The 65,607-nt window shown below is 37.4% G+C and overlaps 1 protein-coding gene across 4 annotated transcripts; it reads left to right on the forward strand.

Annotated features, from left to right (window-relative positions):
* The first annotated feature begins 259 nt into the window (after window positions 1–259).
* On the forward strand, window positions 260–55,218 carry arhgef18b (rho/rac guanine nucleotide exchange factor (GEF) 18b). Of its 4 annotated transcripts, XM_055217162.2 has the most exons (32): window positions 260–411; window positions 5,677–5,798; window positions 8,101–8,537; window positions 8,814–8,964; window positions 9,047–9,173; window positions 9,295–9,346; window positions 11,067–11,111; window positions 11,649–11,714; window positions 11,802–11,913; window positions 13,739–13,916; window positions 24,783–24,847; window positions 25,150–25,204; window positions 27,013–27,147; window positions 31,998–32,157; window positions 32,428–32,534; window positions 32,632–32,772; window positions 34,952–35,202; window positions 35,356–35,481; window positions 35,568–35,685; window positions 36,281–36,535; window positions 37,353–37,429; window positions 37,514–37,692; window positions 37,771–37,844; window positions 38,184–38,369; window positions 38,849–38,992; window positions 39,180–39,301; window positions 41,226–41,285; window positions 41,537–41,584; window positions 42,004–42,477; window positions 50,093–50,408; window positions 52,611–52,736; window positions 52,856–55,218. In XM_055217162.2, the coding sequence occupies exons 1-32, from the start codon at window positions 342–344 to the stop codon at window positions 52,981–52,983; spliced, it is 4,707 nt and encodes a 1,568-aa protein (XP_055073137.2). In that variant the 5' UTR covers window positions 260–341; the 3' UTR covers window positions 52,984–55,218. The 4 variants fall into 4 exon arrangements, with proteins under 4 accessions (XP_055073137.2, XP_055073138.2, XP_055073139.2 ...); XM_055217163.2 differs by lacking the exon at window positions 11,067–11,111; XM_055217164.2 differs by lacking the exon at window positions 27,013–27,147 and having other exon boundaries at window positions 261–411.
* Window positions 55,219–65,607: the final 10,389 nt, after the last annotated feature.

The following is a 65,607-nucleotide window of genomic DNA, read 5'->3' on the forward strand; positions in this document are numbered from 1 at the left end:
AAAAAGTGTTCTTTGGCATACAGAACGTTTAACATCTACAGAACATTTATTTTCAAGTTCATTGTAGTGGGAAAAGATTCAACAGACTAAAAATAAAACAAAAAATGACTAAAGGATTCTTTTGGGCACCTTTTTAAGAGTGTAATATTATCCAAAAGACCTCCCTGTTCCTATCCAGTGTTGCGTCTGGTCCCCCCCTTCTATCCGCCCACCCCGTGCTATAACCCGCTCCAGAGCCTCTTGACTTTGAATCATATGTTAGTTAATCCCCGTCGGTTCTCTATTTGCCTGTGGAGCCCCAGCAGTCCTGATCTCTCGCTCGCTCGCCCCGTACCATCCACATGGCTGATCCACCTCTCAACCACTCCTGGCCGTCGTTCTCTTGGATGAAACGGTGGTCCTTTAAAAGAGGTAGATGATCTGTTTTGATATCTTGTTGTCTATTTCTATTCTAAAGAAGTACTTTGATGTCATCGAGGTTTTGTGATACTTTCATATAAATGGTTTCTATAAATGGCATTTTTGGACACTAAAGGTGTTGTTTACACAATTAGACATGTATTCTGAAGAAGTGAGGATGGGCGGTTGGATGCTTTTTGTAACACAAACTATAAATAGATGAAGGTGTACTCTGGGTCTCCGAGCAAACACTTGTGGTTTAAGTATGTACTGACACCGTGGTGTGACAGGCCCCGCTGTTGACGGACGGTCAAGAGATGTGGTCACATTGCATACGTGATGCGAAACGCTCATGACCGTGTACTTGCATGCGAGACCTGACGTTACGTGCGTGGTTATGTCATTACTGATTTACAAGAAGGGAACTAAATTGGTAATAATCCATGCCACAAAAACCTTGGAGTACACAAATACACTCTTATAATAAAGGTGCTAGAAAGAGTCCTCTTTTAAAGACCAGCAAAAACCACCCCAAGTTTGTTGGCTGGTTTAAGCTGGTCTCCCTGGTGTAGCAGGCTGGTTTTAGATGAGTTTTTAGCTGGTCTTACAGCTGACCCACCAGCTTAAACCAGCTTGACCAGGCTGGACGTTTGGCCAGCTTTGCTAAGCTGGTTGGCTGGTCTTAGCTGGTTTAAGCTGGTCCTCTCAGCCTGCCAAAGCTGGTTAAGCTGGTCTTCCACCCTGTAAAGCTGGTGGGTCTGATTGACCAGCTACTGTAAAAAAGTTACCAAAACCCCTCTAAACCAGCCTGCTACAGCTAAAACTAGGCTGGGAGACCAGATTAGACTGGTCTTTTCAGTAGGACCGTCAAAGGCTACTAAATATATTATTATTTTCTTAAATTTTTATAGTCTTTGAAACCTTTTTCAGTACAAAGATTTTTAAGGAACATGTAATTGTACTAAGTGTGTGTGTGCTAGCTTGTTGCTAATGCTAAGAGCTTTAGGGAGGACATTGGAAGTCCATCTGAGCCGATGGTGTAGTGCTCCAACATGTAGGGATGGATGGATGGATGGATGCAGGGCTCCAGACTAACTTTTTTCACTAGGAGCACAGTGGCCCCCAACTGAAATTTTAGGGGCGCAACCAGAAAATTTAGGGGCACATACCGTAAATCAACATGCTAACCAAATATTCACATTTCTATTTAGTAATACACTCTATTATTAATAAATACATTGATAATAGATGCAGAAAGTACAATCTGCTGTTTTAAATATAGTGTCACATCACAAAAAAAGGTCAAATTTACTGGTCGCACATGTGCGACTGGATGTAAAATTCAGTGGCACACTCCCAAATTTGGTGGCAAAATGTGACCATTTGGTGTCAGTCTGGAGCCGATGGATGGATGGATGGATGGATAGATAGGATAGATTCCTACTGTAAGTCCAACTGTAAGTATCTAAAGACACAAAAATATCATAGCGATGCAGTTCTTGTACTCCAACTCGAAGCTTTTAACGGAAAACATCTGTTAAATTGCACTTGAATCGAAGCTCCCGCTATTGCTTACATTTTCTCTAGGGGTAATTTCACAGATCTCAGCATTACTTCAAAAACTATCACACAGAACGACCGCTCCAGCTTTCCTAATCCTCTTGGATAAGACTCGCATGACATCATAATTTTACAATTTACAGTTGGCAAACGTTTGGTGTCTACTCGTGTACATGGCACTGCTGAGCCCGTTACAGACACTTTACTGCGATTTCAAGCTAAATCAAGCCTTTCACCTTTAATAGGTGGTTTATTTAACATTAAGCACATTGAGCACGGTGATAAATCGGATGATAAACAGGAAATAAATTGCCCTAAAAACACACTAGGTTAATTTATTACTAACATGTTTAATGGTGCATACAGTACATGCATCACAGGAGATTTCTTTGTCGACTTGATATAGCAACTAGCCTAAGTTGTGATAAAGCTTTGAAAGTTGTAAAATTGTCTAATGATGATATTTGGAGCGTGAAAGTTGAATCTTACTCCGTCAATATTAAAGATATCAAGGTTATATTTTCAAACAATATTCTTTAGATAATGTAGGACGATTTTATGTAGATAAAAAAGACTTTAGCTGGGTTTTCACACATCTAGATTGATCTCTCTGGGAGATAAAATAAGTCTTATATAAAGAAAACATAATGATAACCAGAGTTTTTTCTGAGGTAGATCTCCTCCTGGAAAAGCAGCGAGGCCTCATTGTTTAAGTATTCACATTAGAGCGTACAGTAAGACGGGGCAGCCATAAAAGGATATTTGAACATGATGAGTGTCGTGCTGCTGGTATAGTTTACATATCACGCGTCTAATGCGGATACAAACAACCGCTATGTGCTCGGACACTGTCATCCGTCGAGTGCTGTTTTGATTCATGACTGAAATACTGTACAGTTCAATACAGTCAGATCTGGCAACGTGATTAAGAAAGATCAGGGTGTATGGATAATGTTATAGTTCACAGCATCATCATTATAGATTATAGATTACACTGTAAATTGGATAGAAATGCAGCAATGCTATACGTAAGGTCACTTGCTGTACTTGATGTGTATTTTTCCATGTTTTAGAATAATAGCAACAAACTATGGAATATATTTTTGGATTTACAGTATGTTGTGACAAAATAAATAAATCAAAAATATCGGAAAACCGAAATAATTGGAAAATCAAAAATTCAAAAAATAAATGTAAAAAAAAATATTATATTTTGGCATTTTCAGACTAGTCAGCCACTGCTTGTTGTATTTTATTAGTTTATTTATTATATATTCAGATCACACTGAGTATAAATAGCTCACTCGCTCTTCTCCATTATTTTCCACAATGAATCCGCCTTTTGCCGACCTCGCTCTTCTCCATTTTCCTACAATGAATCCGTCTTTTGGCGACCTCATTTTTCTCAATTTTCCTACAACAAATACGCCATTTGCTGACCTCATTCTTTTCCATTTTTCCTCCAACGAATCCACCTTTTGCCGACCTCGCTCTTCTCCATTTTCCTACAATGAATCCGCCTTTTGCAGACCTCATTCTTCTCAATTTTCCTACAACAAATCCGCCATTTTCTGACCTTGCTCTTCTCAATTTTCATACAACGAATCCGCCTTTTGCAACCTCGCTCTTCTCCATTTTCCTACAACGAATCCGCCTTTTGCCGACCTTACTCTTCTCCATTTTCCTACGACGAATCCGCCATTTGCCGACCTTATTCGTCTTAATTTTCCTACAACGAATCCGCCATTTGCCGACCTCATTTTTTAAATTTTTTCCTACAACCAATCCACCTTTTGCTGACCTCGCTCTTCTCCATTTTCCTACAATGAATCCGCCTTTTGCAGACCTCATTCTTCTCAATTTTCCTACAACAATTTTGCTATTTTCTGACCTTGCTCTTCTCAATTTTCCTACAACGAATCCACCTTTTGCAACCTCGCTCTTCTCCATTTTCCTACAACGAATCCGCCTTTTGCCGACCTCACTCTTCTCCATTTTCCTACAACGAATCCGCCATTTTCCGACCTTATTCGTCTTAGTTTTCCTACAACGAATCCGCCATTTGCCGACCTCATTTTTTTCCATTTTTCCTACAACCAATCCACCTTTTGCCGACCTCGCTCTTTTCCCTTTACCTATAACGAATCCGACTTTTGCCGACCTCACTCTTCTCTCTTTTCCCACAACGAATCCGCCATTTACCGACCTTATTCGTCTTAATTTTCCTACAACGAATCCACCATTTGCCGACCTCATTTTTAAAAAAATTTCCTACAACCAATCCAACTTTTGCTGACCTCGCTCTTCTCCATTTTCCTACAACAATTTCGCCATTTTCTGACCTTGCTCTTCTCAATTTTCCTACAACGAATCCGCCTTTTGCAACCTCGCTCTTCTCCATTTTCCTACAACAAATCCGCCATTTTTCGACCTCATTCTTCTCAATTTTCCTACAACGAATCCGTCTTTTGCCGACCTCATTCTTCACCCTTTTCCTACGACGAATCCGCCATTTGCCGACCTTATTCTTCTTAATTTTCCTACAACGAATACGCCATTTGCCGACCTCATTCTTTTCCATTTTTCCTACAATGAATCCACCTTTTGCCGACCTCGCTTTTTTCCCTTTACCTATAATGAATCCGCCTTTTTCCGACCTCATTCTTCTCAATTTTTTTACAACGAATCCACCTTTTGCTGACCTCGCTCTTCTCCATTTTCCTACAACGAATCCACCTTTTGCCAACCTTGCTCTTTTCCCTTTTCCTACAACATATTACATTGAAAAGGCATTTATTTTCAATTAAAATTAAGAAAATGTTTGAAAAGTGGAAATAAAGTGCCTATTAAGAATTATTTAAATTACATTATTTATAGGGTAGGGTTAGGGGTCAGTGTAGAGAGGGCTTTCATCTCAATATCCCATTTGATCATTAAATAAATATAATCATTTACACTGTTTGCACGTAGTGTAATATTGTAAATAGCATCTATTGCTAAGAAGATACACTATTTACACTTTGTGTAATAGCCTAATTATTTTACCTAGAAAAAAATGGATTATGAAACAAACATTATACAACAAACTGTTGGTTTTTGCTTTTTATTGTTTTGTTATATCTGCTATAACCTGATAAAAATAGTCGAGGGATAAATATTGGCAACCGATACATTGTTGCATCTCTATCTCTATATTTACACTAACACGCAACTTTGTTTCTTTAGTTGTAGTCATTTAATGCTGTTTTAGATTGAAGGAGATTCATGTTTAAACACAGATCAACTGAAGAGGTTTGCTTTTATAAACCACTGCTTCTATTTTACAACTAATGAACATCTCTTGTTTATGCTTCTTGCTGATAGGAAGTGAATGTAGCTTCAATCCTCAGCCGTGTGTTGATGTAATTAAATGCAATAATGAAAGTGACTGATCTGGTGTACTGTCAGAAGGTTTAAACTCATGAGATCAGAATCGTATATCGGTTGTGCTCTGTCACAATGCTGGTATGTTAATAAACGTAAGAGATGTGATGTAATAAGATACCACAACACCCAAAACGTCATACCCCACTCTAGAGTTGTTTTGTCTGGTTCACAGAAACTGTCATATTGATAACAGACTTCACAGAAGACCACAGCACAACAGACGCGCACGCTTTTCAGACAGCTAAAGCAAATATTTCTTCCTAAATCTGTGGTAAAACATCTGTGTTTCAGCTTCAGACAGTAAACCATGCCCTCAGGTCCGTGTTCCTGTGTCGGCAACCAGTTCCTCTTCTTCTTTATCTCCGGCCTCAATTCCAGAAGACGTCTTCTTCAGGGGTGCTACTGAGGACCGGGTGAGAACACAAACGTGATGTTATTGTATTCTATAACCTTAAGAGTTCATTGAAAACTTTACAGTAATATTGAAGTGCTCTCAATTGTATGTTTGCTCAGTGCGGTGCTTTAAATTTATTTGACCTTCTTTCTGTGAAATACAATAAGAGATGTTTCGCAAATAATGATGTTTCGCGATAATATAAACTTCTTTAATACAAGCATACTTTTTACTATAGTAAACTGCAGTTAATTGTAGAATACTTTTGCATATTATAAAAACTATACTCTATTATACTATAACTGTTATAGTATACAATATTATTATGTAGTATTAACTATAGTAAATGGATAAACTGTAGTAAATGCTGTAGTATGATTATAGTATTATTTACTATAGTAAAGTATAGCATATTATAATAATTATAGTATAGTGTACTCTAATTACTTCAATATACTATATTATTATGTAGTAAACTATAGTACATATTAATAAACTATATTATATTATAACAATTATGCTGTACAATACTGTACTTACTATTGTATACTATATAGTATAACTGTACTAAATGCTGTAGCATGCTATAGTATTTACTATAGTAAAATATATTAAACTATATAAGTTTAGTATATGCTACAGTACACTATAGTAAAAATGTTGTAAACTATATTAGTTTAGTATAGTAATAGTAAATAGTAAGTATGCTACAGTACACTATAGTAAAAAATTAGTAAACTATATTAGTTTAGCATAGTAATAGTAAATAGTAAGTATGATACAGTACACTATAGTACAAAATTAGTAAACTATTTTAGTTTAGCATAGTAATAGTAAATAGTAAGTATGCAACAGTACACTATAGTAAAAAATTAGTAAACTATATTAGTTTAGCATAGTAATAGTAAATAGTAAGTATGCTACAGTACACTATATTAAAAAAAATTGTAAACTGTATTAGTTTAGTATAGCAATAGTAAGTATGCTACAGTACACTATAGTAAAAAATTAGTAAACTATATTAGTTTAGCATAGTAATAGTAAATAGTAAGTATGATACAGTACACTATAGTACAAAATTAGTAAACTATTTTAGTTTAGCATAGAAATAGTAAATAGTAAGTATGATACAGTACACTATAGTACAAAATTAGTAAACTATTTTAGTTTAGCATAGTAATAGTAAATAGTAAGTATGCAACAGTACACTATAGTAAAAAATTAGTAAACTATATTAGTTTAGCATAGTAATAGTAAATAGTAAGTATGCTACAGTACACTATATTAAAATTAGTAAACTATATTAGTTTAGCATAGTAATAGTAAAAAGTAAGTATGCTACAGTACACTATAGTAAAAAGTTAGTAAACTATATTAGTTTAGCATAGTAATAGTAAATAGTAAGTATGCTACTGTATACTATAGTAAAAAGTTAGTAAACTATATTAGTTTAGCATAGTAATAGTAAATAGTAAGTATGCTACTGTATACTATAGTAAAAAGTTAGTTATCTATATTAGTTTAGTATAGTAAATAGTAAGTATGCTACAGTACACTATAGTAAAAAGTTAGTAAACTATATTACTTTAGCATAGTAATAGTAAATAGTAAGTATGCTACAGTATACTATAGTATAAAGTTAGTAAACGATATTAGTTTAGTATAGCAATAGTAAATAGTAAGTATGCTACAGAATACTATAATAAAAAGTTAGTAAACTACATGAGTTTAGTATAGTTATAGTAAATAGTAAATATGCTACAGTACACTATGGTAAAAAGTTAGTAAACTATATTAGTTTAGTATAGTAATAGTAAATAGTAAGTGCACAGTATTTTTTCAGCTGAAATTTTATTAGTATGACCTTTGCACTGTAAACGCAATTCTCTACTGTACCAGTGCAACACTAAAATTGTTAATGTTAGTTAATATAAAATATAATTGTTCACTGCTTTTTAATGTTGTTCATTGATCTTTGGATTATAAAAATGTATTAGAAATGAACATTAACTAAGATGAATAAACACTGTAGAAGTATTGTTCGTTGTTGTTTAATGTAGGTGGCTATTTTGACAACAGGAAGCGTATTGTAAAGTATTACCCAATAGGTTTGTGTGAGAAACCCATCAATGCAGAAATGTAAATAACGACTTACTGATCATGAATGACATTTTCATCACATGAGAACTTCATGTGGGTTCTGTCCGTGAATGACACCAGCGTGAGAATTCACATCGTTAGTCATATAATTACCCTGGTAATTTCTGCGTCCTGTGATCTTAACCCAGAATGCCATCTGTTTACTGACTTCCTGTTTTCAGAGGCACTTCCTGTCTGAGAGCGACTGCAGCAGTGTGGAGGACCTGCTGCTGGAGCTCAGTCCTTTAAAAGATTCGGAGTATTTCAGAGATCTGCAGCTCGGATCTACGGTGTCCACCGACCCACCACAAACAGAACCTCCGGTTGCCAACACACCTGTTTGTGATAAGGGTACAGCGGCACCTTTTCAGACCTCATCAGAGAGCAGATCCCACCTGGATTCCCATCAACCGTTTCAGATAGATCACCCAGCAGCTTCTGCTGGAGAGGACACCATGGACCGTTTGGTTGCTATAAGAACCTCAGAGATCATGGATTATCCAGAATCAGAAGATGAGGATTCAGACACAGAGAGCTTTCCAATTTTGGTCCGATCCATGTCCACGTCTCGTAGACACAGCTCGGATATGCCACTGTCTCCGATTGACCTGGGAAGAAGGTTAGACTTACATTTACATTCATATTGCTAACCATCAAGGTCCTAATATGTACCATTTATTTAGATGTGTACACATTTAGTACCAGTATGTATCTTTGATGTACTAAAATGCACTCTTTGGTACCAGTATGTATTACTTTAGGTGCAAAGGTGTACTTTTTATCTGAAAAATAACAACAATTCTTCTTTTGTGATTTACTGTCGCATACTTTTAATGAATGTCCTGTATACGTAAACATTGTATGGTCATAATGAATTTATGTGTGTTGTGTGTAGGTTCAGTCTAGACAATACTGGCACTGACAGCGATGGGGAACGAGAGGTCCGATGTCTCGGCCAAAGTTCCCTTTTACCATCTTCTTCCTTCTCTGAGAGTTCAGTCGAGGAGACTTCTGGTGCTATTGAAAGTGAAAGCCCCAAAATAGAAGTAACCATCCTTACAAAACTCTTAATAAGTCTGTTATATAACCTTGACTGTATGGATGATAACATGGTTTCAATTTTCACAGAAGCGGCCCGCATCAGGGAAGACGGTGTATTCCAGATCCGAGATCCTCGCCACGGATGAAAAGTCTCAGGCTGACAAGGTCTCTCGCATACTGGAAACTTCTCAGCAGGCTGCGAGAGATGCCGGAGGTCAGTGAAACCCTGTGATTATCCAGATTTTATTTCATCTGCCAAATGCATGCATGTAAATGTTTTTTAAATAAAAAGTGTAAATATACAATTCTGACTTTTCATTGCTTTGGTGTTTCAGAGGATGAGGAGTCAGAAGAAGCGCTGCAATCCGTGGAAGGACGAAGTCACGTGTATGTTTTTACATTTGTTACTGTTTTACGTAACATTATTACATATGTTACATTGTTTAAGTAAACCCATACGGCAAAAAATATATTTTTAAACATAATTTTAAGTATATTTTAAAAATATAAAAAATGGCCAAAAATATATGTAATGAAATTAGTGCTGGGCAAAGATTAATTGCGATGAATCGCATACAAAATAAAAGTTAATTTTTGCATATTTTATGTGCGTGTGCTGTGTGTAATTATTATGTATATATATATACAAAATTTATATATAATATAGAATATATAAAAATATAAATAAATATATTTTTATAAATATATAATGTTTCTTAAATACATACATGAATGTGTGTGTATTTATATATTATATACAAAATAATTACACACAGAACCTACTTGTATATAATCTTACAAATCACTTTTATTTTGTATGCGATTAATTGTGATTAATATTTGATCAGCACTAAATGAAATTTATTTTTCATCAATATATTTTATGGCAATTTTTTTTATATTTTATAATATATTTTAAAAATAAATATATTGTAAAGCATTTACATTCACATTGAATTGGAAGAAAAACTTTGTATGTTACAAACCTATTAACATACAGGTTTGAAAAGTTTAAAATTAAATTTATTTTCAACTGCAAAAATATATTTTATATATACATAATTAAATATTTTATACTTAAACTTTTATATTTTGGCCAAGACAAATCTTTTTTTGCCATATGGGCTGTATTTTTATATTTGTTTTATATGTTAATTATTTAAATCCGTTTTTAACCTTTTTGTCAAAACATGTTTATTATAATGTTATTATGTTATTGTTTTGTTTTATGGTGCTACTTAGCTGTATTTTTTAAGTTATGAGGGTTAAAATCAAAACAAACCAACTGCAGTTGAATTTATATTAATTGAAAATCAAAAAAGAGATTTCTGAAAAATGAAAAAAACGGATTTATCTCGTTTTGCAACAAAACTCTTTTTATATTTAAAAAAAATTACTTAAGAAATGTCTGTTTTGCCGTGTGAAAAGGGTTTAGAGATAGAAAAGCAAACACATGTGGTTGGAAAGGAGAGGTTGATAAATAAGTGTGCTTGATGACATCACTCGAAAGTGAAAGTTGTTTCAAAGGAGAAGATAGGTTTATGTTGAAAACACCAAATCAGAATGGACCTTAAAAGTAAATATGTCCTTTTGTACGTCAGTTGTTAGTGCAAAGTTTCAGCAGTGACAACATACACAAGCGGCTTTCGTGGTCAACACGTAACTTCCGGTAAACTCTGCTAAGAATAAATAACAACAAAGTTCTTTTAAAGTATTTTATTTATATAACAAGCAAAATAAACAACAGGTAGATTACCTAGGAAACCAAAACATTTGTTATTTTCGACGTGGTATCAGTTTAGCAAATAGTCAGACCATAAACTGAAATCGGAAGTAAAGGTCGGACCAGACGCGTAATCGCGTCACCGCACGTGCGTCCGATGAAACAGTCTATAAAGCCGCATATCTTCTATGTAGATACAATGTAACATATTATTTCAAGGCATTCTTTGGCACCTTTAAGGTTCGAGGAGATGTCATGGGGGAGTAGATCCATTTATGCAGTTAGTCGTGTTTTACTGACGGTTTTATTTGGATGGCATCCCGAACCCATATGTACCCTCCCCGCTGCCACACATACTTAGTCTGAGTGTCTTGTTTGTCTTAGGCTGATGGTACAGAAAGTTCTACAAGAGCTTAAACAGTATCACGGGTAAGTAAACAGTATGAAGGAAGCCTGCCGTGCATCGTCCCAACTAACACGAGTTGCGCTGGCCCACCTTGACTTGCGTATGCTGGGCCAAAACAGAACGCATTGTTTGTCTTGAACTTCTTGTGTACTTTGTTGTGTTTATGACGTAGGCTGCATATTTTCCTCTGTTTAACACTTAACCTGGTGAAGCTATTTTTTATTCTGGGATGTCCTTGGTTCATATCAAAACTTGCATGAAAGCAGAGCGTGCTTTCACAAGGACACAAAACATTCGATAGCGCTACTAACCACAGACTAGCAAGAGGATATGTTCGGAATGGAGCACTATTTTACTGCACTTCTTGAAAACTAGTATGCATTGGGGTATACAACCAATTCAAATTTTTATCGAAAAATAATGCAAAAAGTATAGTATGATAGTAAGCCATTTCGAACATGCCTAGATCGTAGGCATGCACTTATTGCCTGTAATAGTCTTGCATTGAGTTCAAATAAATCAGATTTTTGTAAATATCCTGGATTTTCCTCCAAACGCAGAACTTCAAGCACAGAAAGAAAAGAATCGGGCGGAAGTGTTACGTGGTATGAGTTTCTCTCCAAAGAGTAAGTCGCCCGCCGTTTGCATGTTTTCATTTGATGGTGTCGTTTTCGAAAAATATGTTTGACAATATTTACGTTTGTGATTTGTAGAAACGAAGATGAAGAGGAGGAACGACCAGAACGTTCGGAAAAAGGCACCAAAGTCAAGCGCACCCTCAGCTCTCTGAGGAACCGAATGACCGGATCCTTCAACAAAGACAAAGTAAATATGACATCACTCATGCACGGAGCAAAATTCTGTTGCATCTGTTTCTGCAGAACGATGCTGCAATGTTTTCGTCATTAAAACTTCCCCCTTTTTGTTAAAATTTTACGAAAGATACAAAATTGAACTACTGTAGCTCATGCAAACAAAGGAGAACTTTTGACCTTTAAACCTTTTTTTTGACATAGCGCGAGGTCAGTTTATTAAACAGTTCATTTGGTATTGGTAATGATTTTGGATATATAATAAATATAGTAAAGCAGGTTTTTTTAAAGAATTCTTAAAAATCAATGAATTTCATGTGAGATCTCTCTTAGTTATAGTTAGAAATTAAAGGCGCTCTAAGCGAATCTGTGCGACGTCACTTTTTGTTGATGTTTGAACTGTTTTCAAACAAACGGAGCGTAGCTAACTCCTCCCCCTCCCTTCTGTGCTTTCATGAACGTGCCCAACCCCCACCCCCAAATCCTTCTTGTCGTTTATTGGCTGGAACACTTTGTTATCATTTCTGGTGGTAGGTTTGGCCACTTTGTTTTTATTGCAGTTTGTGGAGCCTGGGCGGTCTACAGAGATTGCATTTTTACAGTTTGATCAGCAGACAGGCAGCAAGCAGATAGTAAGGAGATGTTTGCTGTATGTAACAAAAATTTTTTATGGTCTAAAACGCATGAATTCGCTTGGAGCACCTTTAAACTGTAGTTGACATAAAAAATATCAAAATTTTTGCTGCACCATTTAAGTAAATCGAAATATAACTTTGACTGTGAGGTAAACGAAAAGCTACTGGCTATTTTATAAAGTACAGAGCATTTAATATTTCCCACCCTAACTTCCTGTTTCAGTTGAAATTACGTCAATGCATTGAACAAAGCTGCTCATTCAAGCCACGTCAGTGGGTCTTTAATTAAAGGGATAGTCCACCCAAAGATGAAATTACCCACTCTCATGTTGTTACAAACCTGAATACATTTCTTTGTTTTAATGAACACAAAATAGGATATTTTGAGGAATGTTTGTTACTAAACCAATCATGAGCCCCATTCACTTCCATAGTAGAAAAAAAGAATACTATGGAAGTGAATGGGGCTTATGAACGGTTTGGTTACAAACAATCCTCGAAATATCTTCCTTCGAGTTCATCAGAACAGGGAAATGTGTGCAGGTTTGTAACAACATGAGAGTGAGTAGAATTTTCATTTTTGGCTGAACTATCCCTTTAAAGGTGCAGTGTGTAATATTTAGAAGGATCTTTTGACAGAAACGCATAATAATATAAAAAAAACTATATTATCAGGGGTGTATAAAGACCTTTCATAATGAACCGTTATGTGTTTATTACCGTAGAACGAGACCTTTTTATCTACATACACTGAGGGTCCCCTTACATGGAAGTTGCCATTTTGTGCGGCATTTTTCTACAGAAGCCCTTAATGGACAATTTTTTTTACAAAGTTGTCTCCGACGATCACATGTTTGTCCGGTGGCGGCTACCGTAGCTTCCCTATGCGTTTCAAAAGCGAGGGGTGAGCAGTGGACTAAGCCATTGGTTGCAATTCGCATCCTCACCACTACATGGTGCTAAAATCTACACACTGCACCTTTAAGACCAAGCTGTTTATTTAAATATTTTTAATAATTTAATGCTTATTAATAGTCACAGTGCAAAAATCTGAAAAGATACTTTCGCTAATGCAAAATACAATGTCTTATTTCTTTCTTGAAATTTTGGGGTCACGTATCGGTATGACTTATCATGGTGTACTGTACACAGAAGTTCTTTGCATTTTACACAACCCAAAATCTTTATAATCTTTTGTTTTAGGGTAAGACCCGTGAGAAAGAGCACCACAAAAACAGAGAGAAAGAGTTTCAACACTACGAGAAGGTGCGGCGTGTAAGCGTCAGCGGTCACCAGCTTGTGCCCGGCTCCTTTTCCAACTGGGCAACGTGTTCACTGTGCAGCAAAAGCCTTCAGAGAAAGCATGGCCTGCAGTGTTTGAGTGAGTAACACACCGGCACAAAAACACACATATGCTGCTCACGCGAAACACCATACTGCTTGCTTTCACAGCGGCAAAACACTTTCTCAAGGTTTTGCATTTGATGCATTATAGTTATATTTCATTGACTGCATGTGTGCCGAAAGTATTGCATGTATTAACAGAAGATAGATGTTTCATCTTATAGTGCAGTGTTGCTTGAGCTTTGGCTGTTTTGCAACCAGCTTTGTGTGCTTCACAGAACTGCGGGTGTACTTGGATGAACAAGTTCGATTTTATCAGGTTTCTAAGTGGCTGGGGAACTTAAAAGAGGATGTTTAACTAGTATTTCTATTGTGATTTAAAGGGGCAGTTCACCCAAAAATTCGGGCATCATTTACCCTCAAGTTGTCCTGAACCTGTATACATTTCTTTGTTCTGCTGAACACAATGGAAGTTTTTGTGAGTTTTTGCAGTTTTGGGGCACCATTGACTTCCATGGGGGAAAAAAAATATTATTAAACTCAATGGTGCCCCAAAACTCTTTGGTTACAGACATTGCTCACAATATATATATATAACAGTGAAATATATATATATATATATATATGCTTTTGTCTTGTAACTATCTCTTAAAGAAATACACGTGAGTTGGGAAGATGTTTACATTAATTTTCAGAATGGTCACATTTATTATTAATTTACAGTAAGTTACATTGCAAAGATGTTTATTTGGAAACTATAGTATGTTTTTGGGTCACTGTTTCCCTATTTGGCCTTTGTAAATTTAGGCAGGGCAGCAGTTTCAGATTCAGAAAAGGAGAAACAGAAACATCTGTAATACGTTTTTATGCTCCATTACTCATTCGCTGTTGAAACTGTGGGAAAATATCTTCATTACCATTTTATTTATTTATTTGAAAGTAGATGGGTACTTTATACCCTTTAGATATAAAGGTGCATGGAAAGAAAGAAAGAGTTTTAATGTTTAAATACTTTCTCCTGCTAAGTAAGCAATTTGTCTCAACACTAATTTTACTTACACAGTAACACGCAACGTACGTGCGACTAGAACTGTTGCAGCCAATCAGATGGCAGCGTCAATAGGAAGTTAGAATTGTTCATGTGTCACTGGAGTTTATTGGAAGGAGACAACACTTTCTCAAAACTGTTTACTCGAGGTGACAAAAACACAGTCACCTAGTACCAGTTGTACATGTAAAGCCATTTGGTGGTGACTAGAAATGTTATGCACGACTGTTTATACAGCTCTGCTTATTAAACAAGTCATCCTGATGTATATCCTCAAGCATCAGATTTCCAGGCAAGTGGGAACCTTTCTGTCCAATGTCCTATATAATTGTCCTAAACAGTGTCACCAGTACAATCTCAGAAAAAGGTACAAAAGCTGTCACTGGGGTGGTACCATTTTTGTACTTAAAGCATATTAAGGTAATAAGGTGCATATTAGTATCTCAAAGGTGCACAGAGGTACCATGGAGCAGTGGTTCTCAAACTGGGGGCCCTGAGATGGGGCCAGGGGCCCCCAGTAAAATGACGTTTTATAAAATACATTAATTTATCATACATTCTGTGTAATTAAACCTCAGAAAAATAAACCAAGTACCAACAGCACCACGTTGTATAATTGAATATGTTTTGTTTAATTTTTGGAATGTTTTATGTCATAAATTTCTGTTTGGGGGCCATAAAGGGATGCACCGTACACAAGGGGGGCTGCACGCCAAAAAAGTTTGAGAAGCACGGCCATAGAGGTACATATCTGTACCTAAATGGCACATATTAGGACCTTTTTAAAAGGGTCCTACCATCCCAGGGACAGCTTTTTTACCTTTCTTTTTGAGACTGTATCGATGTAATATAAAACAAAAATAACCAGGATTTTTTTATATATATAAAATTCATGAACCATGGGACGTGTTTAATCACCAATAATATATATATTTTTAAATCACTTGTGGATATTGGAAATATTAATAGAAGCTGTCAATAGAAAATTTATATTGTTTTCTGGAAAAAAAATAATAATTCATAAAACAGTAAAAAATTTAATAATATCAAACCAGGGGTGTCACAAATATAACAGTATTGATGATGACTGTGAAATGTAAAAAATAAAATATTTTTTAAATAAAATTAATTTTCATGCATTCTTTAAGACTTCATATTAATATTATAATTTACCTTTAGCAAAAATAAACAAAATTAAAGATGAATTTGACTGATAGCATCTTTTCCCTAACCATGGGTTCACACCAGCCACGCTTGAGGCGTTAGAATCACGTCTACCGCGTTTAGTTTGCCGCTTGAACATTTTGAGTTTCGTGCGCGCGTGATAGCCGGGTGTGAAATTTTAGTCATCGAGATATTCACACGAAAATTCGTGTCATGGGAGGGGCTTCTACGACTCCGCTCGCTTTTTGTAATCACGTCACTACTAACGCAGCATTTTTTCCGGCAAAGTTCACATTTTCGCTCAATTCGCGCGAACTAGAGACGTGAATGAGGTGGAATCGCGTCTAACGCGCCGCACTAAACTCTCATTCGCGCCGCTAGACCTCCAGAAGCGCATCAACGCGTCTTCACATTGACTTAACATTGAAATCACTTGCGCCTGACGCCTCTACAGCAGCTGGTGTGAACGCAACATTAGGCCACCACCACCAGACTTGATGTTTTAATGTCCATCCATATTTATTTTTCAATCTATTTTATTAAAATACAAACAGAAAATATAAGAATTATGTACAAAAAAATTCAGGACTAAATGTCTTCTTTAGGCATCGTGTTTAGTGTAACCTCTCTGGGACTAAACACATATTGAGCAGTAAAAATGTTTGAGCGGTAAAAAGTAAAAATTTAGAAATTAGGATTTAATTTTATTTAGGTTTAAGAGATCTTGCAGTTTCCTGCTATTGCTCAAGTGGAAGGGGAATTTACAATAAAAACTTGACACATCAGTTTACATTTTTATACAGTTTTAAATACTATGTACACATTTCCTGTATTTTCTGGATGTATTCTATTAAAGAAACTGAGAAACAATTATATATGATCACTACTATAACATTGCAAAAACAGCAAATCTTATTCTGGCATGGTGCCCTAAGATTTTTGTATCGTGATATTATTGTAAATCTTTTTGCCGCAATATTCATGTAGTCTGATATTGTGTCAGACAGCCCTATATCAAACAATTTGTTTTGTCCGCCAGAAAATTGTATAAAATCGCAAAATATACAATGCATGTGACAACTTGCCCCAATAATTCCCTCCACCTTACATTTCTTACCTTCTTTCATCCATACGTACTATCTCTTTAAATCTGGGATGCAGCCTGTGGAATGCGCCTCATCTCCCACAATGCCGCGCGGCGGTCAGCGGGGACAGTGCGAATCTAAATACAGCGCTCGAGATTGTCGTCAGTTTTTAGGTTGCTAGGCGATGAGTGTTTTTGGGATCTCTGGCGTCGTAGTAACCCTGAAGTATCTTTAAAGTGATGCGTGGAGACGTAACGCATCCGTCGGCGGCGTCATAAGCGCGTTTCCCGCGGAACGGTGAGTTTGTGTAACAGGTGTATCTCCACAGCGCGAGCTAGCACAGCTAATAAACATACAGCGACTACGGTGCTTTTGAACTCTTTATGAACTGTTTTCATTGACTCACACGGGTTGGTTTTAGGCTTTAAGTGTCTCTTTTCCTTGCGTCATGTTTTTGTGTCATTGGTGTGTTAAAATAGTTGCCAGTTATCTGAGTTTAGAGGCTTCGAGGTCAGATGTCCATTGTGTTTAGTTTGGATTGGCTAGTCAACCGGGTCAGTCGCGTGCTATGCGTGACTGTGGGTTTAAATATTAGCAGAGACTTTTAATGATTTTGGTGACTCTTATTTCATTGTAAATAAAATATTTTTGGATAATTTAGGTTAATATGATATCAAAGTGCAGGTTAGCTCCAGATGCATGTTTAACGTTACGTCTTCTACGTCATGGTCGACAGCATAGTATTTTGTTGTTGTTTTTCTACTGATTTCATGCATTAATTTTATAATGGATCAGTTAATTTTTTATGTATTTAATATATTTAAAGTCACTGTCTAACCGTTCATCATTTATTACTAGAATTAGATTATTATAAGGACGTAAAGTGTCCTCATAAACGTGCGTCTATGAAAATGTGAAGTGCCCTTACAAAAATGAACCATGGTTTTATTAGAGGCAAGCTAAGTATAGTAACCCCGTTTAAGTGGATTTTTACTACAAATGCCCTGATTAAGCTATTGCTAGTGTTGCAAAACCATACAGCAGTTAACTAGTGGTTACCATGGTCTGACTATAACATTCAAATAGCACATCCAAATTCAACAGGTGCAGGATAAAAAAAAGCATGAAGATAAATAAAGGACGTTCAGTTAATTGATTAAAACCATGCTATTTTATCTTCTTTTATAAATAAATAGAGGTGTAAGGATTATCCTTGTTTATCTTTATTTCTAGTTAACCCATAGTTAGTTGTTGTATGGGGGTATTTGTCTACGCATTTTCTCCCAGAATTTTATAGTGCTTGGGTGCCTCTTATTATTATCAGGGGGGTTTTATGTGCTTTTTAAGGGGTTGTTGATGGTTGCTAGGTGATTGACTAAGGTCCCGCCCCCCAGGTGTTTATCCGTAAGTCGTGACGTAAGGAATACCATTTCCAGCTCCAAGCCACCACATTTAAACAGCCATTTATGAGCACTATTTATTTAAAGCACACAGTTAAGGGAAAATTTATAAACTCTCGTGTAAACTGCAGTCTCAGGCTCCTAGAATCAAAAACGGCAATATATTAAAAATGTATAAAAAAAGTCCATAAATCCATGTCTGGTCATCTAGGATTTTGTTATGGAGATAAAAAGTAGCATCGGGTGTTTTTGGTAGTTTTTCATTATGATACGAGTGTATTATAGCTGTGATATTTTGTTATTTCTTTATGACATCTGTGAGTGGTTGGACCCGCAAGCGGCGCATGACGTCAGACTTAACAACTGTATTATTGTACATTCTGATCTCTAGATATGACTCAGTCTCTTCCTTCAATAAAGTATAATAGTGACGTGTATTAATGCTTTCCTTAACAAACACTATGACATTAGATTATAGATGGCCATTTGGATTTATTTTATTGATATATTTATTAATCTAAACAATAGTATTGAGTACGTTTATTGTGTGCCATCATGTTTTCTAAATAGGTTGATAATAGGTTAAAGTTTGGTTGATACAGTTGTAGGGATGGGACGATAAATGCAGATACAGTAAGAATACCTGCCCGATATCGATTCTGAATCGTGCAGCCGATATTATGCACAGCTATTTCATGTAGTTTAAGTAGGATTTGAAAAAGCAACACTCGTCAAACATAATTATTATACATATTCTTTATTAGGGGTGCACCGATAAATGCCGATATACACTAATAATACGTGGCCGATAAGTATTCTGAATTGCACCCCCAATATTATTCACAGCTATTTCATGTACTACGGCTTTTGATTAGGGATTCACGATATATCGGCCGACATATCATTATCGGCTTATTTTTAATATTATCGGTTATCGGTCTGATAGCAAAATTAGGCCGATAAATGAAAGCCCATAAATTAAGGATTATTTTGTTTGTTGAACCACTTCACTTGCTCATTGCTGGCCATGTGGAGTTTTGATTGGTGCTTTCTGTGACATAGCACGAAGATGACACGTGTTGCGGCATTAAGAAGAGTATGCTAGTCTAGTGCAAAGACAAGATGTCCGCGGTCTGCAAGTTTTTCATTGTGAAAATAATATGAATATTTATCGGCCAATAGATATCGGTTATCGCCCCCCAAATTTAAAGAGTTATCAATTATCGGTATCGGCCAAAATTTCCATATCGGTGCATCCCTACTTTTGATCATTAAGTCCTTATCAATCTGAAATCACTGTTAGTTTGAGTCGTTTATAACATCATCGGCCGATATATCGATGTACCCCTATTAGGGGTGTAATGATATTACGAACCGACCGATCGCGATACACCACCCACGATACGAATCGCGAAACTCCCGTGTCGCGTCGCGGTACTCTCACGCCTCCTGCTGCCCATTGTTGAGGTTAATGTCACTTATCTCTGACTAAGTAATCTATTTATTAAAAAAAATATTTGCATACATTTGATTAAATTGTATTAGTAACGACTAATAAAAGCTTTTTAAATGCTGTTCTAAATAGTATATTCCAAAGTTACTGTTTTCCAAGTGCATGTCATATGTCATTTGACTTGGGAGTGAGCGCAGGTCACATGATGGCTGCTCCGCCTGAGATTGCAGATCCCTCAGACACATTTAAGTCTCTTGTGTGGGAACATTTCGGTTTTCCAGTGGAGTACAGGAATGGAATTCGTGTCGTAGACAAATCACACACAATCTGTCGTGGGTGTGTGTGTGCGTGCGTGTGATGATTAACTTGATTAGTTCATTACTGATAATAAACCCACATTATACTCAGATTTACAGAGTCATAGTACATTTATTTCATGCATTAGTTGACTTCAAGAGTAACATTTTCAGCATTTTAGCTAAGGAATGATATTCATCACATGATAAACAGCTATTTACAGTCCTGCATTACTACAGTTAAAGTTTTATTTTAAGTTTGTTTGCCAAAGTTAATAAAGAAAACGTCAAGATATTTTTGTTGTTGTTATTAAATTAAGTTAATCTATTGTTCCTTAGCATTCCGGGTAAATGACAGGAACCCTACACCCACAGCAAACCGAACCGTGGGTCCAAAACCGTAAACCGATCCGAACCGTGCCATTGGTGTATTGTTACACCGCTAACCCCTATTCTTTATTATCATGAAAATACCAGAAAAGGTTTGAAGAACAGCAATATAAATATATGCTAAAGTCATTTCCTGGAGAAATTCCTGTAAATGGTTCTTCTTCTTCTGTGGTGCATATTGAGTTTCTGCACGAGAGCGCCCTCTGGATTTTGGATATAGCGGTATTTCACTGTAATTCATTTAAAAGCATAGCAAGCAACATCGGTCGATTTATCGCTCCATCCTTATACAGTTGACAGGACATTATGTTCTTTATGTTAGTTCTTATAATTGTTTTAATGTTATTTGTAGAATCACTGTGATGAAATAAACTACTGACAGATTTTATTTTGGATGTTTTTTTAGCATTTTTAAGTTCTGTTTTTGATAATCAAACATTAGTTTCTTTTTTGTGGGCGAATATACAGTCTTGTTCAAAATAATAGCAGCACAATGTGACCAACCAGAACAATCAAGGTTTCTAGTACATTTTCCACTGCCACGTGGCAAACAAGCCACCAGTAGGTTCAGCAGATTCTCAGAAAACAAACAAGACCCAGCACTCACGACACGCACGCTCTTAAGGCTGTGCAATTTGGGTATTAGTTGAAAGGGGTGTGTTCAAAAAAATAGCAGTGTCTACCTTTGACTGTACAAACTCAAATCTATTTTGTACAAACATTTTTTTTCCTGGGATTTAGCAATCATGTGAATCACTAAACTAATATTTAGTTGTATGACCACAGTTTTTTAAAACTGCTTGACATCTGTGTGGCATGGAGTCAACCAACTTGTGGCACCTCTCAGCTGTTATTCCACTCCATGATTCTTTAACAACATTCCACAATTCATTCACATTTCTTGGTTTTACAGCATTTTTGATATCACCCCACAAGTTCTCAATTGGATTAAGGTCTGGAGATTGGGCTGGCCTCTCCATAACATAAAATTTGTTGGTTTGGAACCAAGACTTGGCCCATTTACTAGTGTGTTTTGGGTCATTGTCTTGTTGAAACAACCATTTTAAGGGCATGTCCTCTTCAGCATAGGGCAACATGACCTCTTCAAGTATTTTAACATATGCAAACTGATCCATGATCCCTGGTATGCGATAAATAGGCCTAACACCATAGTAGGAGAAACATGCCCATATCATGATGCTTGCACCTCCATGCTTCACTGTCTTCACTGTGTTCTGTGGCTTGAATTCAGAGTTTGGGGGTCGTCTCACAAACTGCCTGTGGCCCTTGGACCCAAAAAGAACAATTTTACTCTCATCAGTTCACAAAATGTTCCTCCATTTCTCTTTAGGCCAGTTGATGTGTTCTTTGGCAAATTGTAACCTCTTCTGCACATGCCTTTTTTTAACAGAGGGACTTTGCGGGGGATTCTTGAAAATAGATTAGCTTCACACAGACGTCTTCTAACTGTCACAGTACTTACAGGTAACTCCAGACTGTCTTTGATCATCCTGGAGGTGATCATTGGCTGAGCCTTTGCCATTCTGGTTATTCTTCTATCCATTTTGATGGTTGTCTTCCGTTTTCTTCCACGTCTCTCTGGTTTTGCTCTCCATTTTAAGTCATTGGAGATCATTTTAGCTTAACAGCCTATCATTTTTTGCACCTCTTTATAGGTTTTCCCCTCTCCAATAAACTTTTTAATCAAAGTACGCTGTTCTTCTGAACAATGTCTTGAACGACCCATTTTCCTCAGCTTTCAAATGCATGTTCAACAAGTGTTGGCTTCATCCTTAAATAGGGGCCACCTGATTCACACCTGTTTCTTCACAAAATTGATGACCTCAGTTATTGAATGCCACACTGCTATTTTTTTGAACACACCCCTTTCAACTAATTCAACTACTTGCCCAATTGCACAGCCTTAAGAGCGTGCACATCATGAATGCCGGGTCTCATCCGCTCTCCGAGAATCCACCGAACCCACCGGCAACTTGCTTGCCACGCAGCAATAAAAAACATACCAAAAACCTTGATTATTCTGGTTAGTCACATTGTACTGCTATTATTTTGAACAAGACTGTATGATCAGAAGTATTTGTGTATTTTCATGGAGCATGTTCGTTTCTTTAAAATGCAGCCTTCCGTATTCTTCATGGCCAGTTTTTTCTGCATGTCTGAATAGTCACGTGCTGCTGATTGAGTTTGACAGTAGCTGTTCACGTCAGTGAATCTGTGTCTGTATTCTCTCCTTCGCCCGACCGTCCACCCCCTAAACTTAACTTAACCAGTCGGCTGCAAGTCTCATTGCCTCCGCTTTTTGATTTGCATGTGGTTGTTGACACAAGCTGTTATTTGTCTTTGGTTAAAATGGACAACTATTCGAAACAGGGTTCGCATTCGGCCCACCTTCGCATTCCTTTGAGTGGATCATGTGACTAGAAGGATTACGAATGCTCCTTGTGAAGCTGTTTTCCTTTTCCGTTTTCAAGCCTTTAATGATACAGAAAGTAATACTTTGTTTGATCTTGACACTGAGCTGAATTTAAATTGAGCGAAGATTTTTGTCAAGGATGCCAAAGTGTGTTCTAGTCCCAGAAATTATACAGTGGTTTGGTGGATTCTGTGTCTTGCAATTTTGGCTTGAGTACCTCAGCATATAGATGGCTTTAATAATGCTAACAGGTAGTGGATAGCACAAAACTCCAATTTTATTTCTGAAGGAATAATTTACTAAAATATAAAAATTGTCTCATTTAAAAAACCTAGCGGGTATAGCTAGGGCTGTGCAAATATATCGATACAGCTAACTATTACGATATTTTCTCGCGATAAGTGTGCCGGTATTTCTAGCTCTACTATCTTTTTTTGGGGGGGGGGGGGATCAAATCCCTCAGTGTTTGTCAAACAACCTCCTCCACCGCTGCTGTAATTGTCGCTGTCCAGTTGTCTGTCATATACGGCCATGTCTTAGAAGTTAGCGGGAGTGAGAAAATGGCAGAACATTTAAAAACGCCTGCAGCTTTCAAAGCCGACGTGTGGAAGCACTTTGGCAATAAAAAAAGTCAGCTCTATTTTTTTACATTTTTGATTAAAAAAAGTAAAAGTATTCCAATGTATCGCAATATGCAACGTATCGCAATTGTATCATGTCAATGTATCGTGATAGGTATTGTATTGTGAGGCCCTTGCCAATACCCAGTCCTAGTCGTGTTTTATAGACATGCCACAACCAATGAGATTCAGCGTTATCGACGTGCCGCCATATTTGAGTGTATCGATAGTTAAATAATGTAAAAATATTCATTGTTTTCTTTAAAAAATGTATCGTTATGCTTCAGAAAATATATACTAATCCACCAGAGTCATTTGGATTACTTGGATGGATGTAGGCCTATATGGTTACTTAAATTTTATAAAAAATGTATTTGCCTGTGTTCATCTGAAGAAAATAAGACATCAAGGATGGTATGATGATGAATAAATTATGAATTTTCTTATTTTTGGGTGAACTATTACTTATGGAAATATCGAATGTTGTTATGTGCTTTGTTTTGCTGAAAAACATCTCTGATCTAGTCGAAGGTTCCATGACAATGCATCCATTGATCAAAACCTTGCTTGTTTAGTTTTTTTTTAGTTTGACTAAATGGATGGAAACGGTCGCTTTGAGTGACAAAAAGTGGAAAATTGCCGACAGGGCTGCTTTAACGTTTCGTATCTGATAGTGGCCGAGTCTGATTAAGCATTTGAACACGGATAGTTGAACCGAAAGTGTAACTGACCTCAAGTCATTTTTGATTTGTTCGCTTTGACTAGTTATTTATACACGTTCCTCTGTGGTTTCCTTCGTACAGATTAAAAATGTTAGGAGGAAAGCAGTATTATGTGTCAATATAACCTTTATGTTGCAACAGCAGCCTTCCTGCTCGTCGTCATCACAACCTCCTCCTCTCAAATTTACGATCTGTTTTAAGTAATAGCCCGAATGCCGCTAAACTGGTTCTGATATGGACAACATTAACCTGTGTCTTTCTGTACTGTGGTGGTTTCTCATTGATCGCTAGACTGTGCTGTGAATGTCCATAAGAGCTGTCGGACCCTGTTGCCGGAGTGTAGCAGTAAATCCAAGGTAAAATTCATTTCAATAAATCACATTTAGTTACTATACCCAAAATTCGACTATATTTGGTCACTACAAAATGCTTAAAGATCAATTTTTATGTTTGTTGTTAGACATCTGAAAAAGTTTGCATGTTAATGAATGGTTAATAGTTTCAAACTTTACACTTGAGCAGCTAAATATAAAGTGAACGAAGTATGTCTTATCTTTGGTTTATCTCAGGTGTGGCAAGGTGTGTGAGCACATGTTTTGGTGTTAATGATAAACCCGAACCGTAAAGTTAGTAAAGATTTGTTGTTTTGTGTGCACAGACAAAGGATTCAGTACAGAAGACATCAACGTCTGCAGTTCAGTCGTATAATCAAGGTAAGCATGTATGCAGAATAACTATTATATCTGTCATTGTTTAGTATGATGATAATGTAGTGATCAGATTATTTAACCAGATCGTATCTCTTAAATATATTTGTTTATATATATATATATATATATATGATTATATATAATTAATGAATTAATTAATTAGGACAATGTTAAAATTAACTGCACATGCTTATATGCAAAGGGATTAACATTGCATTTGTGGCATGCGTTTTTATTAGTGCATGTGTTTCCTGGGAATTTAAACCCACATGTTTTGCGCTGCTAACGCAATGCTCTGCTAATGAGTTACAAGATTACAACAACATTAAACAGCAATTGAATTCAGAATAATTTGCATTTAATGCCACTAATAAAACTTAGGGTCAAGGTCTTGGTGATAAACAATAGCATTAACTAAATGTTTTGTAAAATTATTTCGATGTTTATTACATATATTGCATACTATTTTTGATAAACAGGTGACTGTATGTGAATAAGTTTTATTTATTTATTCCAAACGCTGCTGACAAGCAACAAGTCTGTGATCTGAAAGATGCAGTTTTCCTCCGTGCATGATTTTAGCTGGAGGAAGACAATTATCCAGGGCTTGTTTTGCTGTCTTCTTCTTCATATGTTCAGCCGGTTTAATACACGTTTGGCTGGCAGATGCAGATTGAAGTCCCCTGATAGCAAATTAAGGTCATCTGGCTGTTGTTCTTTCTTCATCTTTCACAGTCCCACAGAGAAGCACTTAAGATGTTAATCATGGTTCCCCAATTAATTAGCCAGCAAATCTGATGATGAATTATGAGGGTCGGGCCCCTTCCTCCTGCTGTGATTCTCCGAAATCTGCACAGTTGAAACAAAAATCTGAAGCAGTTTGAATTTTGAGTAGGACTGCATGATATTGAAGAGAAATGCTTTATCTTGTTAAATAATGTGATGCGATAATATTTGTTGAATCAATTTAAATTGTTAAAATATCTTTGAGCGAAAGTGACTCACAAATAAAGGCGCAATTATGATCCACTTTGTATGCGTACGTAAGGGTCCGCGTATAGTGCATGCGATGGAATGTTCGTCATCAGAAGAGTGTGACTGTACTTTTTGAAACCCTGCGTTCATTGTGTGCATGCCTTTCTTTTTTCAATTCGTGCACTTTGTACAGTACGTCATGAATGTGTTAGCATTTAGCCTAGCCCCATTCATTCCTTAGGATTCAAACAGGGATGAATTTAGAAGCCACCGAACACTTCCATGTTTTCCCTATTTAAAGACTCTTACATGAGTAGTTACACGATGGTGGCACAAAATAAAACATGGCAATTTTTTAAGCGGATAAAAAAAATGAGCTCTTCCGCCATACAATATAGTTTTAATTTTTTTATTTCATTTTTTTTATTTTGTGCCACCATACTTACTCGTGTAACTACTCATGTAACAGTCTTTAAATAGGGAAAACATGGAAGTGTTTGGTGGCTTCTAAATTCTTTATTGTTTGGATCCTAAGGAATGAATGGGGCTAGGCTAAATGCTAACACATTCACGAAGCGCTGTACAAAGATTAAGTGCACGTATTTAATAAAGATAGGGATGTATTTATTCGTCTTAGTTGAGGTAAGAACATAGTAAAATATTGGAAAACGGTGGTGTTATTCTTTAAAGGGACAATAAGTAGGATTTACCCCATCTAGTGGTGAAATTGTATTTTGCATTCAAATGAATAGTGCTCTCTAGCGCCTCGTTTTTCCAAATGCGTGTTGCAGCTACGGTAGCCGTTATGTACTCACTGATCTCCTTGTCCGTTTCAGATACTTCACTTGTTCCGAATGAAAACGCGTTGTGGAAAGACGTTGGTAGGCTAGTGCTTTTTGTCCCTCTCTGCTATTATAGTTTATCAGTATGGCAGAACGACATGGAAGCCTCCTTGGATTTACCCGTTCAATGTAAGTAAAGAGAAGAAATTCTAAGCTTAAAAAGAAAAGTCAGTTCACTGGCAGAGGTCATTTGACACCAACGAGGACATATTTATGAATAAAGACATTCTGTTTACGCCACCATACTGGCAGGCAAGGACAGCCCAGGAGCGGATATGAAATGAATGGCACCTGCAGGAGTTTCATGGCAACACTACGCACGTTAATTCAAAAGATAAAGATATGTACATCCAAAACGTAATATATGAAACATAACAGATCCCTATAATGCCTTTTTAATGTGTATTAGCCCAATTTTAAACTCTTTCATGTCATATCAGGGTTACTATTAAACACAAAACCCTTATAATTGTAAGGTAAAACAATCTGGTTTAAAATGTTTCGATACCTATCAATGCTACAGCTCTCAAGCGCTCTACGACTGCGTGCCAAAAGAGCAAAGTTAAGGATGCGTGACATCGACTGCAGGAGCTCTATTTGTGACATTTTAATATATCACTTGTGAATATCAGCGTGAAAAATAGGAAGTGTTTTTGAGAGTGTCTCTAGCAAAAATAGCAAACATGCAACAAAATATTATGTGCTATGTCCACAAAGTTTAAAGGGTTTACGCATCCAGTTTTTTTACCACTGATGTTTAAAACATAGAAGTCCCTGCAGCATTTGGCATAGTAAATATATATACAATATACAGCGTGTGCCTCATAGATCTTGAAAAGTGAAGCTGCTGGCTCTTTGATCGCCCTTTGGTGGCTGGCTGCAGTACAAGTCATAAACCCTGCCTTCTCCATGCAAACGAACGTGACTCGGGTCAATTTACATTTTCCGAAAGATGTTTTTCGTCCTTCGAAGGTAGTTGTTTTCACGCTGATATATGTTCAATTGTTCATTTTTGTTATAAGTTTCATTTTAGCTAGTAATTTGATGCTATTGAAAAGGGGCGTGTCGTTATGATTGACATTTGTGATTGACAGCTTCTCTGAGCGAACTCTCAGAGCTTCAATGGAAGATTGAAGATGTTTGTAATTTTCGATTTCACGCTGACAAAATGAGTTGTGTTTAACTTACTTTATTTTAGCAAGCCAGTCAAATGAGACGTTCAAGGGGCGTGGTTGAATTGGGCGCGCAAGTGGTTGGGCGTACATTTGCTACTGTGGCTCCACTGACGATTCCTTCTGCGCATGCCCTAGCTCCAAACTGACGTTTTTGCGTAACATGACAGCGCCCATCGTCGGACATTTTACGTTCAGAGTATGGAAGGAAACGCCTTTGCGTCGTCCATATTTTTTACAGTCTATCATAAATACCTTGCGTACATTTAGTTAAAGCGATTTTGATTTGTTTTATTTTCTTGCATTTAAATATTTTAAACTAAGGGCTTTATGTCAAAGTGATATTTAGCTCAAATTTAAAAGCCATTTCAGAACAAGGTGCCATGCAAATTACTAGGGCTGCTCGATTATGGGAACACCCACTGGGTGATTCTCACGAAATCCAGATTTAGAAGGTGTCCAGCATCAGAATTTTTAAAAAGCCCTTGAAGCCAATTTTTTATAAGATTAAGGTCTGAACTTACTATAATCATTATTTTTAGAGGATTTAAAAAATATTTCCTATAGAATTATTTACATTTATTAGATTATCATTATCAAAATGATCATTACCGCAACATGATATTACATTAAGTATATGCATTTACAAACTCATGTTTCGGTAATGAGAACTAAAAAGTTGTCTAGGTACTATGACAAACAAAATTTCAACTTGACTGCTGACCTGGTAGCCATCTTGAGTGTCACAGTCAATTATGTCCCTTTTAACAATTTTTTAAAATTTTAGTTCCTTGAGAGCTTAAATAATGATTGAAAATTGTTGCGGAGGATGAGAAAATTGGTCTTGGACACATTTATATTCCTTATTATTGTCACTACATTTACCAATGTTCACCAAACACCATGTTTCTTTACTGTAAGTGTTTATAGTATAACATGCACTGAAGCCTTTAATTTTTTAAATTATAAATATTTCCATGTCAAAGAACCCAAATTCATGGACACGTTGCGGTAATGAAAATTTCCCCTTAAATGTGGAAAAAACAACAAAATTGTTTTTATGATATCATTTGAAATCATGTGCAAAATAGTACACGAAGAGAAGTTTATAACTGTATGCTTATTATTTTGATAGCATTTATTTTTATTATCAAAATGTTTCATGACACCTCGCAAGTCTAATTTCACGAGAATCACCCGACTTTAAAAAAACATGCATTTAAAATTCATATTTTAAACACGAGGGATAGTTTTCCTTCAGCTCGCTTGAAATGGATTTAACTTTACAAACATAAATGGGATCACTACCTAGTGATCTAATTTCGTATGCAGCTGATTATATTTTACGTATAGTTTATCTCACCTCGATTAAACACATAAGGCTTAACAAAATACAAAAGGATTACTACTTTGTGTTCAGACAGATGTGAGAGCACGTGCAAGAAAGAGAGAGAGAAGTGCAGCAGTGCAGCTGCTTATGACGCACTGGATTTATACAACAAAGCGTAACGACAGATCGCAATCGAAATCAAACAATTAATTGCACAGCCCTAAAAATCACACTCAATTGATTGAAAATTAAGTCACAGCGAGTTGGGTAACTCATCAGGTAACTCATCAGGTTAGATGTTGGTGATTTGGTTGTGGAATAAGACCGGACGAGCCCTCTGTACGCTCTGATAAGCCACCGGACACCGTGGTGCGTTGTGGTGATTACCGCAGGCTCAGGGCGTCTTGTTAAACACCTCCCGCTGTGACCATGATCGAGCTGGTAATTGCTTTAAGAACCCTGGATAACACTTCCTGACAGAAAAGATCTGGAAATGTCCTGATGCTTCTAGAAGTTCATCTGCTTGCATAAAATTTCAAAAAGAATTTTATCAACAATTTGTTTATTTTTAGGCTAATTGTTTACACTATATATCATTTTATTTAATTATTAATAATAATTATTATTATTATCGATATGATTACGATATTTTGCACACTTGTTTACTAAATATTGTTAAATAATACAGGGAATTACATAAAATTTCAAAAAGAATTTTATCAACAATTTGTTTATTTTTAGGCTAATTGTTTACACTATATATCATTTTATTTAATTATTAATAATAATTATTATTATTATCGATATGATTACGATATTTTGCACACTTGTTTACTAAATATTGTTAAATAATACAGGGAATTACATACAATTTCAAAAATAATTTTATCAACAATTTGGGTTTTTTTTGGCTAATTGTTTACACTATATATAATTTTATTTCATTATTAATAATAGTAATTATTATTATTATTATTATCGATATGATAACGATATTTTGCACACTTGTTTACTAAATATTGTTAAATAATACAGGGAATTACATAAAATTTCAAAAATAATTTTATCAACAATTTGTTTATTTTTAGGCTAATTGTTTACACTATATATCATTTTATTTCATTATTAATAGTAGTAATAATAATAATTATTATTATTATCGATATGATTATGATATTTTGCACACTTGTTTACTAAATATTGTTAAATAATACAGGGAATTATTTCAAAATTTCAAAAATAATTTTATCAACAATTTGTTTATTTTTAGGCTAATTGTTTACACTATATATAATTTTATTTCATTATTAATAATAGTAATAATAATTATTATTATTATTATCGATATGATTACGATATTTTGCACACTTGTTTACTAAATATTGTTAAATAATACAGGGAATTATTTCAAAATTTCAAAAATAATTTTATCAACAATTTGTTTTTTTAGGCTAATTGTTTACACTATATATCATTTTATTTTATTATTAATAATAGTAATTATTATTATTATTATTATTATTATCGATATGATTAGAATATTTTGCACACTTGTTAACTAAATATTGTTAAATAATACAGGGAATTACATAAATCTGCATTGGCCTATACATTTTTTTTACAACAAATTGTTGCTTTAGCTCGGGTGGTATATCATTGCATTAGCAGCGCAAAGGTTTTGGGTCCAAACCCCAGAGAACATGCATACTTACAAAAATATATACGTATACCTTGGATGCACCGCAAGTCGGATAAAAGCGTCTGCCAAATGCAATCCAAGCTAAAGTCTAAATCCAATGAAAAGATTATAAGCATCAAATTTTTATTTCAATAATTGATTTTACTTTAATTTTAATCTTTTTACATTATGTAGCATGATAGTGAAGTGACCTTAGCTGGGTTTGCACAGGCAGGGTCACATTTAAATGTAAAATTTCAAAATGATGTTACTATAGTTGATAAAAATGATTTTTACACATGAGATTGCATGGACCAATTGTAAAGTTTATCCGCAGTAGGTGACTAAAGCAGGTTATTAACCATCAGGTACTAGCAGGTCTTAATGGTTTGCTTGATCTCTCTAATCTGGTTGTGAGACACTGACTCTCACCCGCTCAATCAAAACATCTTCAGGCGCAACAGGAGGCGGCCAAGGAGAGAGATTTGGCAGCAAACGGGCATGCGTGAGTTCTAGAACCCACTTTATAAAGCCCACCCTCCATAAATAACAGACGTTCATTCACACTGTGCTGTCTGCGGTGTCATTACCTCTGATTCAGACACCATGGCGTTGGCTCTATCCAGAGTCCGTGGTTCTCAGAGGAAAACCGCTCATCCCCCGGCCTCCTGGGGTCTGTCCCGCCGGCTCGGGGTTCGGGTCCTCCTCCACCGAGACCTGCTCACGTGCCGTGTCCTCGAGACGCTGCCTCGCTCGGTTTTGAGGCACTGTTATCGCTCTAACTCTTCTCGTTTCCCAGCAGCTCTAAGAGAGACCTGCTCCGCCCAGACGCCCGCGGCCGATGGCTCATCCCGAACGTCTCGGTGCGCTTCAGGTATGACCGTTCCACCTAAAGGACACAGCGCCCAACCTGCCACCTCTAGCAACCCCACAGCCAGCCAGAACAGCAGCAACAGCGGGTGAGTCTGGGTCTTATAAACCCTCATACCATACAGAGATGCTCATGCTACAAAAACATTTGCACTTTTGTTTTTGCAATGCATTTATTGATAATGTGCATCAAGATTTAATTAGTTGCATGTTGTCGTTTACATCCAACTTATTTGTGTTTGCTGTAGCATTTGCTTTGCTATTCATCTCATATTGGCATAGATTGAGATTTTGAGATGCTCATGGAGAAGGTTCTCTCATAATTACTGCCGCTCTTGCACGCTCATGTTTTCCGACAGCTCTGTCGCAGGAGAGATGGACGAGGTCGACGCATTCAGAATGAAACGCCCGGCTGAGGACACGGTTTCTCTCGCCTCTTCAACGCCCGAATCGCTTATAGTCGAAGGTGAGAAGATGACACCCCGAACGTGTGATTTAAGTGATTGCAGGACTTTGTGTGCTTGGTAAGCATTGTAAATAAATGATTTTGTTGTTGTGTTCAGATGCATATTACACCACGTTGCGAGGGGAGCTGGACGCTATCATGCAGGACTTCGAGGCGGAGTCCTGGAGTCTGGCCGTGGATAACAACTTCTTAAAGACGCAGTCTAAGGAAATGATCAAGATACAGGATGTTATATATGGTTTGTTTTACTTTCACGACTATGCACCTGCTTTCAACACCTTTTATTCATGCAGGCTGCCGCAGTGGATGTTGCATTTCTTAATAACATTAACAGACTGCAGACAAGTTACTCGTCTTTTCTATTCAAATAAAATCAAATAATAATAATACTGATAATAAAAATTTTTTAAATCGTCAGTAGCTGCTTTTCGACTAAATATTTCTGCAAATCTTAAGAGCGTTATTATTTAAATGTTGACGAAAAAACTTTTATCAAATGACAGCGTTTTCATTAACCAATGTTAAGCCAGTACTTCCAGAAAAACGCAGGGTTTTTGTGATTGTTGGGGGCAAAAATCATGCAAGCCCTGCATATTTTGCGAGCAGAAATCTGCAATGTATGCAGCAATAGTGCGGCGTATTTTAAAAATGCGGCCCGCGCATAAATATGCAGAGTTTGGCTGCAATTGAATCATGCAATCGCATAATCGCGTTTTTCTGGAGCGACTTTTAAGGGACTAAAACTTAATTTTGTTACGTCTTTTTTCAAAAAATATGGCAACGAGTCTGTCTGACTTCATACGGCGCCAAGCAGACCAACATGCGGGTGACATTAAAATACCACGAGAGCGACTTAAGCATACAGAGCAGTCGACTCCCGAATCACTCTCAAGGTATTTTGATGTCATGCGCATGTCGGTTCTTGTGATGCCCCCAACTTTTACTGTCTTGCCTCCAAACAAGCGTACTGTGCCATTTTTAAAGAATGATCATGTGACTTACGCACGTCAGATGACCTGTTAATGCAAATTAAAAGGTTTCCATTGCAGCTTTGCGAGAGACTCCTTTTGAATTGCCTGAAAAACCACCTCGCCCAAACGCAACAAAAAAATGTTTGCGATATTTACAGTGTTTCCATTTGGCGTTAATTTTTGAATGGTAATGGAAACTAAGCTAGTGTTTTATTTGTTTGGAGTAGTGCTGCATAACGATTAATCGTGACTAATCGTTTACGTATTATGTATCAATTATAAATACTTAAAATTATGGCTGTCAAAAGATTAATCATGATTTTTGCATACAAAATAAAAGTTTGTTTTGCATAATATATTTGTGTGTATTGTGTGTAATATTATGTATATGTGTATGTATACATATATACACATAGATCTATAAATGTAATAATATTTTTATGTTTTATTTGTATTTTTTAATTTATTTATATATTAATTCAAATATTAATAAATATTTAATTGTAAATGTTTCTTAAACACAAACATGCATGTGTGTATTTATATATACAAGATAATTACACACAGTGTATTATGCAAAAACAAACTTTTTTGTATGCGATTAATCGAGATTAGTCTTTTGACAGCCCTACTTAATAATATATAAAATAATTTTCTTAAAATTATACATGCATGTCTGTATAAGTGTAAGAAAATTATGTATTTTTTATTTATTTATTTATAACATAAAATATATTCAAATCTTAATAAATATTAATATATACATCTAAATGTTTTTTTAAATACATACATGCATGTGTGTATTTATAGACGGTTTCAGCAGTAACAACATAAACAAGCGGCTGTCGCGGTCCGCACGTAACTTCCTGTAAACTACGCTAATAATAAATAACCACAAAGTACTTTAAACGTAGTTTACTTATTTATATAACAAGCAAAAAAACAACACATAGATTTATAGGAAACCAAAACATTTGTTATTTTCGACGAGGCATTTGTTCAATAGATCAGTTTAGCAACTAGTCAGACCATTAAAAAAACGAAACCGTAAGTAAGGTTCGGATCCAGACGTGTATAACGTGCGTCCGATGAAACCGTCTATATATACAAAATAATTACACGCAGTGCACACACATATATTACGCAAAATTTTATTTTGTATGAGATTAATCTTGATTAATGTTTTGACAGCCCTACTTATTATATAAAATTTGTACGTGCGTGCGTGCGTGCTTGTGTGTGTTTATATTTACATACTTATACACACACACGCGCACACACACACACACATATATATGATGTAAACAAAAACTTTTATTCTGCAAACGATTAGTCACGATTATTCATTATGCAGTCCTAGTTTGGAAAGTGACATTGTGTTATACATTGTCATTATGTAACATTTGTTAGCGAGACATTTCAAAAGTAATAGTAATATGTTTTCAGAGCTCATCCAGACGGAGATGCATCACGTGAGGACGCTGAAGATCATGCAGCGCGTGTATGCCCGAGAGATGCGGGAGACCTTACAGATGGATGACAGGAGGTTGGACTGTCTGTTTCCTCAGCTAGACAACCTGCTGGAGCTGCACAGTCACTTCCTGTCCCGCCTCAGGGAGCGACGGGCAGAGTCCCTGCAGACGGGCAGCGAACACGACTACGCCATCCAGAAACTCTCAGATATCCTTATATCCCAGGTACCAACTTAACACTTCCTACTTCATACTTGTGCCAGCATGCTATGCCCCTGCACTATTTTAAAATGTTACATATTTGTAAAGGCAATTTTAACGATGGGTCATTTTGGGCTTGCAAAGTTTGTCATATTTCTTTATTTGACCATTTCGCAGTTTTCCGGAGAGCTTGGAGAACGAATGAAGGAAAGTTACGGGGATTTTTGCAGTCGCCATACTGAAGCCGTAAACTATTACAAAGAACAACTGCAGAGCAACAAGAAGTTCCAGAATCTCATGAGGGTACGTTGAGCTCGAATTTAACAAATCTTATACACTTGATTGTGAAAATGTGCCAGCACTTTTTAAATCTTCATTTTGCCTTTCAGAAAATAAGCAATTTGTCAATCGTGAGGCGGTTGGGCGTTCCAGAATGCATCCTTCTGGTGACACAGCGAATCACCAAGTATCCGGTTCTTGTGGAGCGAATCCTACACAACACAGAAGGTTAAATGTTATTTCGAACCAGTAGCACTGTGCACGTATGGGTCATGCACTTGATAAACTACAGTACTGTGCAAAAGTCTTATGCTACGTACACACCAACACAAAGCTTTGCGTTCCTTGCTCTAGATTACTCGCAGGATTTAACTTTGCGCAAATTGAAAATATTCAACTCATGTGAAAAATTTGAATCCACAAAGACGTGTTTGAGCTCTTTTCGCTGCCACCCAATTCGCATTATGTGCATCCCCCCGCGGGTTTGCGTCTTTTTATTGACTGTATGTAATCTACTCGCGCAAACGTAGTTTTAGCAAAGCTTTAATGTCCATCCATATTTATTTTTCACTTTTTTATTAATATACAAACAGGAAATATGTACACATTTAAACAATTTTCAGAACTAAATGTCGTCTTCAGGCATCAGTCGGTATTTAGTGTGTCCTCTCTTGGCACGAAACACATCTTCAGCTTTTTTGTCCTTAGTATTGACGTGGGCCACTGTTGAACCTCCTAAATATGGACAGTCAACCAGGCTGAACACCTTACCATGTTGCTAACCTCCAACCTTAAAACTGAATGCCTTTCCATGTCTTTATAGCAGGCACAGAGGAACATGAAGGTCTGGCAGAAGCTCTCGGCCTGATCAAGGACGTTATCGTGCATGTGGATGGTCAAGTGAATCTCTATGAGAAGGAATCTCGGCTCAGGGAGATCTCCTCCAAGATGGAGCCCAAGTCCCATGGTAAAATAAAGGACGGACGCGTTTTCCGTAAAGAGGATCTGTGTCAGGGTCGCCGCATGCTACTGTGTGAAGGCACGGTCTACTGGAAAGCCGCGTCCGGGCGACTCAAAGGTAATGCATCGGTCTGGATAACACCGATCAGCCATAACATTTTGACCACCTCCCTAAAGTCCAATTTATAGTCGTGCGTAAGGTCTATGCCGTAGCTGTAGGTTATCCGTAGCCAAATTTTTTACAGTGCGTCAGTTCTACGAGGGCCGCAAGTGCTGTGATTGGTTCACTATAACCCTCCCATCAGGTAAAAAAAAATGCGTCATGGGTATTTCCATTTGTGATGGTGAGAAGAAAGATGGGCCAAGTTGCTGCAAGTGGTCTCCATGTGTGTTTGCACGTCGGCGCGGACGGCGACGCAGAAGTATTTGTGAAAACCAATGCATATCCTACGCCGCACAACTTTCACTTTTTTAGCACTTTAAGCTACAGTAGCTTGTCTGTTGAATCGGATCACACGGGCCAGCCTTCGCTCCCCACTTGCATCAGTGAGCCTTGGCCGCCCATTTTTTCTGCTTCCAACACATCCACTTTGAGGACAATTGTTGTTGATGTGTTAAAAGCAGAAAGATGGGCAAGCATAAGGATCTGAGCGATTTTGACAAGGGCCAAATTGTGATGGCAGATCATCTCCAAAACTGATGCCCGTGGGGAGCGAAGGCTGGTCCCTTTGGTCCGATCCAACAGACGAGCTACTGTTGCTGAAAATACCTAAAAGATGGAAATGCTGGTTCTGATTGAAAGGTCAAGTGGATCCATGCCTCGATGGGTCAGGGCTGTTTTGGTGCCAAAAAGGAGACCTACACAATATTAGGCAGGTGGTCACAATAGTTTGTTTATTTAATAGTTAAAAACATATTCGATTTTCTGCCTTCAGATATTCTCGCTCTACTGCTGACCGACGTTCTCGTCCTATTGCAAGAGAAGGATCAGAGATACATGTTTTCCACTGTGGTGAGTATGATTTCAACATCATCATCTAATCGTCACCATTAATCAAAACAAAGACAAACAGGTCTGTTTCTTTTTCTTCACCAGGATAACAAGCCGTCCGTAATCTCCTTGCAAAAGCTGATCGTACGAGAAGTTGCTCACGAGGAGCGGGCCATGTTCCTCATCTGCGCCTCCTCCAACCGACCCGAGATGTACGAGATCCACACGGCATCGAAAGAAGAACGCAACACCTGGATCACAAACATCAGGCAGGCCGTTGAGAGGTGTGTGCTGAACACAATCTTATGTTGTATATCTTTTCTCTTTTTTTTTGTCGTTCTTCATCTCTGTTTCTTCTTCAGCTGTCCACACACAGAGGAGAGGCTGTTTAGTGAGGAAGAGGAGGCAAGGGTTGCCAGATTTAGAGAGTTTCATGGTAAAACTTCAATTATAGCTGCATTGTTTTATACAACTATACTAAGATTTTCTGCTGACCTGAGAACAGCACAATGGTGTTTTACATAAATTTGTTTAACTAGTTTAACTTCATTTTACAACTTAAATTGTTTAACTATAGCTGCTATGATGGTTTTCTAGCTAACTTTTTATAAGAGGAGACATCTTATCAAAGGGCTATAGGTATCCTGTTAAAGTTTTAGGATCTATGGTCACTAGATGGCGTACTTGTGTAACCTAAACACACACACCACATGAATTGTCTTTTTGTTTATATTATGTTAAAAAAGCTCATTTTCACGTATACATTTTCTCATAGAGCGCCTGATGTTAAAGGACGCCGAGATCGCTCAGAGCCTCGCAGATAAACTGCAGTTGTTCGCAGAGCTGGCTGAATCTGTGGCCGGCGTGGAGGACATCCACACTCGCTCTCGCTTGCTGTTGCGAGGAGACACATCAGATCTCCAGCAGGGGGAGCAACTGCTCAAAGGAGCCATCACTGAAGGTAACATGCCCGGGCATCTTACGCCGCTTAAGGACCGGGTGCATTAGATTTACTCTTAATTATGAAGTTGTAAGAGCAGAAAACCTGCAAATTTGGCACCTTGCATTCAAATATCTGTTTAACCAACAGTGTACAGCTCTCACGGGTCTGTTTACTGTGTTTTATTGTAACTAAATCCATTTCAATCCATTTGTCCCTGGGGGTCCTTATTTGGCTCCCCGGTATTCAGTCGAAGACATTTCAAAAAAAATTGTTTTCTAATGAAAGACAAGAATAAGTATATTTTAAAGTTATTTTTTAAACATTTTAACATGTACCCTTTTTAAGATCATGAGAAACATTTCATTCAAGTCTTTTCAAACTTTTAGCCAGTACTGTATTAAAAAATATATATATTTACATTTAAGCATCAAGGCACACTTTTATCTAAAGCGTATGCTACTGTATTTTCAATCTCTAAAACATCTGTTCCTCTATAGTGGAGAACCTTCAGAACCTCCTGGCATCTGGTGTGAAAGAAACACATCAGACTACCGGAAACCAGAGTCCTGGTTTAAGCATGCTTCCTCGCAGAGCGGACACCTTCGGTGGATACGACAGCGCTCCTGCAATACTTCCCAAAAGTGTGTCACATGTTTTTCTTTAATAAATATGGAATATTTTGTCACGCGGTTAAATATAATAACGTTAGAAGAAATTACCCACAATCCCTTAAGGATGTGCCATGTTGCGATTCTATGACGTTATAATACTGCTCCACTGTCTATATACATTCAACGCGTGTGTTTGTGTGCGTGTGTGTTGACACAGATGGCAGTATTAAGAAGAAGAAGGTCTCCAGAGCGTCAGCCAGATCTAGGGAACGTGGCGAATGGACCAGCTCAGACCCGCAGATCAAAGAAAACCAAGCCTATCAAAACCAAGATGAGCCGGTGAGAGAACAAACACGCATGTGTGCAGATCTGTCTGCTGGTACTTCAACACACAACACACATGATGTAGTGTTTACCAAACACTGAATTATGCTTGGGGCAGGGATTTCTCTGTCAGTTAGGAGGTGGGATTTAGTAGGACACTGATGATGATAATAATAATAATAAAGGTCACAATACAAGAACATTATATTTTCGTATTGTGTGACTCCATGTATGGTTATTTTATTATAATATATTGCGATTTTCTTTTTATCTGCATCAAAAACTCCTTTTGAGTTGTATTTCAGATGGATATAAGGAATCGAGTGTGCACGATTTACAATACTTGTCAATAAAGTACTTTAAAGGAAAACACCACCATTTTCAATATTTTACTATGTTCATACCTCAACTTAGACGAATTAATACGTAACTATATTTTTTCAATGCGTGCACTTAATCATTGTGCAGCACGTTGTGAATGTGTTAGCATTTAGCCTAGCCTCATTCATTCCTTAGGATCCAAACAGGGATGAATTTAGAAGCCAACAAACACATCCATGTTTTTATTTATAGACCGTTACATGAGTAGTTACACGAGTAAGTATGGTGGCACAAAATAAAATGTGGCCGGATAAAAAATGAAAACTATATTGTATGGTGGAAGAGCACTTAGTTTGCAGCACTTCAACCTCGAGCGCAGTAATATTGACGGAATTTTGAGCGATAGGGGGAGGAGTCAGGAGTTATGATGTTACTGCGCGCAGAGGCGCTTAAAAAATCGCCACGTTTTATTTTGTGCCACCATACTTAATGTATTTTCCGGACTATAAGTCGCAGTTTTTTTTCATAGTTTGGTTGGTCCTGCGACTTATAGTCAGGTGCGACTTATATGTCAAAATTTATTCATACTGCCTAACATGAACCAAAGGAAAACAATACTGTCTACAGCCATGAGAGGGCGCTATATGTTGCTCCTGTAGCCTACACCTGAAAAAAACTTTTAACTGAAACATTAACTTAAAGACAACGGAGAAAGACTTAAACAAAATGTCCCCCAAAAGAATAATAATTTTCTAAATAAATGCGACTTATAATCCAGTGCGACTTATATGTTTTTTTCCTCTTCATGATGCATTTTTTGACTGATGCGACTTATACTCCAGAGCGACTTAAAGTCCGGAAAATACGGTACTCGTGTAACCTCTCATGTAACAGTCGTTAAATAGGGAAAACATGGAAGTGTTTGGTGGCTTCTAAATTCATCCCTGTTTGGATCCTAAGGAATGAATGGGGCTATGCTAAATGCTAACACATTCACAATGCGCTGTACAAAGATTAAGTGCACGTATTGAAAAAAGATAGGTATGTATTAATACGTATTAGTTGAGACAAGAACATAATAAAATATTGAAAACCGTTGGTGTTTTCCTTTAAAGGTGCTGTGTGTAAATATTTGCGACATATAGTGGTAAGATTGCGAATTGCAACCTGTGACTCAGTCCACAGCTCACCCCTACATTTCGAAACGCATAGAGAAGCTACGGTAGCCACCACTGGACAAACATATCGTCGTCTGAGATAGTGTAGTGATGAAACGAACTCTGTTAAGCAGTTTGTCCGTTTAGGACTACTGTAGAAACATGGTGACGCAAATGGCGACTTCCATGTAAGGGGACCCGCGTTGTATGTAGATAAAAAAAGTGTTGGTTAATAAATACATAACAGTTCATTATGTAAGCTCTACTGGTAATACAGTTATGTATATTATTATATTGCATTTTTGTCCTCCTAAAACTTACACAGTGCACCTTTAACTCAAAATGTTAAAACATACTGCAATAATGTCGGAAATGACATATTTTGTCCTTTATTGTCCATTGTTTTTGTGTTGTGCAAATATCACTGTTTATATAAACAATTTGCCCCCCTTCTCTTACAGGATGAGACCTCCTTACCTGCCCCCCACCAAAAGCCCACCTTTAAATTTCCTGATACTGAGGTACGGTATACGTTCGCACACTTGAATTCAATCGGTTCCCGTGGGAAAATAAATGTCACGTTGTATATAAAACAATAACCCAATGCATTTTTGAAATAGTAACCTTTGCGTTCGCCGCACCTTATCTGCGGTTAATGCAGCGATACTTAACCAGGCAGGTATGCTGGTATTGTATCGACGGTGAGAACGATTCCTTTGAATATCTGAATTATCTTGGCACTAATACTGTCATTGTCTTCCTGTTTATCCAGTTTTACGAGCGAGTCCTCCTGCTGTCTCAGGGACTTTACAGTCTACAGGTAAAACACACTGACCAGATGATGTGTCACTGACTAACAGCGTTTCAATAGGAAATGATACCGTGAATCATGCATAGATAAGATCACAAAAAGAAATTTTGGTTTTAGGTGTTTCTCCCCTTAAGGCAGCTCATGTTTCGGTCACTGTGTGTAGGACCAAAGCTATCTTTATTTGTCTGCTTTGTCTGTTTTGTTGTCGCCCTCTCATTTCTCTCCTTTTTTGTTGTTGTTTCATTTGTTTAGTCATCTGTCAATTTGTTCTTTTGTTTGTTCACTTGTTCGTCTTGCACAAATTACATTTACATTCTCAGCAGACACTTTCTTACCAAAGCAAGCAGCTGAGAATACATGACACTGTCTACCAAGAATATCTCTTAACAGCTATCCAAACATTAAATCTCCCCCTTTGTCCTCCCCAGGCCATCGTATCTCAGCAAGACAGCCACATCGAGCTCCAGCGGGCCTCGCTCCTCGCCGCCGAGCGGGAGCGCCCCGGCAGCCGTTGCCGCGGCACGGACGTCCTCCTCGAGCAAGAGAAGCAGAGGAACCTGGAGAAGCATCGTGAGGAGATGGCAAACTTCCAGCGCCTACAAAACCAGCACAGACAGGAGCAGATGCGCTGGGAGCGGGAGCGCGAAAAGCAGAGGCGACAGGCCGAGGCGTCCGAGCTGAGGCTGAAGGAGAGAGAAGAGGAATGCCAGAGACTGGAAGCTCGGCTGGCCGAGGAAAGGCAGGAGCTGGAACGTCAAAAGCAGACGTATCAGCAAGACCTGGAGCGGTTGCGGGAGTCGACGCGAGCCGTGGAGAAAGAAAGGGAGCGACTTGAAGATCAGCGGAAGCTGAGGAAACACAACACGATGCCGCCCGCGCTGTTCGCGCAAGAAGCCGGACAGGTGAGGGGCGCTCCTTGAGACCTTGTGATGTCAAGAAGCACTTCCTGTCGCCAACGCTGCATCCAAATATGCACACTTCCGGCCATACCACTTGATCACCTTAAGTAGTCCCTTAATAAACGGCACAATTAATTCACAATAAAAGTCACAAAAAAATTATGTATGATGGGATACGCTTAGCCTTGAATACCACTCCGAAGCAGTATTTGAGATAGTGTGGGTTAAAGGATTAGTCTATTTTCTTAAAAAAAATTCAGATATTTACTCACCGCCATGTCATCCAAAATGTCGATGTCCTCCCTTGTTCAGTCGAGAAGAAACCATGTTTCTCAAGGAAAACATTCCAGGATTTCCCTCATTCCAATGGACCCCAACACTTAACAGTTTCAAAAAATTGCAGTTTCAAAGGAGACTAAACGATCCCAAACGAGGCATAAAGGTCTTATCCAGCGAAACGATTGTCATTTTTGCAAGAAAAAAATAAAATAAACTTCTTGTCTTGTGCACCAGTCATGTGACGGACCAGCGCGACCTCGCGTAATTGCGTAATAACGTCGAAAGGTCACGTGTTACATATATGAATGCACATTTGCGGACCATTTTAAACAATAAACTGACACGAAGACATTAATTAGTATCATTCAACATACAACAACGTCGGAACGGTCCTCTTTCTCAACACTTAGTTAGTTTTAGCGTAGTTTTGCATACGTCATCCGTGACCCCTTGACGTGATGACGTATTACGTGATGTTGCGCTGGCGCGTCACACGACCGGAGAAAGACAATAAGTTGTGGATTAAAAGTGCATTTTTTTTTTTTAGATGACAATCGTTTTGCTAGATAAGACCCTTATGCCTCGTTTGGGATAGTTTAGAGTCCCTTGAAACTGCAATTATAAACTGCATTAAAACTGTTAAGTGTTGGGGTCCATTAAAGTCCACCAAAATGAGAAAAACCCTGGAATGCCTTGCCCAAAAAAACACAATTTCTTCTCGACTGAACAAGGAAGGACATCGACATTTTGGATGACATGGTGGTGAGTGAATTATCTGGATTTTTTAAAGAAAATAGACTAATCCTTTAAGGGCACTGCACTTTGCCAGTTTTAAGACATTGGACAGTCTTTTGCACGTACTTCCTGTCGCACACGCTTTCAAGTGGCCAAGATCGCAAGTGTGGGTATTTGGACGCAGCCCAAGTTCCCATTTAGGCATTGCTACGACACTATATAGAGGCCAGGAAGTCATCGTTTGTTCCTGTGGCTCGCAAGGGGTCATGGGTTTGATTCCCAGGGAAAACACGTACTGATAAAATGTAAAATGCATAACAACACCTTGGCAATGCCTGACCATTTGTTTCAAGTCTTTTCATACATGCTGAAAATAGGACCTTGTGTAGATCTTGAATGAAGGTTTATGTTATTCTGCACTCATGCATTCAAGACAACAGGAACTGTCACACATAGAAATCGAATGATGTCACCTTTCTGTTCCCGTTCGTTGTCACATATGTCATTATTTATTTCAAGTGCAGGTGTGCCAGCTTATAAAGCTTCTGCATTTCCCACGCTCTCCTTTCTGCACCGCCGTACCGGCACAATTGAGCAAACAATGTGCCACTGTGAGGCAAGAAAGCCGCTCGACTTCATGCTAAAGTCTTGATGATTTACCTGCCACCCTGCCCAACCTGTTCTCAGATGAACCTGCAAGATTACCCAAGCAGATCTATGGGAAATAAGAGACTTGGATGAGCGCTGTTTGAACAGTCGTAACCAGCTCGCTCACAGGAGAGCCAGTCGATGTGCAAACAAAGTTTTGCACAAAGCCACATATTGTGCGGCTGTATTGAAACTCTGTCCTGGTGTGAGATGAAGACGATAGTGTTATGCAAACCGTTCCCATCTTCCTTATATTTAAAATTAAGTATAGTTTGCAAACGCAAGTATCTTCGTTCATATTACTTATACTTTTACAATGCTCTCGAATTGTACAATGACACTGTCAGTTCTTGTAGCTGAGTTGAATTGACAATGCAAAGGTCACTGATATATTGAATGCACTGAAAGTCGTTTTGAATCAACATCCCTCTTGCACCAAGTTACCGCAACTTTGCAATTTATTGTATGCATGTGAGGTCATGCAGGCACGTCCAGTCACGCCCGGCCTTGTCAGATTTCCTGTGATCTGCTCTTATCGCAGTTTACAGCAGTCATCTGCGCATAGTAACCACCTGACTATGTTGTCAGGGGTGAAGGCCTTGTAATTGTACAGTATACTGTGTGCCATTTAAATGTAATAGTCGAGTTTTATAGTGCATAATAGAGTCAACATGATGCTGGAATTTCTTGCAATCCGATTGGTCGGCATTGATGAATAAAAACCAACAATTTGGTTTGTTTATAGTTTTGTCTGTCTGAAGTTGGCAGGATTGTTTGTTTTGCAAAACTCACATTCACAGTTGCTAATGTAGTAGGCAATGTAGGCTACATATTAACCAAGTTTTTATGACGTTATTACGATTTTACGGTGTGCTATTTGAGCGGGACGTCTTTTGTTTGAGTTTCAACTTTCTGCTGTTTTGTTTTATTATACGCTGGATTGTTTTATTACCATCTCGGCTGTCATGTGCGATATGTAGGGTTGTATTTATTTTTTTTTTTTTTTGACCTTTTGTTACTCATGACTGACTCATTTCCGTTCGTATTTAGAGTTTCTTACAGCTTTTTAAGCATCAAATCGGTTTCTTTCCACTGCCGAGTTGCTCTATATTTGCGTTTCTGCTAACATACTCGTATCTGATCTTAAAATTCAACTTTGATATATTTTGTAATGATTTATAGTCACTCAAGTGTCATAAACTCTCATGCTCCTGTTTCCATGGAGTCTGTTTTTGTGAAGCAAGGTTTGCTTTATTTTCCGGCCGCCCGTGTTTAAAAAAAAAACGCGACCCTTCAGAAACAGGTATTTAGCAAAGTGATTTAGTAGCGACGTTTCGGCCCATGCACAGCACAAGAGCTCCAAGTGAATATTTGCTGGAAGTATCCAGGGAAATTTCAGATGGGAAAACCACAACGTATAATTACCTGCCAGCAAGCTTTCATTAATACAGGCGCTGGAATGCGGCCAGTCCTAATTGTTTATGTGATGTCAGTCAAGCTTTTGTATGGAACGCTTCGCACACCCCTCGTATTTTAAACTCGGGGAAACCTTATATTTGCTGAAGGCACCTCAGGACTTGGAGACAATGCGGCATCTGTCTCAGAGAAAACCGCTTGTGTTCCACAAACGCTGCTTTGTAAACGCTTCAGCTGATGTTGCTCGGGGCAAGTTGGAGAAGTTTATGCTTTTCCAACTTCTTTAAAATCTAGATCATTGAGCCAAGTTGATAAGATGTGATTTAAATCTGACAAGATTATGGTTAGTTCACAATTAGGGATGCACAACATCTTGGAATAGCGCAAATATGCATATCGCAATCATTGACTGTACGTAACATTTAGTAAAAGTTTTCAGGTCGATGTGAAAGTACATGTGGAAGAGGATCAATGATAATAAAAAAAATTTGAACTTGTAAGTTGGTTATATAATTTTCAGTTTTAAAATGTTTTAATATTTTAATGTAGTTAAATGGATCTTACAATCTTAAACTATTATTGTATCGCATATCGAAAACCGCGTTATATAGAAAGTCTTTCTTTAAAATATATTCCTAATTTTTAATATATAAACAAATATATTCTTATTTTTTAATATATACAAACACATTGTTTATTATATAGACTGTTTCATTGGACACACTTGCGGTGACGCGATACGCATCTGGTCCAAACTTTACTTCCGGTTTCAGTTTTTAATGGTCTGACTAGCTGCTAAACTGAACTCTTGAACAAATACCTCATCGAAAATAACAAATGTTTTGGTTTCCTAGGTAATCTACGCAGGGCTCCTGACTAACTTTTTTCACTAGGAGCAAAATGGCCCCCAAGTGAAAATTTTAGGGGCGCAACAAGAATATTTAGGGGCACGCACCGTAAATCAACATGTTAACCAAATATTCACATTTCTACTAATTTCCACTGCATTACTAATAAATACTTTAATGATAGATGCGGAAAGTACAATGTGCTGTTTTCAATTTCAAAAAAGGTCAAATTTACTGGTCGAACATGTGAGACTGGATGTAAAATTCAGTAGCACACTCTCAAATTTTGGTGGCAGTCTGGAGCCCTGTACTACGTGTTGTTGGTTTTGCTTGTTATATAAATAAACTACGTTTAAAGTACTTTGTTGTTATTTATTCTTAGCGGAGTTTACCGGAGGTTACGTGTGGACCACGAAAGCCGCTTGTTTATATTGTAACTGCTGAAACAGTTTATATATATATATATATATATATATATATATATATATATATATATATATATATATATATATATATATATATATATATATATATATATATATATATATATATATATATATATATATATATATATATATATATATTATATATATATATTATATTCTTAATTTTTAATATATAAAAAATATTTTAATAGAGTTAAATGGATTTTACAAACTTAAACTATTATTGTTTCTCTGAACATATTCTTAATTTTTAATATATACAAATATATTCTTATATATACAGATATATTTGAAAATAGTTAAATGGATCTTATAAACTTAAACTATTATTGTATTGCATATCGAAAACCGCGTTATATATATTCTTAATTTTTTTAAATATACAAACATATTCTTAATTTTATATATATATATATATATATATATATATATATATATATATATATATATATATATATATATATATATATATATATATACAAACATATTCTTTTTTATATATACAATTATAAAACGGTTAGTTCCAATCCTTGATTCTGATTGGTCAATAGGTGTGCTTTATTCACGATAAAACACTGCTATGACCGCTTCACCCAACGGTTCTATTTAATATCACTGCGCCCTGAGCAACACCCTTAGCAACACATAAACATATAATGAGACAAAGTCTGAGAACAGTTTGTTGTTTATTTGAGCTTTCATGTTGTTGTTCGCAGTCAGGGACTATTTTTTCTAGCGGAAGGAATGCTTTTATTGATTCAACTTCATGAAAGTTGCACTAATTTTTTTTTAGTTTAATATTGTGTGGTAACCGTTTTATAAAAGCAATAAGGTACTCGAGGCAAGCGCCGCATCGCGAATAAGCAACGGCCGAAGGGGTTGCAGGCACTACGCTTTGCGTCGTGCCTAACAACGCCCCTCAGCCGCCACTTATTCACGATACAGCACAGCCTCTCGTACCTTATTGCTTACATATATTCTTAAGTTTGAATGTATACAAATATATTTTAATATAGTTAAATGGTTCTTACAAACCTGAACTATTATTGTATCGCATATCGAAAACCGTGTTACATAGAATTTTTTCTTTAAAATATATTCTTATTTTTTAAATATACAAACATATTATTTTTTTATATGTACAAATATATTCTTAAATTTTAATGTATGCAAAATATTTTAATATAGTTAAATGGATTGTACAAACTTAAACTATTATTGTATCGCATATCGAAAACCGCATTATATAGATTTTTTCCTTGAAAATTTTCTTAATTTTTAATATATATAAATATATTCTTAATTTTTAATATATTCAGATATATTTTAAAAAAGTTAAATGGATCTTACAAACTTGAACTATTTTTGTATTGCATATCAAAAACCGTGTTACATAGAATTTTTTCTTTAAAATATATTCTTAATTTTTAAAATATACAAACATGTTCTTAATTTTTAATATATACAAACATATTATTTTTAATATATACAAATATATTCTTAATTTTTAATATATACAAATATATTTTAATATAGTTAAATGGATTTTACAAACTTTAAGTATTATTGTATCGCATATCAAAAATTGGTTATATAGAAATGTTTTCTTAAAGATTAAGATTTTTTTAAATATACACAAACATATTCTTAATTTTTAATATATACAAACATATTATTTTTAATATATTCAAATATATTCTTAATTTTTAATATATACAAATATATTTTAATATAGTTAAATGGATTTTACAAACTTTAAGTATTATTGTATCGCATATCAAAAATTGGTTATATAGAAATGTTTTCTTAAAGATTAAGATTTTTTTAAATATACACAAACATATTCTTCATTTTTAATATATACAAACATATTATTTTTAATATATATGAATATATTTTAATATAATTAAATTAATTTTACAAACTTGAATTATTATTGTGTCGCATATCGAAAACCATGTTATATCGATTTTTTTTTCTTTAAAATATTCTTAATTATTTATATATTCAAATATATTCCTAAATTTGAATATATACAACTTTATTTTAATATAGGTAAATGGATCTTACAAATAGGAACTATTATTGTATCTCATATCGAAAACCATATTACACAGAAATCAAGTGAAGTCGATTAATTGGGTTACATGTTTTTTATGGGGGGTTTGTATTATTTATTTATTTACATTTTTCGAAGCAGTACTTTAAATAGTATGGTAATGGTAATTTTTGCTTTAACTGTAAGACAGTTTGTGCAGAAGCAATGCATTTACATAAAAAATACATATGTTAGGTTAAAAAATGTAGTTAAATAAAATGTAAATAATAGTTTTGCACATCACTACCAAGAATCCTATAGGTTGAACTAAATTCAGCTAAGTTTAAGTTGAATGTCCACCCCTTCATTTAATAGAATTGGAGGGTGGAATTGTGACTTGTGCAGGTGGGAACGTGATGAAACAACTCGGGCGGCACTAGTTTCACGCCAATCTTCTCCACACCTATAAGTAGATGTGTTGGACAGTAACACGCTTTTTCAATCTTCACCTCTGAAGGTGTTGCAGGTTAATCATTCGACCTGCTCGCACACATTTGCCAGGTTCAGTTCTAGGTACAGTACATCCCAAAAACTGCGCTAATCACACTTTAGCAAGGTATGGTAACTTTAACTTGCCCCGGGTGGACTATCCTTCCAAGTAATGTACAGTATGTTACTTGAGATGAAAGGGTTGGCGGGTTGCCAGCTGACTAACTGTCAGTCACTGACATCCCTTATTAATCTTTACCTCATGCTTAACTTAGTCCTTTCATGTGGGCTTGCGTTGAATTTTGTTACATTTTTGCCTGTGTTGACAAAGTGTGTCCACGAGTAGATCAAAGAACGCCTTTGCTCGGCACAAAGAGCAGCATGTGTTTCGAATTTGGTTTCTTCCTGTAGATCTTGCTGACTTTTGAACAGACTGGATTCCCTATGTGACACATTAACTTGGCATTTCCTTCACGTTGCATTCAAATGTTGCGCAGACGAAGCTGAGTTCAAAGATCACATTTTTGTCCTTACGAAACGTTTTATGATTATGCTTTGCATTCGTTCGTTTATTGATGTGTTAGTACAAAGCAAGTCACAAAAGATAAACAATAGAATTGATCGTAACAACAAAACAATATCATTATAATTCATTAATTATGAAATTTGGTGCATAATATTTTTTATTATTATTAAACATTTAGTTTTTTGTTTTTCAGTTTTCCTCAAGTTTCAACGGTGAGCTGTTGCTCGGTGGACCAGGGGACCATCTTCCTCCGAAATCGCTTCTGCGGTCCTCTCTTTCTGTGTCTCCCGCTGATTACCCTGATCGTCCCGAGATCCACTCTCGTCGAGAGAGCTCCGGCAGCACCCTGACGACAAAGACAGAGGTTCCCATCCACCTCATCAGCACCACCAACCAGCTGCACAAGCAGGGCGGGGTCCAGCAGCAAATTCCCACCAAACTCGCCGCCCTCAGCAAGGGCAAAGAGAAGAGCGGAAAGGGAAAGAGTTCACACCGCACAGAGAGTTTGGGTTAGTATTGCACGCACAACTGTTGAAAATTGGGGCCTATACATTTTGCTGGTTTCCTGTGAGACACTAGCTGTTGTTCTGACCTCCACTGGTCTCCAAGTAATGTTAATAGGAACTTAATGTCAATCAAAATTGTTGATTTTTTTTTATGGTTTTCGTAATGCTCGGCTAGCCTGCCATTGGTTGGACAAAAAGATGGCCCCGTCTGTGTTGCTTTGTCCGGTTGACTAAGCAACCAGAGCAATGTTTTAATTGGTTACTCATAGGCATTTCTGCATGTTAAGCTCCCTTTCAACTGCATAGCAAAAAACTGAAGACCCTAAAAACTGCATAGCAACACTCTTAACACCCAAGCAACTGCATAGCAGACTAACTACTTAGCAATACACTAAAAACTTTCTTAATACCTTAGCAACTCACAGCAACACACTAAAGGCCATTTTAAACATAGCAACTGCATATCAATACACTAAATATCTTAGCTACTGCATAGCAACATGCATTAAAACAAATTTAAACACCTTACAAGTGCATAGCAACACACAAAACACCTAAGCCACTGCATAGGAACACACTAAACACCTAAGCAACTGCATAGCCACACTAAAACCATTCTTAGCACCCTAGCAACTGCATAGCAACACACTAAAGACCATTCTAAAACCATTCTAGGAACTCTCGCAACCACATAGCAACACACGTAACACCCTATCAACTGCATAGAAGCACACTAAAATCCATTCTAAGCACCTTAGTAGCTGCATAGCAAGACATTTAACACCCTAGCAACGGCATAGCAACACACTAAAGACCATTCCAAACACCATAGCAACACACGTAACACCCTAGCAACTGCATGGAAGCACTTAAAACCATTTTAAGCACCTTAGCAGCACATTTAACACCCTAGCAACTGCATGGAAACACTTAAAACCATTCAAAGCACCTTAGCAACAGATTAACACCCTAGCAACGGAATAGCAACACACTAAAGACCATTCCAAATACCCTAGCAACACAAGTAACACCCTAGGAACTGCATGGAAACACTCTAAAGACCATTCCAAACACTCTAGCAACTAACTAAATGCCGTTCCAAACAACCTAGCAACTACATAGAAACACACTTAACACCCTAGCAACTGCAAGGAAACACTTAAAACCATTTGAAGCACCTTAGCAACAGATTAACACCCTAGCAACGGAATAGCAACACACTAAAGACCATTCCAAATACCCTAGCAACACAAGTAACACCCTAGCAACTGCATGGAAACACTCTAAAGACCATTCCATAGCATAGAAGCACACTAAAAACTATTCTAAGCACATTAGCAACTGCATAGCAACACATTTACCACCCAAGCAACAGCATAGCAACACACTATAGACCATTCCAAACACCCTAGCAACACAAGTAACACCCTAGCAACTGTATGGAAACACACTGTAGACCATTCCAAACACCCTAGCAACACAAGTAACACCCTAGCAATTGCATGGAAACACTTAAAACCATTCGAAGCACCTTAGCAACAGATTAACACCCTAGCCACGGAATAGCAACACACTAAAGACCATTCCAAATACCCTAGCAACACAAGTAACACCCTAGCAACTGCATGGAAACACTCTAAAGACCATTCCAAACACTCTAGCAACTCACTAAATGCCGTTCCAAACACCCTAGCAACTACATAGCAACACACTTAACACCCTACAACACACATAACACCCTAGCAACTGCATCTTAACACTAAAAACCATTCTAAGCACCTTAGCAACATATTTAACACCTTAGTAACGGCATAGCAACACACTAAAGACCATCATTACAAACATCATAGCAACTACATAGCAACACACTTAACACCCTAGCAACTGCATGGAAACACTAAAAACCATTCTAAGCACCTTAGCAACACATTTAACACCTTAGCAACCTCATAGCAACACACTAAAGACCATCATTACAAACATGCTAGCAACTACATAGCAACACATTTAACACCCTAGCAACTGAATAGCAACTCACTAAATGCCGGTCCAAACACCCTAGCAACTACATAGCAACACACTTAACACCATAGCAACACACTAAAGAATATTCTAAACAACTTAGCAACCATATTGCTCTATATCATCTATTAGTTGTTTTCCAGAAAATTGGATGATTTCTTTAAAATTTTCTTTATTTTACAGCCTCTATCGACATGAAGCATACGCTGCCCATCAAGCTGTCAGCAAGAGATTCAGAAGGAAACCTAAAAGCACGACGCTCCGTTAGCCCCCAGCCGCAGCCCCCCCAACCACAACAGTCACACTCAGGTAATCAAACAGCCACACCCGCCGTTTCCTGTTGAATTCGAGCCGGTCTCGCTCCGCTGTGTAAACAGTCATTATGCTTTACAGCTGACAGAGCTGTTGTTTGTTTGCTCGCTCCACAGATTCCCTCGGATCTTCGGACGGCTGCGTGGACGCCCAGTCCGGCGTTCCCAAAACCCAGAACACCCAGCACACCCTCCCATACACTGTGGGCGACAAGGCCGCCAAGGAAGACGTTATCTTTTTCTGAGCATGCTGGGAAATTCTTAAGGACATACGTTTTGGTCGTTTTAATAAACGGGCCTGTCTTAAAAAATATTTTTTACCTAAAGACGTTTTAGCTCAGTCTTAACTACTAACTTACTGAAGTTTGTAAATATGCCAGAAAGAAAATCTGTTTTAGTACAAAATGATGCAAAAAATGCTCACCGTACAGAAAACCAAATGAGTGAACATAAGGACTGTTTTACGGACGTCGCACCATTGAACAGTTCTGTAGCACACGGACGAAATGAAGAATACGTGGACGATTATTGTGTTTGCGAACAATTTTGCACACAACAGTTTCATGGTTAGTGCTCAAGAGTGTGTTGTTATTGCGTTTACGTTGGGTTTTGTCTAACGCCGTCAAATTTGAGACCGTACATCTGTTTATATTCGCACAAGGTTGTTTTGACCGCACACTGTTTTTGAAATAGCTGTGTTTTAACATACATTTCTGGATCGAAGATTTCATTCGGTTTTTAATTTTAAAGGGAGCGTAGCTTGTCTAAATTCAGCATCGAAAAATATTTTAGATGGTGAATGAAACATTCATACCTTCAGTATTTTATCTGTTGAAATGTTTGCGAAGATAAATTTGTTAATCTCGCAACCACCATCAAGAGATTTCCAGGTTATGTTTTACCCCAAAATTGTAAAAAATTAAAGAAAATGAAGCCTTTATAAGGCCGTTTTTATCATTAAACGAATGAAAAAATTAATTTCTTAATGTTATCTTTTGTTTTGATATGTAATGACCTTTTTTTTAGATTCGCACAACCTGTTTCTTTTAAAATAAGTGCCAACAAAAGCATCTTGTTCATTACGTTATGTAAACGATTTATGTGCTGCTGAACCGGTTTGACTGTTTATTTTCTGTTAGTAAGAAAAATAATAGTCAAACATGTTTAGTAGCCCATAACCCAGTTAGTTATACAATAATGAAGATAATAATCAGGCTTTTTAAACGAGGTTTATTTAACTTACTTTCCCAAACTTGTTATTACCGCATCCAAGTAGCATTCTTTTCTGTTTGTACAGATTTCCCTTTTTTATCACTTACATTCAGTACATTCCTAATGTATTACCATAAATTCATATTACTTTACATTACAGAGTAATTCCACCAAAGAATTGTACCTAAAACTCTCCATTGTGTTCAATCTTAACCCATTCGCTATAAGTATGAAGTCACCAAATCTGAAGTTTGTTTATAAGAAACTGTGTGATTTGTATGTATATGTTGTATATATAGAATTTCGTCCTAACCTAGATAAGATGTAGATATTGTGCAAGGATGTCATGTGACCACTTGAATTCGAGATGGTAACGTTATCAAAGTGTACATTTTGTATTATGTAGGCACTTTTCTTTAAAAAAATCTTAAGTTAGCAGCTTCTTGTGGTTCAGCCTAGAAGGGATACAGCAAACGCCGAGGTTTTGCAAGATGTTGGGTTTGGGATGAAAACAGCGGTTCTGGTTAGATGGGATACAGCTATGGCCTAAATCCCGGTAGGATTAAGATAAAAAAGCGCTCATCCTGCAAGATTTGTGCGTTTGCTGTATGCCTTCTAGCCACAACCTTGCTTATAAACGACCCACAGTGCATTGCTTTCACATCTTCACGGTTATTGATACGATTTTCGTCCATTATTATCTTCCTCATGATGCTTGAAGGTGCAAGTGAAGGGACTTAACTTTTCTTATACTGTAGCAGATCAGTTTTATCCAGCAAAGCATAAATAATGAGATGTTGATCACGTATTCGTAAAGTCAATTCACTGAAGCCAGCGACTAAATGCTCACTTTTATAGCTGCGGTGCACTTTACCTAAAAATGTTTTCGTGTTTAATTATGTTCAATGCTGTCTCATTTGAACCGACTGGAGTACTTTGTGATGGTACCTGTTTGGTGTCTGTGATTTTTCTTTACCGTAGAGGCTTATTTAAGTGTTGTATTGTGCAAGTATATCTAAAAAAATGATGCATTTTTCCAATTACACTAGCCACTTTTGGATACAAGCGAACATTAAGGGGACCTCAAGTGTTAAATGTGATTCTGCTTGATGTTTTGTGTCTTAATAATGAAGATCTTAGCACGCAAGGCCGATTGTGATTTTCTACCACGATGTTGTACTCGCTCCTAAAGGAAAATAGAAATATTTGTGAACACTTAAAAGCGCTGCCTTTAGAGATGTTTTAGTAATAAAATATCTAGAAAATTGTTTGCGTGTCTGATTCATGTTTTACATTATTTTCTTGCATATAAGCGTTCTGTTATTACTAAAAAACGGCACGCAGATTGCTGCGTTCACACCAGCCGCTGTAGAGGCGTCAAGCGCGAGTGATTTCAATGTTAAGTCAATGTGAAGACGCGTTGGCGCGTGTCTGGAAGTCTCGCGGTGCGAATGAGGCGTTTAGCGCGGTAGACACAATTCCGCCTCATTTGTGCATCTAGTGCGAATTAATCGTTGCTGCGGGAAACGCGCAAGTTGAAAAATTTGAACTTTGGCGGAAAAACACGCCGCGTTAACCAATCAAGAGCTTCAAGTGACGTGATTACAGGAAGCGAGCGGAGTTGCAGAAGCCCCTCCCATGACTCGAATTTCCACATGAATGTCTCGATAACTAGAATTTCACGTGCGGCTTTCATGCGTGAATGAAGCGAGTAAACTCAAAATGTTCAAGCGGCAAACTAGACACGGTAGACACGAATTTGACGCCTCAAACACAGCTGGTTTGAACCCATAGTAATGCTACGTACACACCAAACGCAGGGCATCGCGTTACTTGCTCTAGATTACTCGCGGGATTGAACTTCGTGTCATGCTAATTTTTTGTTTAAGTTGAATATTTTCAGCTTGGGCGAAGACGCATTTGTGGCAAATAGCGCATGTTTTCGCGGCAAACGCACCGCCCCATTGCGTCATTCGCATCGCCCCACGCGAGGACGCGTCTGATCGCATCTTTGCATTGGCTTTGTATATAATTTGCTCGCGCAAATCGTTGAACTCGCATTTGATGAGAACCCACAGTAATGCTACTTACACACCAAACGCCGGGCATCACGTTACTCGCTCTAGATTACTCGCGGAATTTAATCTTGTGTCATGCACGTTTTTCGCTCGAGTTAAATATTTTCAACTTGGGCGAAGACGTGTTTGAGGTGAATAACGCCTGTTTTCGCGGCAAACAGGCCGCACCACGCGAGGACACGTCTGATCGCATCTTTGCATTGACTGTAATCTACTCCCGTAAAACGCTTAACTCGCATCTGGTGTGAACCCACAGTAAGACTGCTGCCGCATCACAGCCATGCTGAATTTGTCCTTATTGGTCGTGTGATATTGTTTTAGTATATCTTATGACCGGCTTCCACCCAGTTCATAAATGGTCTTAACCACTTAAAGTCAAATGCGACATAGTTAAGCGTAGTAAGATTATTGATGTCGGATTACTAAGGCCAGCGAGCAGGAAGTCCTCATGTTATTCCATGTTCTCCGAGACAGGATCCTCCACGCAGAGTATGGACAATAACATTTTATACTCGAGTCTCTCTTCTGGGCCTGCGTCTGTTGTTTCTGGCTCGGTTCTCACAGGCGAAGAGAGACTTAACAGAACCTGGTGGCCGTCTCTCGGGCCTTGCTAATTGCAGCTTTGCGGCTAAACACTGCTATTTCCAGGTGTTGCGGTTTTCCTTTCATCCAGCCCGGATCTGACAGGACCGAGGCTGGTTCCTGTGTTACTCTTTACCAGATGATGTCTCCCGCTTTTGTCTCCGTAATGGTTTTCTTTCCGTGTCCTGTGCTTTGCTAATTTTAGTCTCCCCCCGCCCCCCGACAAACCATCGTCTGGTTCACTAGCGACTGTAGTCATGTCACTTTTTAATTGTAGTTATTTTGTGCCGAGTCCTCTGGCCGCAAACAAAAACAAATTCGGGTTCTGTTGTCTTTCGCTTGTCTTTTGGCTGTAAACTAACCGGAATTCAGGGGCGTTGCTCTGAAAACAATTTTGATGAGAAAGTAATTGATGGTACAAAAGTAAAACAAAAAACTAATATTTTCGCATTAAGTTTCAGACTTTTTTGATCTCTTTGTGTTTTTCTTAAAGTGTGATGTGAGCGGTAGGGGAGATTTTTGAGAGATAGACAAAAGTTCACTTTTAAAAAGATTTGTCTTCGAATAATATTTCTGTCAATCTGCGAGTGAGAATTTGATTTGTGTATTAATGCTGTTAAGCCTTTACAAACATGTTACTACATTTTGCAAACATGCACACAACCAACCTGTCTTTTTGTTGCATAACGTCTTTGTTATGTCTAGACGACTTTAAAAAATCGTATATCTTCTTACCGACCCCATAAAAGCACATATTGTGTTTGTTTTTTACACACCCTGTCCATGGAAATGACTTTTGTCCTAATGGTAGAGTTTGAAGACCAGGTCGTCTTAAATAAACTATTCTTATGAATGAAGCTATTGTTCTGTGTTTATCTGCGAGAATAGCAAAATATGTCCAGGCAGATAAGGTTGCTGATGGGTGATAGCGCGCAACAACGCACCCTGTGTTTTATTTGTACGTTTTCAGAGGTGTAATCTAATAAAGTGGCCTGCTCAGAATGTGCTGTCACAGTAAAATCTTTGTGTATTTAGTTACAGGGCGGAAAGTCTTTTTTTGGGTGTGTATGTGTATGCGCGGCGTCTTTGATTAAAAACGCTGATACGCTGCTGGTTCTGTGCCAAATAGTTCTTGAAATAAGTCTCACCGAGCTACGATTCTTGCCAAGACTGTATGATCTATAATTGTCAGTGATCTATGTGAATTATTGATCTAATATTCTTATTGTAAGAACTGTTCCTGTATTTCAGTGCAATAACAAACAGCTTTAAAAAAACATTCTGCCAATTATTTAAGATTCGTTTTCACTGCCATTATTTTATTGAAAAGCCTGTCACCCAAAGCTTGCAATCTCATTGCAATTTATAAGTTTTTACGATTTGCTAATTAATTTGTCTGTCCACATTTGCACTTTTTTGGACTGACCACGTTCGTACATTTTTGTTCTGAACGTTTTTGGTCTGACCCCATTTGTACGGTTTGGGTCTTGACCATGTTCGTACATATTTTTTGGTCTTGACCACGTTCGTACGTTTTTGGTCTTGACCACGTTCGTATGTTTTTGGTTTTGACCACGTTCATACATTTTTGGTCTGACCACATTCGTACCTTTTTGGTCTTGACCACGTTCGTACGTTTTTAGTCTTGCCTACGTTTGTACGTTTTTGGTCTGACCACGTTCATACGTTTTTGGTCTTGACCACGTTCGTACGTTTTTGGTCTTGACCACGTTCGTACGTTTTTGGTCTGATCACATTCGCACGTTATTGGTCTTGACCATGTTTCTACGTTTTTGGTCTGACCACATTTGTAAGTTTTTGGTCTTGACCACGTTCGTACGTTTTTAGCCTTGACCACGTTTGTAAGTTTTTGGTCTGACCACGTTTGTAAGTTTTTGGTCTGACCACGTTCGTACGTTTTGGTCTGACCACGTTCATACATTTTTGTCTTGACCACCTTCATACATTATTGGTCTGACCACATTCGTACCTTTTTGGTCTTGACCACGTTCGTACGTTTTTGGTCTGACCAAGTTCGTACGTTTTTGGTCTGAACAAGTTCATACGTTTTTGGTCTTGACCACGTTCGTAAGTTTTTGGTCTGAACAAGTTTGTACGTTTTTGGTCTGATCACATTCGAACGTTTTTGGTCTTGACCAAGTTCGTACATATTTTTTGGTCTTGACCACGTTTATACGTTTTTGGTCTTGACCACGTTTATACGTTTTTGGTCTTGACCAAGTTCATACATATTTTTTGGTCTTGAATCACGTTTATACGTTTTTGGTCTGATCACATTTGTACGTTTTTGGTCTTGACCACGTTTGTACGTTTTGGTCTGAACAAGTTTGTACGTTTTTGGTCTGACCACGTTCGTACGTTTTTGGTCTGACCACGTTTGTACGTTTTTGGTCTGACCACGTTTGTACGTTTTTGGTCTGACCACGTTTGTACGTTTTTGGTCTGACCACGTTCGTACGTTTTTGTTCTTGACCATGTTCGTACGTTTATGTTCTTGACCATGTTCGTACGTTTATGTTTTTGACCATGTTCGTACGTTTATGTTCTTGACCATGTTCGTACGTTTATGTTCTTGACCATGTTCGTACGTTTTTTGGTCTGAACAAGTTCATACGTTTTTGGTCCTGACCACGTTCGTACATATTTTTTGGTCTTGACCATGTTCGTACGTTTTTGGTCTTGACCACGTTTGTACATATTTTTTGGTCTTGACCATATTCGTACGTTTTTGGTCTGACCACATTTGTATGTTTTTGGTCTTGACTACGTTCGTACACTTTTTTTGGTCTTGACCACGTTCATACACATTTTTTGGTCTTGACCACGTTCGTACACATTTTTTGGTCTTGACCACGTTCGTACACATTTTTTGGTCTTGACCACGTTCGTACACATTTTTTGGTCTTGACCACGTTCGTACACATTTTTTGGTCTTGACCACGTTCGTACACATTTTTTGGTCTTGACCACGTTCGTACACATTTTTTGGTCTTGACCACGTTCGCACACATTTTTTGGTCTTGACCACGTTCGCACACATTTTTTGGTCTTGACCATGTCGTACACATTTTTTGGTCTTGACCACGTTCGTACACATTTTTTGGTCTTGACCACGTTCGTACATCTTTTTTGGTCTTGAGCATGTTCAAACACCTTTTTTGGTGCGACCACGTTTGTACACATTTTTTTGTGCGACCACGTTCGTACACATTTTTGGTACGATTTGCTTTTGCCCGTGTCATTAGGGGCGGGGTTTCGTTATCTTTTTTATAATAATACGTTTTTGTACAATCCACTTCATACAAATTAGCCAAATCGTAAAATACGTACGACTTCTCGAGAATTAATGCTGTTACACCACATTTTATCCAGGGGTGTTAAATATCACGGCACCTGTGATAAAATCATAGATGACTCTTTGACTTCCTACACTTGTATTTTGAGTATAAATCATTGGCCAAAGAAAGGAACACACATTAATGAACGATTACCAATAGATTAAATTATATATCTATCCAGGAAAATATCATCGCCATCACAAATTTTACCGTCTTCTGAAAGTCTGATATTGTGACAGCCCTACTTCAGTTAAAATAAGATTGGCTCCCATTCATACAACATGAGCAGATTGAATTTCTGTAATATGTTTGTAAAGTCATTGTTGCATCTTGTCGTCATTATTAAAATTGGTTTGAATAAAAAACTATCTGTGGCTTATATCCCATTAAACCATTTAGTTTTGATTATATCATAATAGTTTCCAGAAAGGATGTTAGTTAGAAATCAGATGGTGTAGAAATCAGCAGTCCCTCCTCGCAGCTGCACGATTAACCCTGCGAGTGATCGAGTCTGACACCCCAACACCCCAGAGACGGGCGCAGACGGACGCCTCACTTCCTTTTGTTGTATTATTCATCCTGATGTCACTTTTCGAGTGCCTTTTGAGTTGAGTGGCCGGCAATTATCAACCGGGCCCGTATCAGGATGGGCAGACTCAGAAACACGCCATCTGCCACACCCGATTTCCAATAAAACGAAGCTCCACTTATGGCTCTCAAAAATCCTCTCTTTGCGCTCTCAAATTTCTGATGTTTTCCTTTCATTTTCATCACTGGATAACGCTATCTCGTGGCAATTCGTATGGTTTATACGAAGTGGCTAATTTGCATACAAAATGTACGAATGTGGTCGTACAAATGAAAAGTTTGTTTTTGACTGTGTCGTTGGGGTAAGAGGTGGGGTTTCATATTGTTTTTTATAATCATATTTTTTTGTGATTCACTTCATACGAATTAGCCAACTCATAAAGACTCAGCTCCAATTATGGCTAATTCGTATTAATTTGTCTGACCACATTCGTACATTTTTGGTCTTGACCACGTTCGTACATTTTTGGACTGACCATGTTCGTACGTTTTTGGATTGACCATGTTCGTACGTTTTTGGTCTTGACCACGTTCGTACGTTTTTGGTCTTGACCATGTTCGTACGTTTTTGGTCCTGACCATGTTCGTACGTTTTTGGTCTTGACCACATTCGTAAGTTTTTCGTACGACCACATTCGTACATTTTTCGTACGACCACATTCAAACTTTTTTTTGGTAAGACAACATTCATACTTTTTTTTGGTACGACCACATTTGTACATTTTTATAATCATATGTTTTTGTATAATTCACCTCATACGAATTAGCCAACTCATAAACACTCAGCTCCAATTATGGCTCTCAAAAATCCTTTTAGTCTCTGCACACTGAAATTTCTGATGTTTTCTTTTATTTTCGCCCCTGGAAAAGCGTGTCACCCAATTCGTACGGTTTTTACGAGGTGGCTAATTTGTATTCATTTGTACGATTACATTGTGTACAAATGTGTACGATCACATTTTGCTTGTGTCGTTGGGGTTAGGGACAGGCTTTCGCTATCGTTTTTTATAATCATATGTTTTTGTACACTTCACTTCATACGAATTAGCCAACTCGTAAACACTGAGCTCCAATTATGGCTCTCGAAAATCCTTTTAGTCTCCGCACACTCACATTTCTGATGTTTTCTTTCATTTTCCGTTTGCTTGAAATAACTTAAATCCCACTCATTGCAAACAAACAACAGGCATTATGGCAACGATCAACTATTTCATCCGTCATGCTTGCAAACATGCAAAGCGTCCCTGGAATGAATGCAAGTGAATGGCATTTCTCCACGGCGACAAGCTGCCTTCTTTATCAGCGGTTGAGCAAAAGCGTAAAGAATTTCCACATTGGTACACAATAGAGTTTACAGCATTTATATGCCTGTTTCTTCCTGTAACTCAATGGGTAGTGCATTGCATTAGCAGTGCAAAGGTCATGGGTTCGTAATCGATACCTTGTAATGCACTGGATAAATGTAAAATAAACTATTGAGACAAACAGGATGGATTCGAGCACCACAGATCAGTTTGTATATGGGTGATTCTCACGAAAACTTGGTTTTAAAAATGTCAAGCATGAAAATGTAAAATTTGCTTAAATTTACTTTTTTTCCCCACCAGACATTGAAAAACAAAGTCTGTAGTAAATGGGAACATTAATTTAAAAACTTTTACTTATCATTTAACACTTTCTGTAATATAATTTTAAAAATAAGCCCTAAAAAATCTCATTACCGCAACTGTCAGAAAACATCAACACTGACATATTTTCAAAATGACATGAAAAACCTGAAAGAACATAATTTGGAGATTCTGCACATGCATTTAAAATCAAAGTATTATGCTTCTATTAATTAAATTAACATTTAATAAGCATCTGTTGCGGTAATGATAATCAAAATGTTGTGTAAGCATTCTGACAAGACAATATTTCAAATTAACTGTAAAAAAATGATCTTACCTGGTAGCCATCTTGAAGTAACTGGTCCATGTGCTTGGTCACTCAAAATCAAACTTTATTAAAATTCTGTATGTGTGCTTAAACTGTTCTCAAAAAGTGTTGCGGAGGATGAGAACATCAGGCATCGACACATCATTTTCCTAATTTTTCTTCATTATTATTATACATGAATATTCAGTAAATATTTTTTCTGTCATCTAAAGTAGTCTAGCAAAACATCCATTTATTTTTTTCTTAATATTTTTGTGTTAATTTGATTAAATTGCAACATAACGCATGTTCAAACACAGCCGGACACATTGCGGTAATGAGAATTTCAGCAGAAAATTAGATAAAATTTACAATTATAAATCCTTATGTTGAAATCACACATTGTGCAAGGTAGAACACAGTATTGTGTTAATTCTGATGCTTTTTAATGTTACTATATTACACATTTTAAAGCTAAAATCATTAGTGCCGTGGTGTTTCAATGGTTTCGTGAGAATCACCCATAGAGGCTGTTTACACTTGGTATTAAGATGTGTTTTCATCGATCGGATCACAAGTGGACGAGAGAGACACATTACGTTTACACCTGGTATTTAAATCCGTCTCTTTTGTCCACTTTCGACCGCTTCTGTGCTGAATACTATGAGGGGGTGGTCTGTGAGACAGTGGGCGAGTCTCTCTGCTGTCATTCAAACCCGAGCGGGAGTAATTATGAGTTTATATGGACCCAAACTAATATTATGTCGGAGTGCACTGCTTGTTTAGCAAGTAAACATGCAGCACAGTGTTTTGTACATGAGTATGTAAGAGCTTTCTTTGAATTTTCAGCGCAATTGATGAAATAGGATCGCGCAACTTTCACACGCTTTCAAAACGAAACTATGGAGATCAGCCGCTTAGTTTTATCAATGAAAGGCTAAAAATAGCGCTGTTCACCGAATGTTCACGCCAGAAGTCAAAAAGACGTAAAACTTGTGTTTAATACCTCAGATTAGATAAATGGGCGGAGAGAAGGCGGTCTCGTGTGGCTGTTCGAACGCATTCAACCACATGTGCGTTCCGCAACTCCAAAGCGATCCGATCGAAAGTGGTTTCGACCACCTCTGGATGTGGTTGAAAGTGGTCGAAAGTGGACGAGCTCAAAACGTTTTGAACACCGTTTACACCTGGCATTAACGTCGTCCACTTGTGATCCGATCGACGAAGGCACATGTTAATGCCAAGTGTAAACAGCCTCATAGAGACTATGGGGCCTTTTCCCAGAGAGGGCTCATCCTAATCCCAGCCTAAAATGCATTGACATATCTTAAAAAATATAAGTGCCGTTGTTTTGTCACAATATGCACACCAGTATTGTTTATTTTTTGTAAAAAGTCCTAATATGACTAAGGCCTAGTCCTGGATTAATCTAAACCCTTTCCGAGACACCGTCCCTATGAGACTAGATATTAAAATATGCTTTTTTGTAAATGCAAAGTTACATACACCTCAAAATAAGATCATAAAATGACAATAATGGCAAAAAGCTACTTTTTTTTAAATCCTCGTAAAGCTCACACTGGTGAAAGCTCTCCTTTGTTCGCTTATAGAGTTGAGAAATGTTATTAAATTCAATGCTACGCCTCAACCTGAGGCCATCGGCCACACAGAGCCGAACATCAAAGCGACCTCGGCACATAATGCGTTGACTGTTATTCAGACAGTAGAGCTGTCAGTAACGCTCCCCCATCTCAACGGTTCAGAGTAATTACTCCATTGTGTAAACAGTGATTACCGTCCCCCCCTTAGAAAAAACGCTGTTCATCTCCGTCTGCGCTCACTGAAGGCTGCTCGGTCGTGGAGGCTCGAATTTCAACACAATTATTTTCACAAATAGCTTCCTTCTTTTATGGCATCTAAACAAAAGGTGTTTCGGCAAGGCGGATGGAGCAGGCCGCCTCTTTTGTGTTGGATTCGGAGCGATGCGTTTCTCAGAGAGATTTATGTTTGCTCCGGGAGGACGCGTGTTAAAGCATGTTAGTTTATACGAGGATTTCCTGTCTTGTATTCATATTTGAATCGATCATTCATTGACCTTGGCACAAAAACTTTTAAGCATTTTTAAAGCATTCTTTGGTACACTGATAACCATATTATGTGTCTTTGAGGTACTAATAAGCGTACCCTTTAAAAAGGTCCAAATATACCATTACGGATATTTATTATTACAGATATATTAGGCTATTGCAGATATAGTATGTGCCTCTGAGGTACCAATAAGTAACTTTGAGGTACTATTATACACCGTTTACAGTACAAAAGGGTACTTTTTAAAAGGGCACTGCCCCAGTGACAGTTTCTGTACCTTTATTTCTGATAATGTAGGGAAGGGTTAGTCATAAAATTGATGTTAATGTAATTAAAACTGAACTTTATAAATTATTGCGTTGACTCATTTTAGCGCAATTATTTCTGCAACCTTTACTCGATAATCAAATGAATTTAGTTATGTAATTTGTGTTAAACTAGGCGTTCATTTCAGAAATGAGTTGAACGGTGATGCATGACACACCTTGTGGTGAACGCTCTTAAAAATAAAGGTTGCTATATTGCAAGTTTTCCCACTTAGAAATCATGGAGGGGTCTGAAATTGTCATCGTAGGTGCATGTCCACTGTGAGAGACGTATTCTAAAAAAAATCAAGAAATCACATTGCATGATTTTTAAACAATTTATTTGTATGATACAGCTGCAAATAAGTATCCTTTGTTTGCAATTACAGAGGTCAAATGTTTCCTGTAGTTATCACACACACTGCAGGAGGGATTTTGGCTCACTCCTCCACAAAGATCTTCTCTAGATCAGTCAGGTTTCTGGCCTATCGCTGAGAAACATGGAGTTTGGGCTCCCTCCAAAGATTCTCTATTGGGTTTAGGTCTGGAGACTGGCTAGGCCACGCCAGAACCTTGATATGCTTCTTACAGAACCACTCCTTGGTTATCCTGGCTGTGTGCTTCGGGTCATTGTCATGTTGGAAAACCCAGCCTCGACCCATCTTCAATGCTCTATCTGAGGGAAGGAGGTTGTTCCCCAAAATCTCGCAATACATGGCCCCGGTCATCCTCACCTTAAT

Source organism: Misgurnus anguillicaudatus, chromosome 23 (genome assembly GCF_027580225.2).
Source record: "Misgurnus anguillicaudatus chromosome 23, ASM2758022v2, whole genome shotgun sequence".
Taxonomy (NCBI): Eukaryota; Metazoa; Chordata; class Actinopteri; order Cypriniformes; family Cobitidae; genus Misgurnus; species Misgurnus anguillicaudatus.

Coding starts and splice junctions, on each gene's coding strand:
- arhgef18b (XM_055217162.2), top strand. CDS start 342: ATGGCTGATCCACCTCTCAACCACTCCTGGCCGTCGTTCTCTTGGATG. Junction 38,370..38,848: donor CAAAGGAGCCATCACTGAAG/GTAACATGCCCG, acceptor GTTCCTCTATAG/TGGAGAACCTTCAGAACCTC. Junction 42,478..50,092: donor TCGCGCAAGAAGCCGGACAG/GTGAGGGGCGCT, acceptor TTTGTTTTTCAG/TTTTCCTCAAGTTTCAACGG.